General features: G+C 34.7%; 1 protein-coding gene across 1 annotated transcript; it reads left to right on the top strand.

Annotated features, from left to right (window-relative positions):
- The first annotated feature begins 19,396 nt into the window (after positions 1–19,396).
- Positions 19,397–68,602, top strand: ASZ1 (ankyrin repeat, SAM and basic leucine zipper domain containing 1). Its single transcript, XM_002917413.3, has 13 exons — positions 19,397–19,504; positions 19,911–20,010; positions 21,939–22,061; positions 24,166–24,277; positions 55,209–55,320; positions 55,839–55,973; positions 57,126–57,250; positions 57,981–58,056; positions 59,046–59,102; positions 60,048–60,157; positions 63,679–63,784; positions 64,606–64,719; positions 68,380–68,602. Exons 1-13 carry the CDS (start codon positions 19,400–19,402, stop codon positions 68,530–68,532), a joined length of 1,428 nt encoding a protein of 475 aa, XP_002917459.1. The 5' UTR covers positions 19,397–19,399; the 3' UTR covers positions 68,533–68,602.
- The last annotated feature ends 3,487 nt before the right edge of the window (positions 68,603–72,089 follow it).

Here is a 72,089-nt window from a genome sequence, read left to right as displayed (position 1 = left end):
TTATTAGGCCAAATGTATCTATTAAAATCATAATTTCTACTTAGATAAATTATTTCAAAATAGAATAAAGAGAGAACAAAATAACCTGCTTTGTAAATATTTCAGAGAAGTGTTTAGTTGGAATCAAGATAAAAGAAGAGATGCTTTTATTTTCTTCTCTCTTCCTCACCTGCCCTCTGCTGGCAAAAGAGAGAAAAGTGAAAAGTAAGGAAGTTTGACCAATAGTGAAAAAGCACATTTTACAATGAGAAATATATAGTGTTCTAAAATTTTTCATAAGGCCAGATTAATTTGCCATATTATCTCACCACTCACATGTGAGTTAAGATTGAAGTATAAAAAATAATGTTTGGAAGTTGGACATATTTCACTATTTAAGAGAGTTCAGATAAACAACTGTAAGAATACAAACATCTGAAAATGTTGGGGGGGGAGTACTTGTGTCATTTTTATCTTCAAATCCTTGCTGACTAAGTTAACATGGGCTGGCTGACAGTCCCACCAGTGGTATTTGTAATGGACTGAATGACCATATCCAAAAGGGGCCAAAAGGGACCATATCACTAGTCACCATGGGTCAGGATAACGGTTAATAAGGATGGTCTGCAGGACTTTATCTCTAGTCCTTCCTGAGTGACATTACCATCAATGCTGAGAATGAAGCTCAGTGAATTCCAATCCATAAAAATCTCAACAGTCTGGACATTGAAAATTCTACCAGGACAAAATAAAACAGGAATTCCTACGTAAGTCTGAAAGTCTGCCCGAGCTTCCTGTTCCTAGTAGTTCCACTTGTGAAAGAGACTTTGACGTTTCTGTCATTAGGAAACTCAAAATAAGTTTACGGTGTGATGCAGTGCCAAACAAAGTTAACAGTAAGTGCCTTCACTGAGCACTTCATGTGGGCTAGATCTACACTGAACACTTCACATAGATTATAACACCCCAGAATAATGCAAATTTACATTCGTGATTGGCTCATTTATTGCCCAGCTTTCATTAGGGACCTGGAATTTTTAGACCTATTTCTTGTCTTTTTTTCTTTTGAAATTTAATATACATCATGTACACAATTCATATATGACAGTTAATGACTTTTATAAAATGAATACAAGTAACTACCACCAGATCAAGAAATAGAGCCTCCCTCCTGCCTCCTCTCAATCTTACCTCCTCTCCAAAGATACTGCTACTCTGATTCCTATACGTTTGTTTTGGCCTGAACATCACATAAATGGAACTCTAAGGTATGATCATAGTGTGTGGCTTCTTTCATTCAAATTATGTTTGAGGGGTTCATCCATATTGTACGTAAAAGCAGTCTATTCATTTTCATTGCTACATGTAGTATCCCATTGTATGTATATATTAATAAATTTATCCATTCTATTCTTAATGAGCATTGGATTGTTTGCGGTTTTTGCATTTCTTTTTGGAATAATCTAGGAGTAGGAGTAGAAAATCAGGGTCCTAGGTTTTCCACATGTTCAGCTTTAGGAGAAATTGGAATCGTTTTCCGAAGTGTTAGCCCCAATTCATAATTTACCTTCTACCAACAGCACATGGCAGCTCTCGTAGTTCCACATCTAACACAACACTTAGCGTTACTGGGGCTTTTTTTCTCTTTTAACTTGAGTTATTTTGGTGAGTAAGTAGTAGTATTTAATTGTGGTTTTAAGTCGCATTTTCTGATAATTGATTATTTTGAGCACATTTTTATATGTTTATTGGCCAATTCAATGTATTCATTCATGAAATACTTATTCAGCTCACCTGCTCATTTCTCCATTAGATTATGTGTTCCCTATCTCTCACTGATTTTTAGGAGTTCTCCATGTACTCTGGTAGAAGTCCTTCATCAGATATAATATATTGCAAATATTCTCTTCCCCTCAGTCGGTGGACTTTCCACTCTCTTAATGGTATCATTTGGTGAAAGAAGTACTTAATTTTAATGAAGTCCAATTTATTAATCATTTACTTTATAGTTAAATGCTTTTGTAACCTGTTAGATATATACAAGGATCTTAAGAGCAAAATCCAGGCTTATTTCTTTAGTATCTTGGCTTCTCAAGTCCTGGCGGCTAATCATCCCGAGCTGGGAAAGACAGGGATAGGAAGAGACATGATGCTGTCTTCAAATACTCGAAAGGCTATCATAGCGATGAAAACATCAGGCTGGTTCTGCAAAGTCCCATGGAAAAAAAAAACAACAAAACCCCAGATTGGAAGGCCAAAGAAGGAAGATCTACTATCAACATAAAATTGTATGTTTGACTAGCCTAGTAATGAAACGAGATTGTACATTTTCCTTGTCACTTAAAATACAGGCTGAGGAACAGTTTGCTGGAAGTGCATGTTGTACTAGACAACTTTAAGCCAGTATGTCTGGCTTTAAGAGCGTGGCCACAGCACGTGATGTAGAATAGTATAGCTGCTCTCTGTGCCACCAGTTTAAAGAAGTTACGGTAGAACTCCCATAACATCTTTATTTTTCTCTTAATAGAATACATAAACCTATATAGATTCTTATTCGCGATTTTTACGTTCAGTCTCTATGACTTCCACCTTTTAAAATAGTACAGTAATTCTCTTCATCTTAAATTTTCACTTTGAAATTTTTTAAGGGAAAATCTCTATTTCTAATATTCCAGGATTTGTCAAATAAGATTCTATTTGTCCAGGTTTTAATTCCAGTCCTTTCCCTATCTACCTTCATCTACTCAGAAGAAAACTTCTCAATTTGTTAATTCCTGGGAGGGGGGACAGCAGATATCCTTCAGCTCTTTGTTCATTCTAAAATGTCATTCTCTACACACTTTCCTAAAGCTCTAGGTATTTCCTGAAATTCACTGATCAAAACTATATGAATATTTCAAGAGAGAACATAACAGTAAGGTAGTAGTATACTGTATTGCTTAATTGATTGGACCCTAGAGACAGACCTAGTTCAAATTCCATCTCTAACACTAACTAGAACATGTCACTTAAAACTTGCTAGGCCCCAGTGTTCTCACGGATAACTGGAGATAATAGTACTCCGTGTCCCATTGTTTGTTGTGAGGATTAAATGAGATATTGTCCATAAAATACTTAACATAGTGCATGGCTGATAGCACACACTTTCTTTTTTTTTTTTTTTTAAAGTATATATAATAGAAGCTTACCCAGCTATGAGTATGCTCTTGAGTTCTGATACATGCTACATTCATGGATGAACCCTGAAAACATGCTAAGTGAAAGAAGCCAGTCACAAAAGGACAACTATTGTTATGATTCCACTTACAGGGGGTATCTAAAATAGGCAAATCCATAGATGCAGAAAATAGAATGAAAGTTACCAGGGGCCAAGGGGAAAGGGAAATAGGGAATTATTGTTTAATAGATATAGAGTTTCTGTCCGGGATGATAAAAGTTAGGGAAATGGAAACAATTATGTGATGGCTGCACAACATGGTGAAATACTAAATGCTACTTAATTACACCATTAAAATGCTTAAAATGGTAAATATTTTGTTATGTATATTTTACCACAATAAAATTACTAAATAAACAAAATTTTTAAAATGTTTAAACTGTCATTATTACCTTCCCAAAATCTCTAGGGGAGTTCTACGCTGACTCTCATAAGATCATGTCTCCGCAATGATAATTCGAATTATTTCTAGATATACACCTTATCTCATACTTAGCCACATAAAAGTTTAACTATCTTTTTCATGTCTTCTCTCCTAGCATTTCAGATTTTAAAAACCCCTTTGTTAATTTTTATCACATCCATATAAAGCATTTGTTATGTGATTATGAACTTGGTGATTTAATGTAAGTGTCTAATTTATAAATTTTTAACACTAACATCAGGACTTCTTACTGAGAAAGCCAGCTACCAAACTTTTTTATTTATTTATTTATTTATTTATTTATTTATTTTAAAGATTTTATTTATTTATTCGACAGAGATAGAGACAGCCAGCGAGAGAGGGAACACTAGCAGGGGAAGTGGCAGAGGAAGGAGCAGGCTCATAGCGGAGAAGCCTGATGTGGGGCTTGATCCCATAATGCCGGGATCACGCCCTGAGCTGAAGGCAGACACTTAACCGCTGTGCCACCCAGGCGCCCCCAAACTTTTTTGTTAATCTTTTTATTTTTTATTTAAGTAATCTCTATGCCCAAAGTGGGGCTCAAACTCACAACCCCAAGATCAAGAGTCACGTGCTCCACCAATTGGGCCAGCCAGGCACCCCTAGACTTTCTTTTTAAATAAGTAACTGTACCAACTCTTTGCTACTGGTTTCTCAGTGAGTTCCTAAATAAAACAAAACTTTTCCTCCAACCCTATAGTCTATCTTAAGAGATAGATTCTGGTGTGGATGGGTATGTGTGTATGTGTTCTGGGATGTGTGTGGGGAATGGTGGGACACAGCAGGGAGAAGGAAGACTTTGTCAAAGGCATTTTTTCTAATGTTAATAAGTTACATCTACTTGTTCCTCTTTTTTCAGATAGCTATTTATCACTTCACTGAACTCACCGTGATTGGATGGCATGATTTCCCCTTACGTAAATCATTGTGTTCATCCCCCAATAGATTGTGTTTGCTTAAATGTTCAACAATTATACCATTCATTACAAATTCTACCAGCTTCCCTGACCTTGAAGTAAAAGCAAGCAATCTGTAATCAAAAAAGGCCTCCAATGGAATGCTTTGCATGGATCGATTACACAGAATTTATTTGTAATGATAAGATACACATTTTAGTCAGCCAATGGTAGTTACATTAATGTGTGCTTGAAAACACAAAGTCCTTCATGAACACCACTTGGCCAAGTTATTTTTTTCTTAATCTTTAGTATTTCCAATTCCTAGTCAGACATTTTATAATATATACTTATTACTATATATACATTTTAAAATCCTGACTATACATGCAACTTATTTCTCAAAAACTATATATTGCATCCAATACTTAACAGGCACCTGATGATCTAGAGGCAAAAACCCACAACACTCTGAATAGAGAAAATACATTCTCTTCCACAGAACCTAGTTTTGTGTTATCCGAAAGTATTCCAATTTTGTTTTTAGTGATGTAACTTTCATTAACAGAAAAAAATGCAAAATATTAAACCTAATTCTACCCAGAAGAATATATTCTGAAATTTCCACTGGATATCTTTGGGCCAGCAGCTCACATGCCTGATTACAAAAATGTATCTATGTTCGGATCTAATCTACTCTCAGAGTAAAGAACAGACTATAAGAGCTACTGAGCTTGATCACAGATGTATTCACCACAGGCATTCAATCTATTGCCTTGTCCATTTACATAAGTGCTCCAGGAATGTTCTGAGAGAGAATTTATCCTAAGGAAAGAGAGAACCGAGTAAACCCTCTTGGTTCAACAGAAAAAAAAAAAAAAAAAAGGCAGGGTATTACAGTGGTTAAGAAACGGGATTAGGTAGGGGCGCCTGGGTGGCGCAGTCGTTAAGCGTCTGCCTTCAGCTCAGGGCGTGATCCCGGTGTTATGAGATCGAGCCCCACATCAGGCTCCTCCACTATGAGCCTGCTTCTTCCTCTCCCACTCCCCCTGCTTGTGTTCCCTTGCTGGCTGTCTCTATCTCTGTTAAGTAAATAAATAAAATCTCAAAAAAAAAAAAAAAAAGAAATGGGATTAGGAGGGGTGCCTGGATCGTGAGGTCAGTTAAGGATCCCACTCTTGGTTTCTGCTCAGGTCCTGATCCCAGGGTCCTGAGATCAAGCCCTGTGTAGGGCTCTTTTGTCTGCTTGTCCCTCTCCCTCCTCCTATGCCCCCCTTCCCCGCTCATTCTTCTCTCTCCCTCTCAAATAAATAAATAAATCTTTAAAAAAAAGAAAGAAAGAAAATGGGATTAAGAGTCTGTCCTAGGTTAAGTTCTTTAGAAGAGCCTGAGATGGGTTTCGCTGGGGTGTCCTCTCAAAAGTGAAAGAAACAGAATAGGTCAAAGGAAGCAAGAATGTGTCTGAGATAGAGACTACTTTCAGTCTGATCCCACAGGAAGCTCTGGAGCACAAATTGCACCACAGAATTAGCCTCGCCTTGATGCAAGTGGTTAGCCCTTTGTAAATCCCTATGTAATTCAGTCATTGGTCAAGATCTACTGGTAGGAATAGGGAGAATCATAGTCCCCTGGGAGAGAGCAATTCACTGAGTCATATCTACTGGAGGATGGGATGGTGAGCAGAGTAAAGTGGACCCAGTTGCAGGGTCAACATCTACTACAGGATCCAACTAATCTGGCTTTGAATCACACCATATAGCTACTAGCTATTCAACACTTGCTCTCTGACCTTGGGTTCTTTATATATAAAATTGGAAAATCACACTTGTCCCTCAAGATTGTTTTGAGAATTTTAAAAAAATGCAAGCCTAGCACTTGGGCTAGTGCTAATCAAAGAGATATTTTTAAAAATGCTAAATAGTTAGAAAGCAGAAATGATTGAAAGAACAGTATGATTTCTATCAAGAGGACACGCTGCTTAGCCAAGTTCAACAAGTAAGGAACTTTTTTGGGGTCCCCCTCCTGCAAAGCATTACACAATAAAGGTATCTTACCTGTTTTCGCAGGCATCTGTGTAACCACCAAGTCCCCAGCAACTCAGTGGTAGCACTCAAGAAGGAGCCAAGGTGGTGGGGGGAGTGCTGTGATTCTCATGACAGCAACAGTCTTGCCCAGAAGATATGAAATAACCAGCAGAAGTCGTAATGCCCAGCAAAAGGGAACTAGAACAGGAAGAAAAGAAAAAATGGTTGAACCCATACCATCGCTGACCAAACTTATTTGTGAAGATATATGACACATCTGTTGGGGGAGAAGGTTCCACGCAACACAAAACTCAGGTCCTACAATAGCAAGGGGATGGTGATAAGAGGCAGATAAAGAAGAGTAGTAATGGATCCCTAGGGACTACAACTCTCATTATTATTAATGTTGGGGATATATGCCTAACTTACAGGTACAGGCTGACAGGTGACATTCATGATTGGCATCACGTTCAGCTCGCTCGCCTGGAGCACTATTCTAGGGTCATAAGATACATCAGGAATAAAACAGATGTCTGCTATAGCATATACCCTAACAGGGGATAAACATAATAAACAAATAATACCCTGCAGTATGTTAGACGGAGGTAAATGCTATGGAATTAGAACATAGAGAATACAGTAAGGCATGAAGGAGCAGGTTGAAGTATTAAATAAAGTGGTCAGGTAATGGACAGCATGGTGACTATAGTTAACAATGCTATATTATATATCTGAAAGTTGCTAAAATTAGTAGATCTTCAAAGTTCTCATCACAAGAAAAACATTTATAACTGTGTTGTGATGCATGTTAACTAAACTTATCATGGTTATCACTTCTTAATATACACATGTATCAAATCATTATATATCAAAATATATAGGGTGGTCATGATAAGCCTTCAGAAGAGGGTAAGATTTGACCAAAGACATAAAGGAGGTGAAAGGATTATTTTAGTGGTTTAGTCGATGTCTTAGGGGGAGCATTTCAGACAGAAGGAACAGCTACAGAAAAGAACAGTCAGCAGAAAATCTGGTGTGTTTAAGGGAAAGCAAGGAGAGGAATACGCAGGGGGAAGAGTGTTACAAAATGAAGTCCCGAGAGTGATGAGAAGCAGCGGCAACGTGTGCAGCAGGGGATTAAAAGTGGAAGGACGCTGCAGGATTGTTGCTCATCCTCTCTCTTTCGTGGCCTGGCTCCTGCTCCCCATTAGAAGATTAGAAGCCACAGCTATTCTGTTGTTCTGTTGTTGAGTTATCAACTTTTGCCCGCACCAGCCTTTTGTTGTGTTTTGCCTGCTGGATTAAATGCACTACCCTCTCTCCCATCTCCTGCTGCTAACTCCTACCAAGTCTGTGACATTCTTGGGATTTTCCTACAACTAGCATATTTTTCTCCTTAGCCTTTCCACCTCCATGCTCCCCTGGTCCACATGTGTCCCTCTATCACATTCTTCATCATACTAAAAGTGGGTGCTGCTGTCCTACTTTTAGGCAACTCCCATCAAAACATAAATGCATTAAACAGGGCTTTTATATGTACCTTTACCCAGCAAATAGTTCGCCTTTCCTTCCTAAAAATGGAGAATTTGATAAAATGACTATATCTGGCAGATGATATTTTATAGTAAATACATTTGCAGTATAATATGAAATACCCCTTCTTTGTGTTTCTCAAAGCCTTTTTTTTAAAGCTCTATACCCAATGTGGGGCTTGAACTGACGACCCAAGATCCAGAGCCACATGCTCTATCCAGTGAGCCAGCCAGGTGCCCCTCTCAAAGCCTGTCTTGGTGTCAGGCAATATTTGCACAAATGTGGAACAAAAGAGACTAGGTTCAAATCCAAGCCTCAGACTTAGTGGCCCTAATCAAGGTATTAAACTTCTAAGCCTCAGTTTTCTCAAGCACAATGGGGCTGACATAATTCTCAGGGTCATTTCCTGACTTAAATAAAAGAGCATAAAGAAGACCCCACATGTTGTAGGTGCTCAATAGTAATTCCATTTCCACCTTAAATATGCTTTTTCTTCTTTGTGTTGTTGCTTTCCACTTATCTTGCTGATAATACTCAGCATAAAACTGTGGAGCTTTAGAAGATCTATTCCTTAGCTCATTACATATTAATAACTCATATAGGCCTGGTCAATCAGGACACTTATAAGAATATAAGGAAAACAATGGCCATTAAGCCAGGTCAGAGCAAGGAGACAGCTGCCTCTCTCTCCCAAAATATAATAAATACCATTCAAATAGCCCCCATTTGGAGATCTGTTTGTTCTCCAAATAACAAATTGTGAGAGGTACATTTCTGAAATTTTTCTTGGAGGCCAAAAAAATTCCATGTACACTACTAGTCTTTGTTAATGTAACAATTCCAAACATAGCTTTAAGCCAAAGACACACAAGTTATAGTTAGCTTTAATTACTGTACACATATAAATAAATATGGTTTTTTTAAATAAAAATGATACGTGCCAGAGGTCATTTTCTACAAGTTCACAGCAACTGTTTCATGTGCATTCTATAGCAACAATGACTTCATAAATCCATTTTCTAGAGTTAAATTGACATCTTCCATAAACTCACAACACTGAAAAAGGAAAGCTATTTGACATGGTAGTATGCAAACAAGAAGTCTACTAAAGGGAAATAATGATCTATTTTGTTTATTTACAAAACTCTAAAAATTTAAAAAATCAATTTTGCCTATTAGAACAGGAAAAAATTAGTAAGGAAGAAAACTAATTTGATTACAAGAAACAAAATAAAAGATTAACTCCAACCAAAAGAATATTTGATATAAGTTATTTCTTTTCAAGCAATAATAACAAAGTGTACAATTCGTTTCCTGCAGGAATTTACGATTACTTGGGGTAATAGTTTATATAAATAGAGCCATAAAAATGTGTCAAAATTTCAAGCAACCAATGGAATTAGCTCTTATAAAATATGGTACCTCAAAGCCCACTGTTAAGAAAGGAAATGAAGATATATTTAGATGCTCAATTATTTTTTTGATTTCTTGTTTATTTGAAAGAGACAGAGCACGAGTTGAGAGGGGAGCAGCAGAGGGAGAAGCAGACTCCTCACTAAGCAGGGAGGTCTGATGTGACCCTGAGATCATGACCTGAGCCGAAGGCAGGCACTTAACCAACTGAGCCACCCAGGTGCCCCTTAAATGCTCAATTTTAAAGTTTTTAGGATTTGCCTAGGTAGGAAAATGTTTAATATAACACTGGTTCCCATTCTTCTGTAAATTTATTTAAATATTGTCCTAAAGTAAAAACACCTATACTTGCAGTTGTCTAATGAAGAATGCCCTGGCTCTACGTAGATCTGAGTTTAAGTCTCTGATCTGAGTTTAAGTCTCTGATCTCTTTGACACAACTTTGATCTAGTATTCCCGATTATCAAATGCAAATGGTCATACCTACCTCTGTCTTTTTCTTACAGGATTTATGAAGAAATCACAGGTATGAAAATGTGTAGAATTCTTTGAAATAGTGTCTTTACAAATTTAACTATGGTGTTTATTATTATTGGTCAGATAAGAAAATATAACTGCAATAGCAAACATGTATTTGATTTTAGGTAATACTTTGCCTGTTATAAAAAAACAAAGCATTCATGAGCATGTCAGGACATTATATGAGAGAGCATTCACACAAGAAGGTACAATGTGGTATCATGTAAGGCTTTATTTCCATAACCTAGAGGGGTGGCTGAGAAGAGTGTTAACTCTGGAGGCAGACCACCTGAGTTGATTCCTGGTTCAATCATTTCTTAGTCAAGTTTCATAACTTCTCTACATCTTAGTTCCCCATTTGTAAAATGGCAAATTTGGTAGGGTTTGTATAAGGATGACATGGATTTGTGAAAGTCACTGTTGTCTGCTTAACCCAACACCCTTCCTCAACCTTCTTTTCCCTTCTCCTGCTCCACTACAAAGCCTGAAAAAGTGTAATACTTGATTTCTCAATCTCCCTTGCAACTTGGGATCCTAGGTAACAGTGTCAGCAGAGGAAATAAAAGCAGAAATCTGTTGCAGCTTTTGGAAGGCTTTGTCTTCCCTGATAAAAGGACGGATGTGACTGGGACCATCTTTTCCTTCCATTCTCTGGCTTTCAACACAAACACACTGCTTGGAGCTGAGAGAGATATCTAACAACTACGAGGACAAGGCCAAAAGAATGGGGTAAACGCTGCCAGAAACCACTGCCACCGAACCAATGCCAGTTGCCAGACTCCTTTTAACATGAGAAAAACAAACCGTGTGTTTTTAAATCACTGACATTAAATACAGTCACTTGTAGCTAAAAGTATTCCCAACCGGGGGCGGGGGGAAGTATTCCTAACTTACACAGAATTAACAAATATAAAATGCTTGGCATAGTTCTTAGCCATGATAAATATTCAATATTTTAGCTATACATTTTATTTTGCAGTTAATCACGTGTTGTATATCACCCACTTGATATTCATTAATTCGTGATGTGTATTTGTCTGGTTTGTGTATCTTGTCTTACAGTTTCAATACAGACCTGTAATACTGTTAAAAATTCATCGCATCTTAAATACATGATTAATTTGATTGTTTCTTGTACCAATTAATCTAAAAGCCCACTTTCTGCTATTTTAATTCAAGAGCCCATTATATTTGTTGAGCTCCTCTTACTGTTCATCAATATGTTACGAATTTAAGATGCTCTTTAGTTAAGTAAGTTTTGGAAAAGTTGCTCCAGAATTTTATAATTAGCTAGCTACCTTTTATTTTTTACTTATTTATTTTTTTTAAAGATTTTTATTTTATTTATGTGACAGAGAGACAGCCAGTGAGAGAGGGAACACAGCAGGGGAGAGGGAGAGGAAGAAGCAGGCTCCCAGCTGAGGAGCCCGATGTGGGACTCCATCCCAGAACACCAGGATCACGCCCTGAGCTGAAGGCAGTCGCCTTAACGACTGCGCTACCCAGGCACCCCAGCTAGCTACCTTTTAATTCCTTTTTAAAAACTAGTAATTTTTTGCAGTGTTTTCAATGCAAAAATATTCAGGCATTTATGACCTTCTACGATTTCGCAGAAGTCTACGTTCATAATATTTTGTTGGAAGTAAGGGTTACCATACTCATAAGGCACTCTCTTACACAATGGTTATCTGCGATGCAGTAGCTTTATGAGTATACATTAAAAATCTAGGAAGAAAAAAGTAAAATTACATGGAAAAAATTTTAAATGTACAAAGGCTGCCTTTACAAGCGAAGTAAATAATAGAGTAAATTTCCTAGTTAATATAAATAAGAAATAGATACAAAATTGAAGACAATTATTTCAGGAAACTGATAATTCAGTTGTGAACCTCTAACTCTCTACTTAACACCCCGTTTTAGAGCTGATTAGAGCTCTCTACATTACGAAGTACAAAGTGATACTTTTTTATTTCAATAGCCACCCACACCTACACACACACAGACACATATATCCCTGCTTTTCCACCCATTTTCTCCCATTACAGTAAATTCAATCATCACTCACTCAGCTTTTCAGGATTACATTTGGAGACCAATCCTGACCCTGTCTTTATTTTTCAGCTCACTTTCCATCTCCCTACTGTCTCCACAAAACATACATACCCTCCATGTGACATCTAGCCACCTACAAATATAACTGCTCTAGATCCAGCCTCCCGTATTCTTCTACAATCATTTTCAAACCTGGGATAATATCAGAATATTTGAAGAAATAAACATGACATAAACAAACATTTTCATTAACCACTACTTCTTTGTATTATATTGGTTAATGCTTGTTAACCAATACCCATTTTTATCATTACCTGATGATTATTTTCGTCTTTGTTTAAGGATGTGTTTTGTTCTTTGATCTAATCATATTTCTTAAGGAAGAAAATAGATCCAAATAAAGATCCTTTCCTGTTTTAATAGCTTAACTTAAACATTCTAATTTTTTATATTTTCCTACTGGATATAGATAGCTGCTCTAGATTCAAGCCCTGACATCTTTTTTCCACTTTTTCCAACCCTGGCTACATATTAAAATCACCAGAGGAACCTTAAGAAATATCAACTCCTGGACCCTATTCCCAGAGATTCGTACATAATTGATTTATATTAAGTCTGGCTAGAATCACCTCCAGAGTGATTCTACATACAGATAGGGATGAGGACCTAAAATGTTGTAACAGACTTGTAACTGGTATTCCTGATTCTATTCTTGTCTTCCTACTTACTTTTGTCCTTGTAGCCAGAATAACTTTTTAAAATGGAAAATCAAGGGGCAGCTGGGTGATTCAGTCAGTTGAGGTCTGACTCTTGGTTTTGGCTCAGGTCATAATCTCATGGGTCATAGGACTGAGCCCTGTGTCAGGCTCTGAGCTCAGTGTGGCATCTACTTGAAAAGATTCTCTCCCTCTGCCCCTCCCTCTGCTTGCTCACTCTCTCTCAAATAAATAAATAAATAACCTTTTAAAAAAATGGAAAATCAAATCTCTGTAACTTCCTATCACACTAAGAAGACATTTCAGAGAGGTCTTCCCTGAAATCCAGATTTTAAATTCCCAGTTGCCTCCATTACTCTCTATCCCCTTCACCTGGTTAATTTTTCTTCAGAGACCTTATCATTACCTAATATTCACTTACATATTTGTTTCTCTTACTACACTCTAAACATTCGGAGATTAAGGATTTAGCCTGTCTTCCTTGCAACTTCATCCTCTATGCCTAGAAAATATAGTGGGAGCCCAGTACATACTTACAGAATCAATTAATACCATATAATAATTTTTAAATATTGCTCTCTCTCCCCTTGGCTGTCTTGTGAATTTTAATAATGAAACATGAATTTTAATAATGAAAAAAATGCACTTGCCATTTTTATGCCTCCAAAGTTATCCCTAAAAGAGGCAGTTAACCCAACTGGCTCACAGACAGGATTAAGAATTAGGGATCCCAGAATATTTTCAAATTATTGAAAGTGATACCACACACATCACCATAGAAAATAAGCAAGAATTATAAAAAAATGTGATAACATTAAATTTAAAACAAGTTCCTCACAAAAATACAGCATCATCATGTGTAATGGTATAATGAATTGTATTAGCTAATCATCACTCAGGTCTGAGTCAAAGCTTAAAAGTTAAACTACAGAAAACTAAAAATGCCCAGGAACTAAGGAGAACCTAAATTTGAGTAACTTTTATTTCTCGGATCCAGCTGGTTTCTTGCCCTCTTTGTTTTACCAGTCTCCTGTCATCACTGAACCAAGCAGAACACTGAAGTCATTAACAATGGGTAGGTGGCTTTCTGACCCACTCCAGGAAGTCACCCTGGGGGAATTCCCAAATCACTTCAGACAAAACTAAATCACCGATTTCTTATCTGTCCAGGAATGAGCCTGTGATTAACCTGTAAATGAGTCAACATTTATTCCGAGTCTGATTTATTAGTCAGAAGAAATCAGCTTGGGAAAGGAGAGCTACAGTGTGAAAGTAAAAACCCACTGGCGAAATGCGTATCCCACCCCCACCCCCCAAGAAGAGAGTGCTTTGGTGGGCTTCACTTTCCCACTGTGGAGCCAGAGAGCCTGTTGTGAATTCTGACCGTCCCACTTAGCGGCTGCATGATCTTGGGCAGTTTATATAAACTTTCTGTACTTCAGTTTCCTCAACTATAAAATAGACATATTGTATAATGTGTCTTTAAAATAGCACATACCTCAAAAAGTTACAGTGAGGATTATACGAATTAATGGATGAAAATGTTTAGATGAGTGTCAGGGCACAGGAAAGTGCTACATCAGTATTAGATAGTAATTAATGACTAAAAGCATGGACAGCAGAGCTGTTTCCTGAGTTAGAATCCCAGCCCTGCCAGGTAGATGACCTTGAGAAGACAACTTTGCCTCTTTGTGCCTCCATTTTCCCTTCTGTAAAATTGAGGTAGTATGTACCTCAATAGGGCTGTGAGAGTATTAATGGACTTTGTATAAGTAAAGCCCTTAAAACAATGACTGGCATATAGGAAGTACAATAAAATGAATTTATCATCATTATTGCTATCATCGTTACATCTTTATACTACAATTCAATGTAAGATTTTTGAGACATTGATTTCTTCCTAGTCTTGTGCTTCTAAGATTACTATTTCTTAGTCCCCTTTGTTGCTTCCTTTTCTTGGTGGCTTCCTAAAAGAACAGTCATTCCCTAGGGATATATTCCTGGCCCTTTGATCATCTCATTCTATCCCTTCTCCTGTTACAATATCATCACTCTAATACGTCCATTATTACCTCTTAGGAAGATGACTTCTAAGGCTGAACTGATAGTCCAGGCCTCTCCGGGGAGCTCCTGACCTTATCTGGACATGGATATTCCTCAGGCATTTTCAACTGTCTCTGTGCAGAACAAAACCTACCTCTGTTTCCTCAAAACATTTTCTTCTTCCTGATTCTTACCACATCAGCTTTGACTTCTCTCTCCCCCTCATCCTCATATACAGTCCCTGATTCCTATTGATTCTAATTCACAATAAATTTTGAATACATCGTCTCCTCTCCACTTTTCCTTTTCCTTCTCCAGTTCACAATTAGGTAACCTTCTTTTTCTTTTTAAAGATTTATTTATTTATTTATTTATTTATTTTAGAGAAAGAGAGCGTGTGTGGGGAGGGGGAGCAGAGGGAGAGGGAGAGGAATCTCACGCAGACTCTGCACTGAGCATAGAGCCTGAAACAGGGCTGGATCCTGCAATCCCGAGATCATGACCTGAGCCAAAGCCAAGAGTCAGATGCTTAACCGACTGTGCCACCCAGGTGCCCCCACAAGTACAGTAACCTTCCAATGGATCCTGTCACCCTCTGAAATCACCTTCTGAAATCAATACCACATATTATTCAACATAAAAAGGAAATGAAGATTAGAACATGCGACAGTGTAGATCTGGAAAACATTATGCAAAGTGATATGTATAGTATACTAGATTAAATAGTGCCCTCCCCAAATTTATGGCCACTCAGAACCTGTGAATGTGATCTTCCTTGGAATAGGAACTTTCTAGATGTAATCAAGTTAAGATGAGGTCATACTGAATTGAGAGAGCCCTAAATCCAATATGACTTATACGAAGAAGAAAATTTAGACAACACAGGCATGCAGAGACACAGACACACAGAGAAGAATGCTTTGTAAATATAGAGGAAAAAATTAAAGAGATGCATCCAGGAGCCAAGGAAAACCAAAGATTGCCAGCAACCACCAGTAGTTATGAAGAGGTGAGGAAGGATCCTCTCCTAGAATCATCAGAGAAAGCGTGGTTGACAGTGACACCTTGATTTTAGACTTCTAGCCTCCAGAATGGTGACAAAATAAATTCCTGTTGTTATAAGCCACCCAGTTTATGGTAATTTGTTACTGTAGTTCTAGGAAACTAATATATATGGTATGGATATCACATTTTGTTTATCCATGCATCAGTTGATGGACATTTGAGTTGTTTCCACTTTTTGGCTAAAAGAAATAATGCTGCTATGAACATTTGTGTTCATGATCCATTTTGAGTTAATTTTAATAGAAGACATGAAGGTTAGATAGATTCATTTTTTTTTAACCTATGGATATTCAGTTGATCCAGCATCATTTGTTGAAAATGTTAAGGAAGCTCCACTGAATTCTTCTTGCACCTTAGTCAAAAATCATTTGGTCTTACTTGTGTGGGTCTATTTCTAGCTTCTCTGTTCTGTTCCATTGATCTACGCGTCTATCCCTTCTCCAATACCACACAGTCCTGATTACTGTAACTACACAGTAAGACTTAAAATCAAGTTGAGAAATTCCTCTTACTTTATTCCTCTTTCACAGAATTGTTTCAGCTATCTAGTTACTTTGCCTTTCCACATAAATTCTGGAATTATCTTATCTATTGTCATGGTCTGTTTGGGCTGTTGTAACAGAATACCACAGACTGGATGACTTATAAATAAGAGAAATTTATTTCTCACCATTCTGGAGGCTGGGAAGTCCAAAATCAAGATACTGACAGATTCAGTGTCTGGTGAGAGCTCACTTCCGGGTTCATAGAGCATCTGGTTGTGCCCTCACATGGTGGGAGGGGCAAGGGAGCTCCTGGGGTCTCTTTTATAAGGGCATTAATCCCATTCATGAAATTCTGCCCTCATGACCTAATCACCTCCCAAAGGCCCCACCTCCAAATTTTAGGGATTAGGTTTCAACATATGAATTTTGAGGGAAAGGAAACACAAACATTCAAGCCAAAGCATGTATATTTACAAAAAAAAAAAATCTTGCTGGGTAAATTCCCAACTTTTAATAATCAATATGTGTATTGACTGTTGTGTGTAATCAATATGTGTATACAATAACAATATGGGTATAATTCCCAAATTTATATCTCTAAGACCAGTCTTTCTCCTGAGCACCTTACATGAACATCCAGCTACCCACTTGACAGCTACACTTCAGTGTTTCATTTTGAATACATTAATTTTGAGATGCTCAATTCATCTTGAAGTTTATCCTCTGGTCTTTCCCCATCTTAGTAAATGGTACCACTAATTAGCCAAATGCTCAGACCAAAAACCTTCTTTATGAAAGAGTTTGAGTGTCTTCCAATACACACACACACACACACACACACACCAGAATGTCTTTCATTAGTTGAAAAATAATGTTATATTGTTCTTAAAGTAAAATCCAAACTACTTACTTAAGTTCCATAACGTCCTCTCATTACATACCCCTTCCTTCATGATGGTCCAACCTCAGGCTTCCTTTCTGGTCCAAGCAGGGCAAGGATGAAGGTGAAATAAGTAAGGTGCCCAGATGCAAAATATAAGAATTGCAAGGTCCTTCTTGAAGGAAGTGCTGCCTTAAATTTTGCTTGTGATGCAAAACAGTGTGGTTGCCTTTGACGGGTCACCTGCTTAAAGAAGTATCACTTGCCTACCTTAGTCTCAGGACTGGGTGCAAGCTTTTTCCTGCCTTCAGACCTTGGTACTAGCCATTTCCTCTGCCAGGAAAGCTCTGCTCTCCTACTTTTTATGGCTGGCTTCTTGTCATTCAGAATTCTACTCTGGTCTAACTACCTTATTTAAAATAGTAACAATAATAGTAGCTACAATTTATTTACCTCTTACTTTGAGACTAACCCTATGCCAAGCCCATTACTTTACTTTATTCAAACAACGCTATATGGTGGGTACTATCATTATCTCCATTTTACAGATTAGGAAAGTGAAGCAGAAGAAAGAGGCTAAATTGCTCGAGGGCACACAGCTAATGGCAGTAAGTGGTTTGGCCGGGGAAACCTAAGTGGTTTGATTCCAGAAACCCAGCATACTTATCTACTTTGTGGCACCTCTAATTTGCAATAGCCTTATTTATTTGTTTACTTGCTTATTGTCTTTCCTGGTTAAAATGTGAACTCCCTGAGGCAGCTTGGTTTATCTTTGATGTTGTCTCCCCAAACCTAGTTGTGCCTGGTTGTATGCAACGATTCATAAAACTTACTGAAGGAACACATTTAGAAAACACAGGTGGGTCCCAAAATAACCAAACTACTTAAAAATACTTATCTGTGAAAGTATCTGAAGGAAATAATTTCAAAATCTTACACTGGAAATTCTTTAAGGAAAAAAAAAGTATTACAAAAACTTTTAAAGAATGGTGTATGATTTTCCTTTTAAATTATCTGGAGGAGGGTGCCTGGGGGCTCAGGTCATGATCCAAAGGTCCTAGGATCGAGCCCGCATGGGGCTCCCTGCTCGGAGGGGAGCCTGCTTCTCCCTCTCCCCCTGCTGCTCCCCCTGCTTGTGCTTCCCAACCTCTCTGTCAAATAAATAAATAAAATCTTTTAAAACAATCATCTCAAGGAACACAAACGTGCCTTATTCCTTGATGGATCCACTTCTCTGTGGCAAAGATAATTAATGTGTTACCATTTCATCCAGAAGTTAGATGCAGAAAAGCTAGTTTGAGGTTGGGCTGCTTTCACCTGGAGTTGTTTGTATTATTTACTTGCTCTCTGAACGTTTAAATCATTTCTTCTTCCTAGCACTTTGATCCACTCTCTCCCCAGCTCCCCCTTTGTTGACTGACTTTTTCCTTTAGGGCACCCAGTGTCTAGCTGGGAAGGTGTTTTAGGTGGCTTGAAGTTTCCAAATCTAAGCTGAGATCTGAGGTCACATGAAATTTAAAGGAAGAATTCTTCCTTTGGAATGGCATTTTTCTCTTGGCTCCTTTGTCAGCTCTCATATGTCTGACAGCTTTTTTTGGATGTAAGGATAGTGCTCCCATCTGTATTCTGGCCAAGAGTTGTCCCTCTTCCAGGGGTCGCATGTTTAACAGGCTTTCTTCTTCATCCTCATGGATGAGTGGGATGAGGGGATGAAGGGGATGAAGGAGAAAGCCTAGTCTTGGCATTTTAATCCCCATTATGCTCACCGACAGTAGGGCGTTCCTTGAAGATCAAGAACTTCATCAAACAAATACCGTAAAAAGAATGAAGACTAAGTCCCATAAATGAATCGGAAGCACTGGCTAGAAGCGTGACCCCCGAGCCTTCTCAGCTGCTTCAGGCCCACAGACCCTACCACGTTAGGCAGCGTTGCACCTACCTAGCCCGCAAGGCTGGTTGCCGATAGAGGGAAGGTGAGGGCTACTACGCATGCCCACGCGCCTGCGCCTGAGAGCTCAAGGCCTCCGCTCCAGCATGCTCACCTTCCCGCGCAGCCCTGCATGCTCCCCCAGTGCGCAGGCGCCAGGGGAGCTGGCAGGCGGCGTAGTGTGCTTAGGGGGAGGTCGGCGGGCATGGCGGCTGGTGCGCTACGCGGCTTGGCAGTGGCCGGTGGAGGCGAGAGTAGTGAGAGCGAGGATGACGGCTGGGAGATTGGTTATCTCGACCGGACGGTTCAGGTAGTACAGGAGGCCTTTTCTTAACCACACCTGGATCAGCACCCCCTGGCTCTTGAAGGCCTGACTTCGTGAAACCCTCCTACTTGCTTTCCTGTGTTTCCCTAGTGGAAATACAAGCGTCTAGACTCCCAACAAATCCTGAGTTTTTCTGTTCCCTTCTGTGTTTTCCATCAAATGTGCGGTCGTCGATGTAGCTCTTGGTTTGGGTTTGGACTCATAGCATTACCCATTCCATTTAAAGATAATTTTAGACATGAATTCCTTACGAACTTTGTATGTTGCACTCCCTGCCCGCCCCCCCCCCACCGCGCCGCCAAAAAGATGTACCTGAAACCAATCATTGTTTTCTGATGTAGTGGAAATGAAAATATGTATAACAATTTTCTTTAACTTTATCCTTTTTTAGAAATTAAAAGGGCCATTACTCCCTGAAGAAAAGAATGAAACATTTAAAAAAGCATTGACCACAGGAGATATTTCACTGGTCAAGGAGCTCCTAGATTCTGGTGAGAGATAAGGGGTAGTTTCAACCTAACACAGTTGTCTACATTTACAAGGGTTCCTTATTTTTAAAGGTTTGGGTTGCTTTTCTAGTGTAAGCACAATGAATGTAAATATATTAAGTGCTCTGTATATCTTACTCGACTGAATTCTCTTTGCCGTATTTTCTTCTACCCTCAAATTTGGAATGCCAGCCTGTTGCTTCCATCAGTGTTTCTACCTCCTTCAAGAAGCCTGTTCTGATTAATTCTATCCTCTCCAGTAATTTTTAGACATTTTTCTTAGCATTTACTGTCTATAATATTATTACATGTTTCTCCAGAATTGTTTCTAGTTATGTTCTTTCCTTGTGCTAGGTGTCTGTGTAATCACAATATGTGGATATCTGTTCCAGCTTTATTGCTTACTCATTGTGGTTCCTTAGGAAAGTCATTTAAACTTCCAGAGCATCAGTTTGTTTATGTAAAACATCATAATTTTGTCTAGGGTCCTGTAACATTTTTCTGTTATCAAATTAAATATTAATTTTTTAAATTACCTGACGTAGGAGTATGAGTTGTTGATAATAATGGTTGAAATTATCCAAAGGAGTAACAGGCATTTACTATCTACTTGTAAATCCAAACATTCACACAAATAGATAAATTAGATTGTATATAGCAAAATGTTTTTCTTGTATGCTAGAGACATTGCATGGTTTAGTGGAAAAGGAATCATTTTGGAAACAGTACATTTCTGGGTTTGATTACTAACCCTGCCACCTGATGGCTCTGTAATCTTGACCAAGTTACTAAACCTTCCTAAACTTCAATTTCCCCCTTTTTAAAATGGGGATGCATAATATCAAAGGGTTTGGGGGTATATTAAAATGAAAGAACACATAAAGATCTAAAACATATAGTCGCTATGCAAATATTAGCTGTTGGAACAAAAAAGAAGGATTTGTGTGACTGTGGACAATGGAACTTGAGTTTGTAATTGAAGAATGAAACTAAATAAAATTTGAATAATTGAAACAGGCTTAACACCTAATATGAACACTTGCAGGAGTGTGCATAGTGCTGGATTGGATGGAATAGTTAGAAATGTGTTTTAGAAAAGATAATTTGCTTTGGGGCCTGAGTTGCAGGACTCAAGTAGTAGGACTAGGTGTGGTGAAATGATGGAGGCTCCTGAAAGATTAGGACTTGAAAAGACCTACTGGTAAAGTATTTAGTCAACCTTTTAAAATTTTGTTTTTAATTACAAACATTCAAAAAATTAATTTTCGAAAACCAATAATAAATATATAGGTATAAGTAAAAGATACCTTTGTTCCCACTTTCTCTCCCGGTACCCCTGATGTCTTACTTCCACAGGTAACTCTTAATTTAGCATTTCCTAGTTTCCTTCCAGATGTCATTATTTCACAGTTCAAAAAATATTTTTAGCTTTTTGCCTTCCAAAGTTATTCTTGGTTTTGATACATATTTCTGCACCACTTGAGAAGTTTGATAAAAAAATGAAAGTTTCCTTTGAGTCAGCCACTTCTAACACTTCAGAGATGTCTCCAGTTTTTGTTATTCTTTTAATATGTTCAGTTCTCTTAAAATTACTAAATATTTCAGATATTCTAAAAGGTATAGCAGTTTCTCTCCTCAGCCCTGGAGATACCACTCTGCTGTAGTTGATATTTATCATTCCTGTGCATGTCCTTATATGCTTATTAGACATGTATGTACATAACCATATAGTGTTACTTTGAGTGTTTTTGAACTACAATCATTTATTGTGTGGATCCTTTTAAACTTAGGCCATTATTACCAAGAAATTCCTTTTTGTTATAAATTGCATGGTATATGTTACTGTGCACAGTACTTTAAGCATATGAAGGTGGCAGTGATTTTTCTTCTGGTGGGGGAGGCTATTAAAAGCTTGCTTTTTATATTGACAGGCATTAGTGTGGATTCCAGCTTTCGGTATGGATGGACTCCTCTTATGTATGCTGCTAGTATTTCCAATGTAGAGCTGGTTCGTGTCCTTTTGGACAGAGGTGCTAATGCAAGCTTTGAAAAGGGTAAGATGTTTTAAACATTTAAAATATGTGAGTACTTACTTTCTATGTATCTCTGTTTACAAGCCTAATTATAATCTGTTTAGGGGTGATGTACACTTTCCATGTTCTGTTTTTATATATACGCTTTACAATAAACCTTTGTTCTTGAAAACAAATAAGGTAAGATGTTGAGGTAACCCAACTGATTATGTTTACTGTGATTTTCTTGATTCCCAAGCAGCTATTATGCAAAGTGACAAAAATTAAAGCAGTTTAAAAAACAAACCTTCCTATTAGTTATATTATGTAATTAAGATACGAAATCAAATTAAAAACCATAGGTTTTTGGGTTTTTTTTTTGGAAAAACTCTCTTACCAGGAAGGTAGATTCCATTTATGTTACCTTAATAACTGCTTATGTTATTATATACCTTTAATTTCTATGCTAGAGGGTTTGGTTATTTTTTAAAGGAAAAATGCATTGAAAGAAAACGGCTGATAATTTTGTCAAAAATTACTTGAAAATCAGTCTTTAAAATTTGAAACTCAACTCTGAATTATATCACCTAAGGTTGTTTCAAAGACAGCTTATTAAATTTATATGTTTCTTTGTTATTAGATTATTCCTACTCCATACTGCTTTGGATGCTTCTGAAACATAAGAGTATATGTCCAAATCCAGTTTAATTATTAATTGAATTATTGCTTATTTTTAACATGTTTCCAGTAGGCAATTAAATTCTTTCCATAATTCAGATATTGATTTCACTTTGGAATTAACTTTCACATTTACTTTGTACTTACGTTAGATGTTTATAAAACCATTTTTATTCTGTTTTCTCATCTGCGTGTTTTATATAACTTCCCATCTTATCAATAGTTTTATGTTTAATCTGCTTCTGTGATAGGTTTTTCTTTTTATTATGTCATTTTAAAATATCACCCAGTGAAAGCTGGACTTAGGAATGAGATTTCTGAAAGTATAAAAAATATTCTCAAAAAAACTAATAGTTTTCTTAACTATAAAGAACAAACTGATAGTTACCAGAGGAGAGATGGATATGGGGATGGGTGAAATAGGGAATGGGGATTAAGGATTGCACTTGTCATAAGCACCGGGTATTTTGTGGTAGTGTTGAATCACTATATTATACACCTGAAACTAATATAGCACTGTATGTTAACCAATTGGAATTTAAGTAAAAACTTTAAAAAAAAAAACTAAAAAAATTAGTTTTCTTTCTCTGCTTTTTGTAATCAGAGGAATACTTACAATTATAAAACAGTTTATATTTTTCTCAGCATGTTCACATAAATTCCATTATGTATTCAACAATAGCCCCATCAGGTAAAGAGGGCAGCTTCCTACCTATAAACTAGGTCTACTGAGATATTAAGGTATCACTGGAGTCACAATTTATCAGTAGCAGAACTGGGACTAGAATCTTTATGCTTGATCAACATTAAACCACTAATGTAAACCTTAGTTGCCATGACCTATTTTAAATTCCCCAATTCTTACCTGAAAAGGGTTTTTGTTTTTTTAATCTGTGATTTCTGCTGGTGCCCTAGGGGCCAAGGGGAAAAGTTTTTAGGAAACAGACTGAGTTCAGAGAGATCCAGTAGAAGAGGACCAAGAAAGAAACCAATGGATATGGCAGTTAGGTCATTTTCAGTAGGATGGTTCGGATAAAAACCAAAATTTCACTGAAATGTCAAATGAATGAGAAATAAAGAAGTGAAATCAGAGAATATCGGTTGTTTTTCAACTACAGTTAAGCAAAGCAAATTTTAATCAACCAAAAACTGTTCAACTCCAGGCAGTAACTCTACACAGCATTCATGTTTTTACCACTTTCCTATTTTCTTAAAGGAAAGGGAAAAAAGAAGGGAAATTAAGAAATGAATGATAGATATATTTTGGACATTAAGGAGTTCATCCCTAATCTCATTTTTTGGTGAAGGAAGACAAAGGTATCTACTAAGAGTAAGAGATTTGGGAATAGGTTATAAAATTTTAAGAGTACAGTAAATATTTAGAATCTTTTGAATGATAAAAGAAGTCAGTTAGATACACTTCTTGATGTGTGTGTGGGGGGTTTCCTCACTTTTCTTTTCACTACAGATAAGCAGACTATTTTGATAACTGCTTGTTCTGCACGTGGCTCAGAGGAACAGATCTTAAAGTGTGTAGATCTACTGCTTTCAAGAAATGCTGATCCAAATGTTGCTTGTAGGTAAGAGCCTTATTATCTATTAAAAATTATGGATATTTTCCTTTGATTATCAGCCTGTTAAATATTTGATAGCATGATTTTTTAAAAATCATAAACAATGTGTTTACTTGGCCATATGGTTGAGGAATGAAAATAGGTCATAATGTCATGGTTCCAATTTTATAAGATTACCAAAGGAAGGATATATCATGAAAGTTGTCTTTCAACTTTTAATTTTTAGAGGAATGTTCTTATAATTTGAAATGAGAGGGAAAGAAAGACAATAAACTATATCATTTCTTATGACTCATACACTCAAAAGAATGATTAAGCTGTAATGGTAAAACCTCTTCGTGTTCTCTATGTATACCACTTACCTGCTAAACAGTTCTACACAAATATTAAGAATTCCTAAATAATATATTGAAATGTTTTCATTTTCCTAAGACTTTTCCGAGTACATTTTATCATATAGGTAATAATGTCTAGATGCCTAGAAAATAAGCAGTAACTGCTTGTTGGATCTGTTGAAATGTTAGTAATTTAAAAAATGAATCAGATAGCTTAAAATTTCTGTTACTGACTCCTTTCTTAATCTGGCTCTGTCTTCTGTTTTATTTAATCTCTTTCTGTTTAATCTTCAAAATAAATAGAGTAGGAAATAGGCTATCCAACTGAAATATGTATAGCAGGAATAGAATTATTATCCATAATTCATTCAAATAATAATGATCTAATGCCTGATATATAGAAATGACTATACTTGACTTTAGAAGGTTTTTTCCCCTAATTCAGTTTAATTTCTATGACAGCTAGACAGAGGTGTCTGTTTTGTCTCCCAGGGGACGCTTGGAAATGTCTGGAAACACTTTCGATTGTCACACCTGGGAGATTCCATTGGCTTAGAGTATGCTACTGGCATAATGGGTGGAGGCCAGGGATGTTGTTAAACACCCACGGTACATAGGACAGCCTCTCAAAACAAAGAAGTACCCATCCCAAAATATTATAGTGCCCAGGTTGAGAAACTAGTGTGAGAAAAGACTGAGAGAGTGAATAATCAGTATTTAACAAACAGATTTTTTAAAGATCTGGAAAGACTACCTGCAAATTTGTAGCAAATCAATTCACAGGAATTTTTATTCTGTCATATAGGGTATAATCCCTAGTTAGGTATAACTTTTGGATTTGACTATACTTTGGAATTGGGAACTCCAAGAAACCTAGTTTAAGTAAGCCTCCATGGGTGCTTAATTTTAATTTTTACTTTCAGAAGTGGTTTATGATAAGATTTGCCATTCTGGGTTCAATGGGAAATTGTTTTTTTGCTGGTGCTTTTTTTTTTTTTAATTGCTTCTGCACTGTATTATAGAGAGCAAAATCTTTACCCTTCCAATTAATTATTATCTTGTAAACACACTGAAAGAAAAGTCAAGCAAGCCATTGTCATAGGTTCTAGACTGTTCTGCTTCCATAAGAACTAGAAGATATCTTTTAGATACACAGAGTATATTTAGGGAAAAACTTATTTGAATTAAAAATAACATAAGGTTAGCATCTCAAACTAAAACTATAAGGCAGCCACACAGTTTCAAAACTGAAAACCCTAGAAAAGCTGATGAATCTGAAAGAACATAAAATTTGAATTGATACGTGCTCAATTAAAACAAAGACAGCTTTACAGCGCGGTTGAAGAAAAGAACAATCTGCATCTAATTAACAAATGTGAGAAATACCTGAAAAACTATTCAGCTGTTTTTATTTTAGGCTTAAAGCATAAAGTAGTGCAATAATTGAACTGTGTTTTCTTGCAGAAAATGAGGACCTTGATAGAGCTGAAAAGAATAAATCATGGGAAATAGTGCTTTTAGGCTGCAAATTTTATAAGAAGGATAGCATTAGTGGGCAGATGGGGATAGCATGGTGGCAGTGGAAAAGAAAAAAATTCAGGACACAGGGAGAGTGCAAGAAGACTTGGCAGGAATTTTTAGATAATTCATTAAATATGACAAAATAAAAACCTGTTAGAAGACTGGGAATTTTGGTTTCAATCCTTTTTCCCTCCCCTCTTTTCTTTTTTGAAAATTTTTTATGGCATTTAAGTACATGTAACATAAAACTTGCCATTTTAACCATTTTCAGTGTATAGTGTATTTTCTTACTGTAAACTTTTGCTCCACGCATCTGAAGTTTGCAATCTTTTTTTTTTTTTTTAAAGATTTTATTTAGTTATTCGACAGAGATAGAGACAGCCAGCGAGAGAGGGAACACAAGCACGGGGAGTGGGAGAGGAAGAAGCAGGCTCCTAGCAGAGGAGCCTGATGTGGGGCTTGTCCCATAACACCAGGATGACGCCCTGAGCCGAAGGCAGACGCTTAACCGCTGTGCCACCCAGGCGCCCCTGAAGTTTGCAATCTTTTTGAGCATTGTTCACTTTTCTAGCCTGAGATCTGAGTTAAACTGAATAGAGACCTGCAGCTTGTATCTGTTCCTCAGATACCTATGACTATCTGGGGCTTTGTTTTACCTACTGAATTGTTTTTTTGGAAATCATGATTGGTGTTTGTTGCTGTTTGTTTTGCTAAAGCAAGCTGTTTACATATGTGTGCTAAAGATCAATATCACTAAATGCTTTTATATTTTCTGCTTTTCTTCTACTTCTTTAGCCATTCTAGTTCATTATTATGGTGAACATATAATAGCATTCAAATGTATTAGGTAAATATTATTTGAAGAGCAACTGTCATCTGCTTTGAAATTCTATGTTGCTTTCTAATATTGTATGTAAGTAGGCTTTAAAATCTGCTAATAACAGGGCACCTGGGTGGCTCAGTTGGTTAAGCGTCTGCCTTCAACTCAGGTCATGATCCCAGTGTCCTGGGATCAAGCCCCAAGTTGGGCTCCCCACTCAGCAGGGTACCTGCTTTTCCCTCTGCCTCTGCCGCTCCTCCTGCTTGTGCTCTTGCTCTCTCTCTCTCAAATAAATAAAATATTTAAAAAAAAATAAAATCTAATTCTATTTGATTCCTAAGTGTCAGTGTTTTTTGAGAAATTTTCTTAGTTTCTTTCAACATTTCTGACATTTCTTCTGTTTCACCTTGAAAATGGCCACTGGAAAAAAAAAATCCATCACTTTAACATGGTTATCATTAAGGTGTCTTCATCTCCTACATCAAGCATTATTATGACAAGCATTTTCTAAATTTTGGATTAATGCCTCAGTTCTAAATAAGTCTCATTCATTATCTCTTCAAATATTACCTCTGCCCTGTTCTTTCCTCTTTGAGTCTCTAATTGTGTATCTGTTAGACCCCTCTCTTTCTCCCCATGTCTTTGTTTCAGTGTCACATTCTGGATAATAGTTTTCAGTCTGCCTTCTCAGTCACTGAATCTCACTTCTAATTTATTGCTTCTAATTTATTGTTAAATTCATCAATTGAGTTCATAATTTCAGTTACTTTTTTTCTAGAAATTCTGTTTCTTTTCAAAACCAGCAGTGTCACTTTTTTAAAAAAAGATTTATTTGCGAGAGCAAGCACATGCGTCCTTGCACGGTGGAGGGACAAAGGGAGAAGGGAGAGAGAAGCCCAGGCAGACTCCTAAGCTCGGCGTGGTGCTGGTCACAGGGCTTGATCCCAGGACTCTGAGATCTCCACCTGAGCTGCAACCAAGAGTAGGACACTCAACCAGCTATGCCACCCAGGCACCGCTGGCAGTGTCACTATTTATAGCTCTTTGTTCCCTGAAAACATTTTCAAGCTCTAAATTAGAACCTCTTTAGGATGGCAAACATATGCAGTTGACCTTTGAACAATGCAGGGGTTAGGAGCACCAACCCCCTATAAGGTGAAAATGTGCATATAACTTTCGATTCCCCCAAAACTTGACTACTAATAGTCTTCTGTTGAGCAAAAACCTTACCAATAACATAAACAGTCAATTAACATAATTTGTATGTTATGTGTAATGTATACTATATTCTTACAATGAAGTAAGCTAGAAAAAAGAAAATGTTAAGAAAATCATAAGAAAGAGAAAATATATAGTACTGTACTGTATTTTTTTTAAAAGATTTTATTTATTGAGAGAGAATATGTGTGGAGTAGGGGCACAGAGAGGGAGGGAAAGAATCTCTAGCAGACTCCATGCTGAACGTGGAGCCTGATGCGGGGCTTGATCCCACAACCCTGAGATCATGACTTAAGCTGAAATCAAGAGTTGGATGCTTAACTGATTGATCCACCCAGGTGCCCCTATACTGTACTGTATTTATTGAAAAAAAAATGTGTATAAGTGGACCTATGGAGTTCAAACCCATGTTGTTCAAGAGTCAGCTGTAGTTCAGAAGTTAACAGTTACAATATTTGAAACCTTGGTGGGTTTGTTTCTGTTAACAGTAGCTTCTCATGCTTCTGATTCATGACTAGGTGCTAGTCATTAGATTTTAAAACTTACCCTTTGGCATACTCGGAGACCCTAAGGTAGGAATTTATGTGTTTTTAAAGGTGCCTTGGGCACCATCAGTCCAGGACTCATGTAACCTAAGTTCAGGGGTTGAAGTTCCCTGGGTCATTTGGTGATGTGTACCAAGAAAGCTAGTTTATTTCTGTTCATCCTTACTCTGAAGGTGTAGCCCTTAAAGTCCTGGCCTAATGTATGTTGAGTACGGTTTAGTAAACTTTCTACTTTGTGTAAGCCCAGAACTTTGAATTTTATTCCTCTTTGTGTTCACCCATTTTCTCATTGGGCTCTTCTGGACGGGCAAATGCCTAGAAGGCAGAAACAACCATAAATGCTATGTTTATTTACCTCTTTGGGGTTTTGCCATCTAGATTTTGGCGTAGTGGTTCTTCAATATCTTATTAGTCCTTCAGTTTTTAAGAAATTAAAATTTCATTTAGCTGTTTTAGATACCTTCACAATTTTGATACAAATTAGCTTGCTATTAATGGAAGTAGAAACCTGCGTCTTCTAAATGTTTTGTTTTTTACTTACAGATCATCTGTTAGCTCTTTAATTCCTTGTATTCCATGCAATCTGTTATCTTGTTGAAAATAGCACTAATTTAATATTTAATGATGAACTTTCTGTATTACTACCTTGGGGTTTTTTTATTGTGTTTTTTTTATTTTTAAAAATTATTTTTATTTTTCCTCCTGTGGGACAAATGGTTAAAAAAAAAAACTGACAACTTGAAAGCCATTTTTAAGTTGACACAAATCTACATCTTATGTTTCTCTTGGACCTTGGCTACTGACAGTTCTTAGCACAGTGTACTATGTCTAGCAAATATGGAAATTTAATACTGGTTTGGGTTTTGGTCTTTTTTTTTTTTTTGCCTTAAAATTTGTTTCTGGGGGTAGTTCTTTAGCTTGTTTTTAAATGAAACTGTGTACCAGGCAATGTGTTGATTGCTCTTAAATAAATTCTCTAATATAATCCTTACATCTCCATAGTAGATAATATGTTTTTTACAGAACAGAAAAGTGACTCTTAGGTATTTAAAACTTTGAAAGTAGCACAGGTTTGATAAAGGAATTTACAACAGTTTAATCCAAACAGGATTCACCATTGGAATGTATTTATGTTTCTCATCTTGTCTATATTTAGGATTTTTCAACACAGCCAGTTTAAACAACATGGTCTTTTCTAATTGTTGCAAAATACATGTTTGTGTTAACCTGCCTTATATCTTGGGATTTTTTTTCTCTTTTTCCTAAATTTTTGTAGATAGTTGAATGTTTTGATTTTAAAGGTCCACAGATGTCAAAGGAAAGTATGTGAACACAAAAATATTATCACTTTAATGTAGCTTAGTCATATTTAGCCCTGAAAACAAGGTGGCCTGTAATCAAATTACTTTCAGCTTGGCAATTGTGCCGTAGTATGGACTTACCAGCCATTATTTTTCTTTTCATGTTGGATAATATAGTAACCAAGGACATTATAAATTACTGAAGTCTAAAAGGTCTGTATTAGATGATTGGATATATAATAAAATTTGAAGACTTCTTCAATCTTGCCTTAAATTTGGAGTTGAAATTTTTATTGTTAGAACAATAATAAGCTTTCAAAAAGTATATGTAATTATATTTGGGTTTTTTTAAAGATTTTATTTATTTATTGGAGAAAGCCAGAGACAGAGCACAAGCAGAGGGGAGGGGGAGAAGGGGAGGGAGAAGCAGACTCCCCTGCTGAGCAGGGAGCCCCATGCGGCTCTATCCCAGGACCCTGGGATCATAACCTGAGCCAAAGGTAGACTCTTTTTTTTTTTTTTTTAAAGATTTTATTTATTTATTTGACAGAGATAGAGACAGCCAGCGAGAGAGGGAACACAAGCAGGGGGAGTGGGAGAGGAAGAAGCAGGCTCATAGCAGAGGAGCCTGATGTGGGGCTCGATCCCACAACGCCGGGATCACGCCCTGAGCCGAAGGCAGACGCTTAACCGCTGTGCCACCCAGGCGCCCCCAAAGGTAGACTCTTAACAGACTGAGCCACCCAGCACCCCTGTAATTTCTGTTTTTAGGAATTGTGTGCATTCTTTTCTCCAGGTTTTCTGAAACATTTTCTTATATTAAAAAAAGATGTATATATTTTTACATTTAGAAAGCAATTTTCCTGGCATTTTCAAAGTTTATTATATTCAGGTTGCTCAGACATGAGATAAAGGTTTTGTAAAATGATGTGGCATTTTAATTTCAATAGATGTTTTTATTACCATTGATAAAACAGCACACATTAACTGATAGCCAAGGTTTTGACGTAATCATTGTGTGATTGTTAACTTGTTGAATGTTATTGCCTGTTCTAATAGACAGAAAATACTCTGGGAAAAATGTTACTTTCTTTCTCAGAATATAAATTTAGTTGTAAATGTCACTAGAGCATTTGGTAGATTGAGGTTTATTTTTGGATTACAAGATTAACTTGTTTTCTAGTTGTAAGTAAATATGTGGCATATCTTTGCTCCGAAAACATAGGCTGAAGTCACAATAATATTTTCAGAAAGAATTTAAAAAACAGCTTATTTAGAATACTCCATACTTAGGTCATGGCATTAATATTGCTATTCATAAACCTAGAAATCTACTTGGTCTTTTTGAAAGCACAGAATGAAGAGAATAAAGGTGAGAAAAGCTAGTTGATGAAAGCCCTTGACACTAATTTCTGAAAACACATGCACAGAAACCAAGACTAAAACAAACAAAAAAATTAACTCCCAAATTCTGACTTGACTTTGTTTTATTGGTGTCTAGCACCAGTGTAAGTTGTGTTTTGGCTACTAAAGCTTCCGCTTGGAGAGACCCATACTGTTTCTTCTATTTAATTGTGGTCATATCTAGCTTCAAAGGAGTGAGGAAGTATAATCTTACTGTGTCACAGGAGAATCAGCAGTATTGGGTGGACAGTCTTGATGATTTACCATATCAGCTTAAATGTCTTTTCTTCAGGGTCATAATAATTGTATTTTCTTTTAACTGTATGCTTAAAGCAATAATTAATTTTGAATTTTGAACATGAATTTGTAGCAAGAAAAATTGGTATTTACCTCAAACTTTTCATTTACTTTTATATATGATTTGTCCCAGGGTGCCTGGGCGGCTCAGTTGGTTAAGCGTCTGCCTTCCGCTCAGTTCATGATCTCAGGGTCCTGGAATGGGAATGGAGCCCCACAGTCAGGCTCTCTGCTCACCAGGGAGTCTGCTTCTTCCTCTCCCTCTGTGCTCGAACCCTCTCTCTGCTTCTACCTCTCCTGTGCTTGCTGGCTCTCTCTCTCTCTTGCTCTCACTCAAATAAATAAATAAAATCTTTAAAAAAAAAAAAAAGAAAAAAAATTTTTTAAAGATTTTGTTTATTTATTGGACAGAGAGAGGCTATCGAGAGAGGGAACACAAGCAGAGGGAGTGGGAGAGGAAGAAGCAGGCTTCCAGTGGAGCAGGGAGCCCGATGTGGGGCTGGATCCCAGTACCCTGGGATCACGCCCTGAGCCGAAGGCAGACGCTTAACATCTGAGCCACCCAGGCGCCCTAAAAAAAAATTTTTGTCCCTAGTTTGTTATTTATATTATCTCTTAAGTTCATTGCATTTTTGATATTTATAATCCTACCTTAAGGGCTGCTTTATCAGCCTCCTAATTGATATTTTTGACTGCACTATTTCTGTAATTTAATCAGTTTTGTGTGCTGTTACCCGTAGAACACACTTCCTTTTGTCTTTTAAGTGAAAGCCAAACCTCTCTGTCATTTGATCCCACCTTGATGACTTCTCACAATTTCCTAAAGTCTAACTTCATTTTATTTCAAAATTGTTCCTCAGATACATGGTGATTCCTGCCTCTGTTTTTGCTTTTGTTATTCTTCAGTTTGGAATATCTTCTTCTTCCCTCACTGTGCATTCAAATTGTGTCTTCAAGTGCCAGGTTAATAGTCTATGATGCTTTCCTTTGTTATTAAGCCCACAAGAGTACTTTTGTTCATAAGCTATGATTTTGGATGGGTGATTATCTTGTTCAGCACATTTTTATACATATCATATGTTGTCCTTTCATTGTTTTCTTGTATGAAAGTCTTGATTTCCCTGTGAGCCACTCGACTATCCTGGCACTACATATTTTTTGATTCTTTCACAGTTCTTTCATTTGATATTTATCAAGTTTTTATTGACTTTAATAGATTTGACATAGAATGATCATTTGTCTGTTTCATTTGCAAAACTTAACTGAAACATATTATTTGTGAAGTAATTAATATGTCAATCCATTTATGCCACAAAAAACATGAACCTGGGTTCAAACACTATCTCAGCTCTTCACCCAAGCTAATGTAGCCAGTAAGTCTTTTGAAATAGTTAAGGCTCAGTTTCTTTAGGGATTGATAGCATGATACCTACCTAGCTATCAGGGTAGCTGTGAGAATTAAAACAAGATAATGAATATGAAAGTACTTAGCATGCTGCCATTGCAGAGTAGATGCTAAGTATCACTTTACTTAAATTCATAATGTTTCCTGTGCTGTATTATAAGAGCACAACTTCTAAAATGCATATTTCTTACTGATTTATGAAATTAAACTGATAAGTATATATACTATTTTTCTTTAAACATTTTTATCATATTAATAAATTGTACATAAATGTGTAAGTATATTATTTTTTGAACTTAAAAATGGTTAAATATTTCAATATGACAGATATCTGGATTATTAGATCAGGAGTAAATGAGAGTTGGGGATGTGGAAAGAATGTATATGAACTACCCTTTTCAGTAGCTTAACAAGAAAGTAAAGATACAGGATGTTAGCCAAATGGGAAAGTTAGATACACTGTGACTTCAGCAGTTAGTCTTTAAACTCTGTTCTAACTGCTAAAAGAATTATTTTTTTTAAGTGAAGCTGTAGTTTGTCTAACACTCCTCAAAAAGATTACCCAATTAGTGAATATAATTGTTTCAAGTGCTTTGTAATTAGAAATTATAATCCATCCTCTTCTGAAGACTCTCTTTGAACTTTGGTATTGATTAGGTTTAGGTCACCATACCCTTTTCATACAAAGAATTAATTTGAAATAAAAACCAACCATATTTCATGTATTCTGACACATTTTTTTCACGTATTTGCATCTCTGAAATTGGCGTGCCTCCTAAAATTGATGGTGTCATAGATCAAATGAAATATAGATTTGTTATTTATCTATTTTAATTATTTTGTCTTGTTTTATATTTTTTGTATTTGGGGTTGTCCAGTGGTACTAGAAGTCCTGGAAGAAGTGAACACTGTAAAAATAACATTTTAAGCTTTCTCTTATGATTTCATAACTTTCAAAAATGAAAGATTTTTTCCCTAAATATACGCTGTTTCAGTGGTTCCCACCAAAATAGGTTACTTTCTACATATTAATGGTCTGTGCTAAAGAAGGATGGATTGCTGATGTAATGAAGCATAAGATTAAAAGAACTGATTTATTTCTCCATTATGCTTACCTTGTATACATATAGGTGGTATTTTAGTCAATAAGAAGCATACTGCTACAGTTATATTTCCTTTTGAAAATTTTTCCTGCATTCAAGTGTATGGCAACAACTTCATGAATACCTATACACAGAAGTGAATCCATTTTGTTGGGGAAGTTTAATATATCCTTTGTAGAACTGTGCACTAGTTAGGACCTTTACTTAGTCAAGAATTTATTGCATCTCGTTAAGATACTAATTTTTAATATCCATTGGTCCTTACTAAAGCCAACAAGACTTATTAAAAATCAAGGAAAAAAACATATAAAACTTTGCATACCAAAGCTGTAACTCATATAGTCTTTGAGAAGTTATGTTTTGCCTAATTGATTCTAATTTTGCCTTAAATATGTTTAAAATAATATGCTATAATTAAAGGCTCCTGTGCATCCTCCCCAATCGTATTCATTTCACTTCTTTCTTCCCCAGAGGTAACAAGTCCTATAATTTGTATGTTTTTTTCCTGCCCAAGTTGGATGGATTATCATCCACATGTACTTATATATAGTAATCCATCCATATATCTGTGAAAATTATATCATTTGGTACATTTTTTATTCCATTTTTTCATTGAGATCTGATTTACAAGGTGAAATGTACAGATCTTACGTGTACAGTTTGGAGAATGACAAATAAATACACCCATGTAGCTCACATCCCTTTCAAAATACAGAACATTTTTCCATTACCCTAGGAAGTTCTCTTAAGTACCTTCCAAGACAATCCTCTGAACCCTAGAGGCAATCACTATTTTATTTTTTTTCTACCCTGATTAGTGTTTTGTTTTGTGCATCATACATTATATACTTGTAGTATCTGAATTCTTCACTCAGCATAATATTTTTGAGATATATCCATGTTTTATGTATCAGTAGTTCATTTCTTTTTATTGCTGGTAAATAGTCCAGTGTTTGAATATACAACAGTTTTTTTAAATCTTTTAGTTTTCTTTTTGTTACTGATTTCTGTTAATTTCACTATGGTCAGAGAACATCATTCTATATGATTTCCCATCTTTACAGTTTGTTGAGATTTTCTTTATGGCCCAGAATGTGGTCAGTTTTTGCAGATGTCTCATGTTCATTTCCACTAATAATTTGGCAATAGTTGGGTATAATGGTCCATGTGTATTAATTAGGCCCCATTTATTTGTTCTGTTATTCAGACCTTCTCAATGACTGCTGCTTTTTTTGCTTGCTTGTTTTGTCAGTTACTGTGATTTCTATTTGATCAACTTTTGCTAATGTTTTAAGGTCACCATATTCCTGATGCATTAACCTTTTATGAAGTATGTTCCTCTGCATGTGTAGTAATGTTTCTTAATTATAATATACTTTATTTAATATAAGTATGACTGTATCAGCTTTCTTTTAGTATCTTTTTCCATCCTTTTGCTTTCAGCCTTTCTTAGATGCTTTTATTTAAAGTGAGAGATATAGTTCTTTTTTTAAATTCAGATTAATTAATAGTAGTTTCCTTTTAATTGGAATATTTAGTTCACTGGTGTTTAGGGTACATGCTGATAGATCTGTTTCATTTAGTTAGTGCTCTTTTTCCCGAAAATTGCTTTTGGATTAATCTTTTTCTTATTCATTTTCCTATCTTGCTAGTTATTCATTCTTCTATTATTCTTTGAGTGCCTACTCTAGAGATTGTAGCATGTACTTTTTACTTTTAAGAGTCCGTTATATACTAATACTTTTACCAATTCCCGGACAATGTCAGGAATCTTAGAATATTTTAACTCCATTTGCTCATCCCACTCCTACCTTTGTGGTGGTGGTGTCATATATTTTAAATCTCTATGTGTTTTAAACCTCACAGCACGTAATTATCATCATTTTATTATTGTTACCAATTATGCTGTTATTATGAACTCTTATTTAGATTTAATCATATATTCATTCTCTCTGGTATTAATTCCATCCTGTATTTTCATGTTTCAATCAGGGCTCATTAGTCTTCTGAAAACCTTTCTTTAGTTTATTTGCTGGTGACAGAGTCTGTTTTTGTTTGAAAACCTTTTTATTAAAACTTTAATTTTGAAAGTCATTTTAATTGAGCATAGACGTAGATGTTATTTCCATTTGGTATTTTAAAGCTATCATTTTGCTCTCTCCTGGCTTCCATTGTTTCTATTGAAAAGCTAGCTGTTAGTCTTATTGTTGAGGGTATTGTTTTTTATCCTCTGGTGGTTTTTATGATTTTCTGTTTGTTTCTTGTTTGGGGCAACTTTGCTGTAATATTCTTAGGTATATCTTTCTTTGAATTTGTTCAGCTTGAGGTTTATAGAACTTTTTAAATCTATTGTTTGATATATATTGTGAGTCAAAAGTTTTTCAGCCAGTATGTCTTCAAATACTGCTTTTACCTCATTCTCACTCTCTCTCCAACTGAGATTTAGACCATTACACCCACATCACATATGTCTCTTAACAATCTTTTTTTTATTTTCCATCCTTTTTCCTCTCCATATTTCACCCCAGGTATTTTTTTCTGGCCTCCTCCTAACCTCCAGGTTATTAATCTGCTGCTGCTGCAGTTAATCTGCTATTAAACTCATCCTTTAACTTCTTAATTTCAGTAATCCTATTTTTCAGTTCTAGAATTTCTGCTTCCCTCTTTTTTTCCTCTAAAATTAAAGGTCTCTAATTAAATTTTTTCTTTGTCTTCTGTTTTCTGGAGCATATTAATCACACTTATTTTGACGTATGTTTCTAGTAACATCTATAGGTCTTTTTTTTTTTTTTGTCTCTCTTTTTTTTTTTGGTCACTTGTTTTGTCTCCTAGAATGCCTAGTAATTTTTGGTTGAATGCTACGTATTATGTATAAACATTTGTATAGGTCTCTTTGCTTCCAGAAAATATTTTCTTCTGACTGGGAGTTAGAACCTTGAACTAATCAGTGATTATGATTGTTCAGGTTGGATTTCAGGATTAATCTCTTTACTGTATAGCCCTTTAGTGATCTCAACTCAAACCTGGGATTTTACCTGAGCCACTCCCCCTTCAGCGGTCATGAATGATAAATTTTGTCTCCTCAGTTTTATGGGAGTGCTAAAAGCTCTTACCTTTTCAGCTTCTTACCATCTGTTTTATGGTCTTCCTCTCCTCCTCGCACATATTTTGTGTATCTTGGGAATCTGTATATGCCTTGAAGATAAAAGTGCAGCAGAAGATCTCTTCTCTGCAGGGTCTCTTTTATTTTCTTTTTTATTTTCTCTTTTATTATATTTTTCCTGGAAAAAAAGGGAATAGCAGAAACAGACCCTTAATCCTTGAAGTTCTTGGTTGGTAGCCTTGAACCCCAATTTTTGTGTCTTTATCCCCATAAAAAGGCCTAGAGGCACTGTTTTCTGCTTATGCTACCCAGGAATTGGTGAATGTCTCAAGACAGAAAGTGACAGAGAATTTAGTACTGAGATCAACAAATGCCTCTTTTTTCCCCCAAGTATTGGCCTCTCATGTTCTGGCTGCCTTGGTTTTCTATCAGGCCTTCAAACATACTTTGTATATTGTCAGCTTTTACAGGCTTTGTTAGTGGGAGGGTTAATATAATAAAACTACTCTGATAGCTGGATATGGATGTCCAATTCATAGCGTTTTATCATTGTCTAAGTCTCCTTTTTCATAGTTATTTCATTAATTCCCCAAGCTAAAACCTGATTGCTTAAAGCAAAGTAAAAACAATAGATAATACTGAACTATACGGTAAAAATGTGACATGCAGACAAACCTACCATTGCCCTTGGTACAGAAAAGTAATAAATACATCATTATGAAGGTACATTTTTTCCCCGTCAGACTGAGAGTTTTGTTTCTACTTTTCCTTGTATGCCCTCTAGTGGAAGTTTCGTTGAAATGACATAATTAGATGAATAAAAGGCCCTGTATCATCCAGGAAAAAAGTTGTAATTATGGTAATAATATGTGTACATTTAATTTTTTTAATCAGCTCTTGACCATTAACAATTTTTGAGGAACTTTTGTAGGTGAAAGAAAAAACTATCATTAATATATTCAGCTGGGTTTAAACAATATATGCTAAGCACTAGGAGATACAAGGTAACAGATTCATGCCCTGCCTCAAGAATTTGACAATATAGTGGAAGAGATTGCAAGATGGTAGACATTTACAATATAGTTAAAGACTAGGGGTAATAGAGGGTTTCTCTAGGAATTGAAATAAGGAGAGAATTTAACAGAGATGAAGATGTCAATGAAAGATTCCTATAGTTTTATCTTTAGAATTGAGACTTGAAGAATGAATAGCAGTTAGTCAAATGAAGATGTTAGAATAGAATATTCAATGTAGAGGGAGGTGCCTCCGCAGGCAGAGGAGGATAAGAGAGCACATTTTATTTGGGCAATTGTAAGTTATATAACCAGACCATATGGTATTAAGAGTAGAAAATGAGTCAGAATTTAGCAGTGGCTAGATAATCTGTGTAATCCATGCTAGAAAATATGAATTTCATCCTGAAAGCTATTGAACAATTTTAAGAAAAAGGAATGTATTAGTATTTTATAAAGGTTATTCTGACAGTAGGTTGAGGATCCGTTGGAGCCAAGAGGTCCAGTTAGAAGGGTGTTGCTCTCACCAGAGCCATGGACAGCATATTCAGAACTGAAAATAGCAAGTAATTTTGCCTCAAGATAGTTATGAGAATGTATTTTTATTTAAAATTCTAATCACAAAAGGTTCCTGTTAAAATTTTTTTAACAATATGTAATTTAGAAAGTGAAAAGTCTTTTTTTTCCTACTCCATAATAGGTTGTTTGATATTCTTACAGAATTTCTTCCATATGTTAGCATTTTTCTTTTTCTTTTCCTTTGTTTTTAAATGGGATTATATGCTCTATACTGTATTGCATTTGTTTTTTCAACTGATCACAGACACTATACTGCCAGTATGATAACTATAGTTTTCTCTTTATAATGGTTGCATAATATTCCACCGTATGGACGTGTTAGCATTGCTTAACCTAATATTTTACTAAAAAACAGTTGAATTATTTAAAGTTTTTTTGTATTACAAAAAATGCTACAGTGAACATCTTTGGAAACATGGGTAGGTTTTCTATGGAGCATATTCCTAAAGTTGAGTTGCTGACTCAAAGATATATTTATATTTAGAATTGTGATAGGTGCTGGCAAATTGTCTTCTGAAAAATTTGGTTACTTTATACCACCTCCGACAGTATTTGAGAGGACTTACACCATGATATCATTAGATATTTTTGATGTTCTAAATTGTCCAATCTGATGTGTAAACAATGATACTTCATTTTAGTTTTCATGCTTTTCAGTAATACCTAATCGATTAGTCTTCTTCACTTTCGTGAGTTGTTTATATTTCTTTGTCTATTAATTGCCTGTGACCTTTGCCATTTTTTCTATTTGGTGGTCCATATATTTCTTACTGATTTATAAGATCTTTTTGTGTATTGGATCTTTTAGCTTTGTATTGTTATATGTGTTGAAGATGGTATTTCTTGTATGTTTTCATTTGTGCTGTTTTTTGTTGTTTTTAATTTTATGTTGTGATTTCTGTCTTTTAAGAAAAAATGTCAGAAAGCTAACTTCCAAAAAAAGTCCTAGGCTCAGAGAGTTGAACAAGCTACTACTTTTAAATTTCTAAGGAATAGATTACACTAATACAATTTAAATAGTTCCATAGTATATAAAAAAGAGAGAAAAGCCTTTCAGTTCTTTTTTATAAAGCAAACATAAATGATTCTGAAATCCAGTTTAAAAAAATTATCTACTCCAGCAAACTTTATAAATCAATCTGTTATAAATATAAATACAAAAATCCCAGATCTTTAACAAAGTATCAGGAAAATGAATGTTATCACCAAATTAAATAAATAACATGCAGTGATCATACGGATTCATGTCAACTACAAAAAACTGGTTCAATATTGGGAAATATATTTTATAAATAGGTCAAGGGATTTTTTAAGGGGAGGTTACCATCATAATAGATGGCCAGAACAGTGTTTTTATAAAAGTTGAAATCACATTCCAATTTTCATAACCTTAGTACAATTAGAGTAGATGAATAGTTCCTTAATTTCATAAACATATAAATGAAACCAAAACAAGTCATACATTTAACAGAGAAACACTAGAGGCACTTGCATTGATGCCAGGAAGATGACAAGTATGCTTATCATAAGCTCTCCTTTTGTCTTAACATTGTTTTAGGAATTGCAGGGCAATTCAATTATGCAAAAGAAGAAAACGAGATACAAATAATAAAATAGCTAATAATAATGACAGATAATTTATTTCATGCTTAATACTGTTCTGGTTATTGAACATTATTATGTCATTACCACAGATATGAAAATATCGCAAATAGGTGCCACAGATGTAGAAACTATTATCATGCCCCTATACAGTAGTAGAAACTGAGGCATTAAGAGTGTAAGAAACTTCCTAAGGTTACACAGACAATAAATGCTGAACACTAGGTTTTAATTTAGGCAGAATGACTATACTTACACTTACAAGTATACAACTTGTGCTTTAAACCAAGAGTTTGCAAACCTTTAAAGTTTGGATCAGGGCCATGAGCATTCACTTTTTTATTGTCTGTGGCTATTTTCATGCTACAGCCGTGGACTTGAATGGCTGTGACACAGCCTTGTATACCCTATAAACATAAAATATTTACTCTCTTGCCCGTTACAGAAAAATTTTGCCAAATCCTGTTTTAAACCATTGAACTATGTTACCTTTGATGAAACTATTAGGCTTTTTTTTATTAGGAAAGGGGATAAAATTCTAATATTTTAGGTCATATGACTATATGCTTGGTAAACCCCAACATAATCAACCCAGAAACTGTTAAAAGTAGCAATCATAAAATGATGTAGGTTTTTTTAAAATACTAGTAGGCAAAATAAAGTTGGTTTCCAACTTACAAATAATAACCAGCTTGGGAATATAATGAGATAATAGATCCCAGTGTCAAGAGCAAAAAACATAAATATCTAAAAGTGAGTGTACAAGAAATGTGAGGGATCCAAATGAAGAAAAGTTTAAAAACTACATGGAGTGAAACAAAAGGAGATTGAATTAAATAGATGTGTCATGTTCTTGGCTGGAATGACTCAGCATTAAAAAAAAAAGACATTCTTTTTTTATCTAAATTAGTCTGTAAAATTAAGCATCTCATTCAGAGTGCCAAGGGGATTGTTTTAATTTGATGAAATGATTTTATAAATTCTGAGAGAAAAACATGGCCAAAGAAAAGACCAAGAATTTTCTGAAAAATAGGTTTATGACTTCAAGATGTTAAAGTGAACAAATGCTAACGTCTTGCCCCTCCACAACAAATTCTAGATATCCATAAAGTATTAGTAAAGTTCTTTTGGAAACAGGAAAGGGATTAATCTCTGGAATGGAAAAGGAGTAACTTCTAAAGAAAGAAACAGATGGGAACCCTCTCTGACAATCCCTAAGAACTACAGTACTGATAGGCGAGGCCAGGGTTGCTTGAATCTTCCATTGCTTGAGAGGCCTTTTCAGCCAGAAGATGGTGCACAATCACAAATCATCAAATCTGGAGAATGCAAGCATCATAAAACCGGGAAAACAAATTCAACAAAAGAGTAACTTAGATTAGAGAAAGTGGGAAAAAATAATTTAAAAAGGACTTCATTCTTCCGAACAAAAGAAGGATTTGCCTCCACTAAATAACAAACAGATATTACCAAACAATTACAGTGAATTATGAAAAAAAAAAGAAACTTGTTGAATATTAAAACTAAGTATATGTGAATAACAGCAGATGGGATTCAGCTGAATTGCTGATTAATGAACTGGAAGATAAATGTAAGGAAATCTCCTAGAATATGACAAAAAGTGTTACAAAGGAAAAGAAATGAGACACAGAGAGAATCTCACCGAAGTTCTAATGTCTATCTAATAAGAGTTCCAGAAGGAGAAAATGAAAGAGACTATATTTGAAGTAATAGTAGCCAGAATGGAATGTTCTCAAACTAAAAACACAAAGCCTTAGGATTGAAAGATCTTTGAAAGCAAGATTTATACACATACACAAATAGATAAAAACAAATAACATTTTAATTAAAAATCAGAATATATGGACACATCACAATGAACTTGAGAATATCAAGAATAAAGGCAAAAATCATAAAAGATACCTGTGGCAAAGGCAATTTATCACGACAGTTCCTATCAAGAAATGGCCATTTGATATTAGGCTTCTTAATAACTATATACAGAAGAAGAAAAATGATCTGAGGAATAAACTTTGAACCTGTAATTCTATATTTAGCTATCCTGTCGTTCAAGAGTGAAAGCAAAATAGGGGCGCCTGGGTGGCACAGCAGTTAAGCGTCTGCCTTCGGCTCAGGGCGTGATCCCGGCGTTCTGGGATCGAGCCCCACGTCAGGCTCCTCTGCTATGAGCCTGCTTCTTCCTCTCCCTCTCCCCCAGCTTGTGTTCCCTCTCTCGCTGGCTGTCTCTATCTCTGTCGAATAAATAAATAAAATCTTTAAAAAAAATTTTAAAAAGTGAAAGCAAAATAAAGACATTTTCATGCATATGAAAACTTAGTTATTTCAGTATAAGCACAGTTGACGTTTTGAGTGAGGTTGTACTGTGTATTGCAGAATATTTAGCATCCTTGGCCCTCGCCCATTAAATGTCAGTAGCTCCCTCCAGTCATTTTGGTAAACTAAAATGCTTTCACGTATATCATAGAAAAGTGTTCCTGGCCAAGAACCACTATTCTTCTGACTGTTTAAAATAACATTTAAAAAGTTAGCTGCAAAAAGAAAAATAAAGCCAGAAGAAATAATGTTGGATAAAGAAATTAATAAACATTAAATAACTACTAAATAGTTAAATAACTACTAGCTAAATAACTAAAGTCTAAATAACTACTAGCTTTTTAAAAGAAAAGAGCATTTATAATAAAATGACAAGTTACACTAAATTTCCATGCCAACAATTTTGGAATTTGGGTGGCTAAAGGGAGAATGAAGCAAAATAAAAGTAAACTTCACTCTTCAAATGATAGCACAGTTATTGATTAACTTTAGTCTTTGTTAAATGGTAAGATTAAGAGTGTTGGGAAGAAGGTGAGAAGGAATTAAAAGTACTAAAATAAGGATATTATAAGCCTTCAGATCAAGGGGTTGGGGTGGGGGTAAGGGGTGGATAGAACAAATAGAATTTGATCAGGCTAATAAGACTGAAAAGGAGACATGGAAGTGTGTATTTACCATGGAAACGTGGTAAATAAAAAGCACAATGTCAGAAATAAGTCTAACTGGGGCACCTGAGTGTCTCAGCTGTCAAGCATCTGCCTTCGGCTCAGGTCATGATCCTAGAGTCCTGGGATAGAGCTCCGCATTGGGCTCCCTGCTCCACGGGAAGCCTGCTTCTCCCTCTCACACTCCCCTTGCTTGTGTTCCCTCTCTCGCTGTCTCTCTCCGTCAAATAAATAAATAAAATCTTAAAAAAAAAAAAAAGTCTAACCATATTAAGAGAAACGTAATATAATTGGTAAAACTCAGTGACTAAAATATAGTAACTCTCATATTGGCTGAAACCAAAATCCAATAAGAATGACAAAATAATACATAATGGTTGAAAATAAAATGATCAGAAACTATATCCTTCATTTAGCAAATACTATACCTGGTAGATAACCAAGACAAAAAGGACCTCTGGTTTAAAAAGCAAAAATTTAACAAGATAGTTTCAATATATATGGATTTAAAATATATAAAATGAAACTACTAGAATTTTTTAAAAGGATAGAAAATCTGTAATCATATTTGAAGATTTTAATAAAAAACATTAGACAAAGATATAGGAAATATGAAAACACTTAAGTATATCTAATTGATATTTATCTAAAATTCTAACTGTAACATAATTTTATACATATGGATTCTTTTCAAATACGTGTAGATTGCTTTCAAAATATGGTGATATTCTAGGCCACAAAGGAAGCCTCAATAAATTTCTTTTAAGAAAGTGATCTCTTACAGAACATTTTCACTAACTACAGGGTAATGAATTTAGAATTTTACAACCAAAAGCCTCTCCAGTATGTAAAATTGGGTACTTAAAATTATACACTGCAATAATTTGTAGATTAAAGAAGAAATCAGAAGAGAAGTGCTAAAACTTAGGTCTGAACTGTTGAAGCCTTGATATCAAAACTTGTGTGATTGAGACAAAGCAATACTCAGAGGGAAATTAAAAGTCTTAAATTGATTTATTGTCAAGTCAAAGCATTGCATGAACAGCATGATATTATTTATGTTTAAAAATACCATTTTTTTCTGCATACGTTTATACAATGTAAAATTTATTATTTTTCTTTACTAAGATCTGGAAAGATAGCCAGCTGTTATCAGTGATTACCATAGTGTTCTTAGGAAAAAGTGCATATGTATGATTTTTTTTTTTTTAAGAGAGAGAAGGGTGGTGGGAAGGGGCAGAAGGTGAGGGAGAGAAAATCTTAAGCAGGCTCCACGCTAGGCAGGGCTCCATCTCATGACCCTGAAATTATGACCTGAGCCAAAATCAAGAGTCAGACACTTAACCAACTGAGCCACCCAGGTGCCCCTGAATTAAGTAATTTTTTAAAATTAATACCTCTTGTTAAAGAGTAAAGGTATAGGATTAGCCTTATATTAAAAATAAATCACAATAATTAAAGCATTGTGGGATTAGTGGGAAGCTGTCTATTGCTGATCCCTAGAAGTAAAACAGAAAAGAAAATGTAAGGGAATTCAAGAGTATATGAAATTATCATATATGATTAATATAGCATTTCAAACTAGAGGAAGAAAATATATCATCATTTTAGTGCTGGGGATATGCATAGCTATTTGAAGGAATAAAAAATGCTGGGTTTAAACCTCACACCAAAATTATTTTATATGCCTCAAAATAATAAAATATAAAGCCACACAAATACTTAATAAAAAAAATACTAGATGAAATGTGGATGAACATATGTTGGACTGGCAAAGGCCCTTGTATACATGACACAAGTATATCTGGGAAACTGCCACCAAAACATTTTTCTCTTCCTCTTTTTTCTCAGCTCTAAGCTTCTTGCCTTTCTTTGAGCCACAGACTGCTGAGACATTAAGGCAGCTGGGTGCTGATGAGGTCTCAGGCTCTTGTTCCCATCCCTGCAAAATGGTGGGAAATCATTAGGGGTAAGTCCAGATGGAGAGCAGCTAATCCCATAAAAGCCTGACATTAGGAGGTTTATGGACCTGGGGTGAAGTTGATCCTGCATGAATGTCTTAGGTTTCCAGACTCCTAAAGACTTGGAGCTATACAGGTGAGCTGAGTTGGCTCTGTTGGTGAGGTTGGTAGAATTTAGGAGGATAAGAAAGCAGGGAGAATGCTCCAGGTACTTCTGGAGGGTGGGAATAGCCTGCTCTTAAACTATGGACCTACTGAACAAGAAATTTATTTGATTTTCAAAATCTGTAGGGATTTCTGCCTTTAAGAATATTCCTAACTGGTAAGAAGAAATACAATTCTATTTTCAGATGATATGATACTGTATATAGAAAACCCTAAAGACTCCACCAAAAAACTATTAGAACTGATGAACAAACTCAATAAAACAAGATACAAAATCAATACAGAAATCTTTTGTATTTCTATATACACTAATAAGGCAGCAGAAAGTGAAATTAAGAAAACAGTCCCATTTACAGTTGCACCAAAAGCAATAAAATACCTAGGAATAAACTTAACCAAAGAGGTGGCTCTAAAAAGTGTAAAGCACTGATGAAAGAAATTTAAGACAATGCAAATGTATGGAAAGACATTCCATGCTCATGGATCAAATATTGTTAAAATGTCTATACTACCCAAAGTAATCAACACATTAAATGCAATCCCTATCAAAATACCAACAGCATTTTTTACACAACTAGAACAGACAATCCTAAAATTTGTATGGAACCACAAAAGACCCTGAATAGCCAAAGCAATCTTAAGAAAAAAACTGGAGGTATCACAAGTTCAGACTTCAAGTTATATTACAAAGTAGTAGTAATTAAAACAGCATGGAACTGGCATAAAAATAGACACAAAGATCAATGGAATAGAAAACTCAGAAATAAACCCCCAATTATATGGTCAATTAAACTTAGACAAAGGAGGAATAACTAGTACAAAAAGGACAGTCTCTTCAACAGATGGTGGTGGGAAAACTGGACAGCTACATGCAAAAGAATGAAACTGAACCACTTTCTTTCACCATACATAAAAATAAACTGAAAATGTATCAAAGACTTAAATGTATGGGGCACCTGTGTGGCTCAGATGTTAAGCATCTGCCTTCGGCTCGGGGCGTGATCCCATGGTTCTGGGATCGAGCCCCACATCGGGCTCCCTGCTCCACTGGGAGCCTGCTTCTTCCTCTCCCACTCCCCCTGCTTGTGCTCCCTCTCTCATTGGCTGGCTGTCTCTCTGTCAAGTAAATAAATAAAATCTTAAAAAAAAAAAAAAAGACCTAAATGTGAGGCCTGAAACCATAAAAATCCTAGAAGAGAGCCCAGGCAGTAATTTCTCTGACATTGGCCATGGCAACATTTTTCTAGATATGTCTCCTGAGGCAAGGGAAATAAAAGCAAAAATAAACTATTGGGACTACATCAAAATAAAAAGTTTCTGCACAGTGAAGGAAACAATCAACAAAACTAATAGGTACTTAGTGAATGGGATAAAATATGTACAAATGACACATCTGATAAAGGGTTAGTATCTAAAATATATGAAGAATTTATATAATTCAACACCCAGAAAACAAATAATCCAATAAAAAAATTGGCAGAAGTTATGAACAGACATTTCTCCAAAGAAGACCTATCCAGATGGCTAATAGACATGAAAAAATGATCAAGATTACTCATCATCAGGGAAATGCAAATCAAAAAACTACAGTAACATATCACTTCACACCTGTCAAAATGGCTAAAATAAAAAACCCAAGAAACAACAAATGTTGGCAAGGATATGGAGAAAAAGGAACCACCTGTTGCACTATTGGTGGGAATGCAAAATGGTGCAGCCACTGTGGAAGACAGTATGGAGGTTCCTCAAAAAATTAAAAATAGAACTACCCTATGACCAGTAATGACACTACTGGGTATTTACCCCCCAAAGATACAAAAACAATAATTCAGAGGATACATGCACCCCTATGTTTATTGAAGCATTATTTACAATAGCCCAACTATGGAAGCAGACAAGTGTCCATATCAATAGATGAATGGATAAGGAAGAGGTGGTATATATATATATATATATATATATATATATATATATATATATAGTGGAATTATTCAGCCATAAAAAGGATGAAATCTTGTCATTTGTAACAACATGAATAGAGCTAGAGAGTATAATGCTAAGCAAAGTAAGTCAGAGAAAGAAAAATAGCATATGATTTCACTCATGTGGAATTTAGGAAACAAAACAAATGAGCAAAGGAAAAAAATGAGAAAGAGACAAAGCAAGAGACAGACTCTTAATTATAGAGAACAAACTGATGCTTACCAGAGGGGAGGTGGGGAGAGATGGAATAAGTAGGTGATGGGGATTAAAGAGTGTGCTTATCATGATGAAAAAATTAAATATTTCAGCAACTAGATCTGAGTTTTGAAGAGGCAACAGAAAAAACTTCCCAGCAGCTAGAGAAAGGATTTGTAATTAAAATATTTGCTTGCCTAGTACAGTAAAATTGCTGACAGAGAATGGTGAATACCTGAATTAAAAATTAAGAGCACATAAGGAGATCTCAGTGCAGCATGAAAAAGATCTCTTGGAACTTAAAAAAAAAATGTGGTATTTGAATTCAAAATTCAGGGAAGAAAAAGGAAGAAATGCAAGATTGGTAGTAAACACATTCTAGAAAAAAGAAATGGTTCCTGAGCTGAAAACTCTAGGACTGCATATTGAAAAAAAGACTGCGTATTGAAAAAAGACTGCGTATTCTTGAGTTTTAGTTTAGATTGATAAAGAAGAAAAGACACACCTAAGCATATATTCTGGTTAAAATGTGTAAACTCAAAAAAACAAAGAGGAAATTTTTACAAGCTTCTGGGCAGAAAAAATTAAGTTTTTAACAAGAAGTAAAAAGGTCAGAGTAGCATCAGACTTCCCATTTGCACAGCTGTAGGTAGAAAAGAATGAAAGTACATATTCCCTTAGATAAAGGCCCACAGCCTAAAAATCTTATTCTTAGCCAAGCTCTCATATGCCTGACAGGGCAAAAGAGAAATGTTCAAGAATATGCAAGAACTCAGAAAGTACATTACCCAAATGCCCCCTCTGAGGAGAATACTTGAGAAAAGACTAACCAAACAAAAAAAGAACCAGAGCAGAGAGACCTCATGAAGCCAGAGGATGAAAACAAGAAGCAGTGAAGAGAGATGAGCTTTGATACATGTGTAGTTAATGGATAATATGAGACTAGAAATATGGAGTCTGAGTGCTAAATAGTCTGGAAACAGACAAGACAAACTGTAAGTAAAACTCTAATAAGTACTAAATTGTGATGATAAAATCTAAGCGCTATCGTTTACAAAGAGTTGGGAGCAACCTAAGAGGAACTTAAGAGTATTCAAAAGGTCTTATCCTATTAAAATAGAAGCATGGGAGAATTACGGCATGGTGGTGGAGGAAACCATAGTCTGATTAGGAGAAATAGGTCTTATCTTGCTTACATATTACAGGGTCATATGTTTTTTACTACGAGCAGAGAAAGATGATAATGCTTAATGACATTTAAAAAAAAAAAAAAAAGAAGGAAAAGCAGAGTCGTCTGGGTGGCTCAGTCAGTTAAGTGCTGCCTTTGGCTCCTGTCAGGTCCTGGGACCTAGCTGGCATCAGGCTCCCTGCTCAGCAGGAAGCCTGCTTCTCCCTTTCCCTGCCGCTCCCCCTGCTTGTGCGCCCTCCCTCTCTCTCTCTCTCTCTCTCTCTCTCTCTCTCTGTGTCAAATAAATAAATAAAATCTTTAAAAAAAAAGGAAAAGAAGAGTCATCATATTTTCAAGGAGGAAAAATATAATGAATAGCAATTTATTGAACCAACAAAACAAAAAAGAAATACTGTCAATGAATTTATCAGTCATTACACTAAATGAGAATGGACTGAATTTATCAACTGAGATGTTAGCTTAAAAAACAAAAGATGGCTAAATGGTATTTACAAAAAAAGGATTATGAAAAACCCTTTGCAAATGAAGGCAGACTCACAGAAATCAAGATTGTCAACATCAGATATTATTAATATTAAATACAGTTAATAGAATGAGGAATTTTGTTTGACAATAAAAGGCAAAATCAATGAAAATACAACAAGCGTAAACCTGTACACACTAGACTACATGGCCAATAAATACACAAATCAAAATCTATTAAATTCAAGGAGATGTAGATCAAAATAAAATTAGAGCAGGAAATTTCAACAGATAATCTAATATGTCTAAAATGAGTAAGGACATAGATGCATTAAAAATACACTCAATACACATGTAATGATGGACTGGATAAGGAGAAAATCCTGTTTGTATTAAATATAAGCATGACACAAAACATAGAAATACATGATTATACTAGTTACTGCGTGGATTGGATGTGGATACAGAGACAGGTTAAGGGGATTATCCTCAAAGAACTTAGAGTCTAGTTGAAAAAAGAGATGAACAAATACATTTTGACCTGATAGCTGATGATAAAACTAAAAGCACAAAATGCTAAGAAAACAGAGGAGAGTGGGATTGCTATCTAAGATGAGGTAGAGCGTCAAAAAACTGGGGAATGTTGGCTTTTAAGATGAAGCCTTAGAAGTAGATTATGAGAAAGCCTGTTGACGAAAAAAGTGAAAAGACATTTCATTCAGAGTGCTCTGAATATAGGACATCCAGAGGAGAGAAAAATTGGAATCCATGCCCTGTAGATATGACCGAAGTCTGTAGGATTGCAAATGCTAAAATGGCAGACAGAGAGTACTTAGCATGAAAGATACACTTACATATCATAGGTATAACTTTGAAAATTTGGAACGGTAAATTGACAAGATTCACAAATGTGGAAGAAAGACTAGAAACAAGGAGGCAGTAATCCATGTAAGAAATGATAAGGACCTAAACACATGGAAGAAGGAGAGAGAGAGCAAAGTAGACAGATAAAATGATGGGAAGGAGGTAAAATTCACAGGAATGCTGATTTAGATATGAAAGCACAGTGAGGAGTCATGAATAAATTCCAGGTTTCTGAGTTGGGCAGTGCATGGATTGTGATGCTGTTCACAGAGGTAAGTAATAAGAGAGAATTGTGTGTTGGAGGTAAGATGGTGACTTCAGATTGGGATATGTGTTTGGTTAGGATACCCATGTGGCAATGACAGATATAATCTGGATCTCAGGAGCAAAGCCTGGCCTAGAGATACAGATTCAGCAGGCAATAAAGTTAGGAGAGTGGGTGAGATCATTCAGGCATGGTGTTTAGGTAGTGAAAAAAGCAAAAGCATTGAGGACAGAAGCCTTTGAAATACATACTTTTAAGTGCTAGAAAAATAAAAGGTTTCCAAATAACTATTGACCTTTGCCAAAGCAATTTTGTTAGAAGGAACAGACAGAACAAAATTGCAATGATTTAAAGAAAGAATTGGAAGTAAAGAATTCTTTACAGTAAATCTTAGGAAATAGATGGAAATTAATACTGAAAGTAAAGTTACCAGTAGCACAAATTGTTACCATGTCACCTGAGTAGACCTGTTATTATAAAGTTTTATAACTTCCCTGAAGAGTTCTTAAGATTGCCCATAAGAGTTTGTAAGATTGAATAATTCATTTAGATTTTGTTAATCAGTAACAGGCAGGAAACTACAGATGTTACAAATTTCTACAGATGTAAAACCACTGGAAGAATTGTTCTCTCCCCTCTCAAAATTGTCATGCAATGTTACTGATGGTATCAGTAACTATTTAGAAGCTAAGTAATAAACCTTCTAGGTAATGTAGACCCTGTTATAAGAGTTTGCTGTTCCATTCAGTAAATTAAACTTTTCTTAAAAGAAACCAATGCAACATTTTTTTAACACATTTTTCAGTAGTAATCTGAAGCTTCTTAGTAAGCAAACTATGCTGGTCCGGTACTTTTCTTTTTTTTTTTTTTTTTTTGACAGAGATAGAGACAGCCAGTGAGAGAGGGAACACAAGCAGGGGGAGAGGGAGAGGAAGAAGCAGGCTCATAGTGGAGGAGCCTGATGTGGCTCGATCCCAGAACGCCGGGATCACGCCCTGAGCCGAAGGCAGACGCTTAACCGCTGTGCCACCCAGGCGCCCCCCGGTACTTTTCTTATCTAGGAGGAAGTAAGCATCTCTAAGAAGCAATTTATGTCCATGTGAATTGACCAAAAGTATAATCTCTGCTGGTTTCCAAGATTCTACAAGAAGTTGATATTTCGAACAACTTCAATTTTCTATGCAAATCCAGAACAAATTTCAGTACAAAATCAGAAATTTCACTTACAAAGTTCACGCAGATGGGACACGCACACTTTCATGTCACCTTCTCTGGATACTCTGCCAGAGTGTCACTTCCTTCAGACTATATTTTAGCCAACTTACTTTATTTAGGTTTCCAATTTTGCCATCTTGTGGAGTTTATGAAATTTATCCCATATTTCATAATCAAATACATAAAAATTTAGAAAAAGAACTTTAGATTTCTCTATATCAGGTTAGATTATAAAAGTAATTTTCAGGAGATTTGGAAGGGGAGGGGGAATAAACACACAGTATTACTTCAATAACACACCAACAGTGATCTTTCAGCAAAAATTACTTATTTCCCAACCTGTGTTTTCTCATCTCTAAAGTGAGAATAATTTCTGCTTTTATAAAGTTGTCTTGCACAGTGAATGAGGTAACTGCCCAGTCCTGCATAATGATTTTGTTTCTCCAAATTGATAGTCAATGCTGAGGTTACCAAATCTTGATTCTGTGTTCTAAATTGGTGTTTACATGTAAGTTGTTTTTTATATGGGTTGAACTATAAGAACTAGACTTGTAAATTAGAAAGAAATGATTCTGCCCTGTCTATTTTAATTCTATGCAATGCTGGCTTATCATTGAGTTCAGCAAGATGAAATAATAATTATAACTAATGTTGTGTGTATTCCATTAGATCTTGTTTCCTGCAACCTTGCTAATTCATTTATTAGTTCTAGTACTTTTTTTTGTAGATTCCATCGGGTTTTCTACACAGACGGACCGTGCTATCTGTGAATAAAGACAATTTTACTTCTTTTTCTACCTAGATGCCTGTTTTTTCTTGTTTTATTACACTAGCTAGAACTTGAAATAAGATGTTGAATAGAAGTGTTGAGAGCAAACATCTTGGTCTTGTTTCTGATGTTAGGAGGAAAAGTATTCATTCTTTAACCATTAAGTATGATGTTAGCAATAAGGTTTTCCAGTTGAGGAAATTCTCTTCTATTCTTACATTGCTAAGAATTTTATTAGATGTTGGATTTTGTAAAATACTTGTTCTGCATTTATTGAGATAATCTGGTGGTTTTTCTTTTTTTGGTCAAACATCACATGTCAAACCAATCTTGCATTCCCAGATAATTGTACTCAGTTATGATGTATTATCCTTTTTATGTATTTTTGGATTCTCTTTGCCAAAATGTGTTGAGAATTTTTGCATCTATGCTCAGTTAAGATTATTGGTCTATAGTTTTCTTTCCTTGCAATGTCTCTTTCTAGTTTTTGTTATTAGAGTAATTCTTGCTAATAGAATGAATTGGGAAGGATTCTTTCTGTTTCAGTTTACTGAAAAAATTTGAGTAGAATTGGTATTACGTTTTTTCATTAACTGTTTGGTGGAATTCACCAGTGAAGGCTTCTGGGCCTGCTGTTTTCTTTGTGGGAGGTTTTTATTTACTAATTTAATTTTTTATAAATATAAAACTATTCAGGTTATTTTTGAGTGTGCTTAGGTAGTTTGGATCTTTTGAGAAATTTGTCCATTTCATCTAAGTTGTCTAATTTATTGGCAGAATTTGTTCATAATATTTCCTTATACTTTTAAACTGTGGAGAACCTGTATTGATGTCACCTCTCTTATTCATGATATTGGTAATTTGTGTCTTCTATTATCTTGATCAATTTGGTTTATATGCTTGTCGATTTTATTGATTTTCTCCTCCTAATGAGGATCTAAATAAGGTGAAGGAGTATGCAGGTCTAGGAAAAGGTGGAGGGAATAGCCCTTGCATAGTCCCTGGAAGGGGAAGAACTTTTCATTTTCAAAGAGAATAAACTGAGTGGTCAAGAGCAGAAGCATGGAGAGCAATTATGAGGCTATTTCAATAATATACGTCAGAGAAAGATGATGATGGCCTAGACTGCTTACAGTAGCTAACAAGATAGTGCAAAGTGGTTAAATTCAGAACATATTATGAAGGTAGAGCCAGCAGGACCAGCTGATGACTTGTGTATGACTCCATATACAAGAGGCATAAATGGAGTCATGGAGAAGAGTCATAAATTACTCTTAGTCGTGGGCCTGAGTTATGTGGTTAATGGTAGCTTTGTGAAATAGGGAGGACTAGAAGGAGCAGATCTGGGCTGTTACAGGGAAGGTGGGGTGAAGAAAAGGCATCAAGATGTTTAATTTAGACTTAGTGGAGAATTTGAATGACTAGTTGACTCATAATTTTGTTCTATTGTATGTATTTTCCACGTTTTCTTCAGTTATCCAGGCAATTCACTCTTTACTTCGTAAAGATTGTCTGGGTGAAGAAGCCATTATGTAGGAGATACTCAAGATAGAAGAGGCAATGCTTGACAGCTACCTTAGCATATAATTTCCAATAAGACATTGAAATTGTAATACACTAGGAAATAGAAGAAAGAAGTGTGTGAATCTTTTTGTGCTAAAGACATTAGTGTGAAGTGATCAGATTCAGGATATATACCTTATGTTAACAAACGTTATAGAGAAATTTATAGGTTATGTATGTAATGTGAGTAACCAAGGTGAACTTCTTTAATGAGATTAAAATAGAATTCTGAAGTCACTTAATTTGTTGTTCTTTTGTGAAGTTCTTTGTATATAAATCAGATATTTGAGGCAACTTAGGAAGATTGAGCCCAGATGCCAGATCTCCTTTAAAACAGACCCTGAGACTAAGTTCAGCCCACGTAGAACTAATAGAATCTTCCTGGTGTCCTTTGTAATTGAACCAGAAGCTGACTAACTTCCAGGAGGAAAGGGATTGAATCTCTATTTTGAGAAATGACACACTATAGGGAAACCACTGTGCTCTCTCACAAAATAGTCTTAGAGTCTGGCTAAACTATTAAACTAATCTCTTTCTTGATTAGAGTATGACTTCAAGTCAGGGTGAAATTCTTTCAGACTTAAACTAAAATAGAATCATAATGGACTACATTAAGAAATAAAATTTTGAACTTTTATTTTTATTAAATGTAATAAAATGTAATAAGCATTTAATAAGTATGAGCAATGCTGAGGGGACAGAGACCTTATTTGTGTCATTCATCATTATATGCCTTGAATAAACATTGTGGGTAGTCTGATATTTTTCTATGTGAGTATGTAAATTAATGAAATCTCGTATTAGAAAGTATGGCTTGTTTAGTGATTTTTTTAAACACATGTCTTCACTAGAGGGTGCTGTGTAAGCGTTCAATACTTTAAAAGTGTCTTCACATTTATTTGCTGGGAGATTGGATTTTTAAATCATCTGATTTATTAAAAGGTTTCATTTCCTTTGCTTTCAAAACAATACTTTGGTATTGGATATGGTAAAATTCATGAAATTGAGTAGCTGTTAATGGCGGCATTAACACAGATGTTTCTTTTCTTCCTCCTCCTTAGGAGACTTATGACTCCAATCATGTATGCTGCCCGAGATGGTCATCCTCAGGTTGTTGCTCTTCTTGTTGCTCATGGAGCCGAAGTTAATACCCAGGATGAGAATGGTTATACTGTGAGAACTGACTGCACAATGTTCCTTTTTATAGCCTGTCATTATCAGTAGTCCACAAAAAAGTTTTTAAGAAGTAAAAATTACAGAGGGGCTGGGTTATAATGGCTGTTTGGTGAAGAAAACAGCTGAAATGGAAAAAAAAAAGGAAGGATCTGACTCTTTTTGTCCTTACCCTTGACACAAGAAGCTGCAACATACAACAAAGCCTGGGTTCTGGAGAATTCGTTTTTACAGGAAACAGTTCAGTGATTAGCAGATAAATTATTTCATTCTATAACATCACTTGACTATGTAAAACATTATTTGGTTTTATAAAATCAGTGAGCACTGGCAGTCTGCTTTGCAATTACAACTTTGGAAATATGTTTACATTATATTGTAAAATGAAGAGATTGCATCATTCTGTTAATTAACCATGTTCACTTTTTTATTGTGCCATAAATACTGTTGAAAAGTTTTCCTTTCTGTCTCATATATGCTCCCTCTCTTTAAACAATCTTCTTTCCCCCCACTTACAGGCTTTAACGTGGGCAGCACGTCAGGGTCATAAAAATGTAGTTTTGAAGTTGCTTGAACTTGGAGCTAATAAAATGCTACAGACCAAAGATGGAAAGACACCAAGTGAGATTGCAAAAAGAAATAAACATCTAGAGGTATCCTATATATTAATTTTTCTATGGCATGCTACATTATTATTTCAGAAATTTTGTATTATTTTGTTAGAACTTACAACTGTCATAATAGTGTATCTGGCTATCATTAAATGTTTAAACATGTAATTTTCTTTTGGCCAGGTAATGAAAACTTTATTTTACTAGAGTATTCATTTTTACTAAATAAGAGGCATTTATAATGTGGTAATTTAAAAGCTATATAAAGAAATAATAAAGTCTTATTCTGGCCCTAGAAATAAAATTATAATAGACCATTTAACAATTCAAATTGGTCCAGACTTTTAAAAATTAACTAGTGTTTTGAGAAAGCTAATAAAATGCCAAAATTTGAATGCGTAATTATAATGTTGTTTTTTAATTTTAATTAATACATATTAAATATTTTAAAAATTAAATCCTTTAAGCTACATTTACTCCTATACATGTGACAAGGTATATAATAAAGTGATAACATACTTGGGTATATGATCTACTGTCATTCACATATAAAGTCAATAATAAATATTTGCCATACATTAAATCACTTTACTGATATAAACTTTTAGTCTGAATATTAAAGTTTTTGGCCAAAGGCCTATAATTTCTAAGCAAGGATCAAATACAGTATAACAGTAAAACTAACATACAGTTCAAGAGCATCTAAACCTGAGTTTCTGAATTTGAAAGCATGTAACATTCCAGAAGTTCCATTACATAATCAGACCATGCCACTTTTACTTCATGGAAAATAACGTTTTCTATTTTTTAATCAATCTGATAAACATGCCTCTCATTTTCTAACTCAAATCTTCATTTCCACAATTATTCTAGAGTAGTTACTAATTACTAATGCCCTGTGAAACTTCAAAAAGAAATCTACCATTTTTCTTCTAAGCTTTGAAAATTTGGAAACTTTTAATGAGTTTATTGCATTATTAAATTTAGGGTAGATGACACTGAATTTGACATATTAAGAAACTTATGAACATCAAAGATTATTTTGTATCATACATTGTTTTTTAAAGAGATTGATTTTGTTTTCTGGCTGATTATGTGACATAACCCTAACTTACAGAAAAGTTAGATTCTAAGTCTAAGTGATAGTATATAATAATATTACCTATATTTGAATGGCTTGTTAACTTTTTGCAGATCTTCAATTTTCTTTCTTTAACTTTAAATCCATTGGAGGGAAAGCTTCAACAGCTAACTAAAGAAGAGACTATTTGTAAACTACTGACAACAGATTCTGATAAAGAAAAAGATCACATATTTAGGTAAATAACATGTTTTAATTCAACAAAATACCTATAAATAAGTAAGAAATATGCACGTTTTTAGAAGTTTTAGTAAATGTGATGACATTTAAAATATATTTTACACTTTCACAAGCGTTTTAAATATCACTGAGAACTGTCTGCATTTTAAATGCTTTTTTCTCCAGAATTTTAGAAAAATTTTATGTATGTGTACTAACAGTAATGAGAATAAATTCTGACTTTAAATAAAATATCAACAATGAAATTTATTTCCAAAAAGGTCCAAGATTATATTTTTGTTAGTGTTCAAACTAGACTGCATCTTGCTAATTCTTTTTAGCAGATTTCTGATTTTATAAGCTAAAATTAAAAATACATTTTTTACTGAACACAGTTCAGTACATGGCCACAAAATTATTCTCTGCTTACCACATTTAAAATTATTAAATCTTTACTTCCTACAATTAAAGAGATTTTCATATATAGAGACCTTGCAAGGAACATACATAAAAGCAACTAATTTCATTCTCAGGAAAGATGAGCTACATTTTACTGTCATCATTTTCTGTGTTTACTTAATCTTCACTCAAGAAACCTTCTTTATTTCTTTGATATAACATAGGTCTAGTGTGCAGATTTGTAACTGTGTTCTATATAGATTCATTCTTATTCTTTCTGTATTATAAATATATGTTGATTATGCATTTATAGTCTGTTCTGAAATTGACATTGCTATAAATATGTATAGTTCATATACAGCATTTGGAGATCTGGAAATATTTTTACATGGTCTTGGACTTGAACATATGGCAGATTTATTAAAGGTAAGATTTTGTGTGAGCTACAGTGAGTTACATATGTATGTTTTTCTGTTAACTAAATATTAATTCATAAGCATGCTGATATAAAAGTGCCAAGTATACTTTTCTCCATAATTTGTAGTAGATCCCATTTTAAACTTAAAAACATTTGAAAAATGTGTTATTCTAGAAATTTATATAAATTTGAATCTGGCTGGAATAAACAGCTTTTACTCACTGCCTGAAGCTTCATAGAACTCCTCCTTGTACATTTAAGCCCTTAGTTTGTTTTCACAGTTGCTGATCTTCCCATATAGAATATTAGAAGCATGACTTTCAGTCAAACAAATCTGGTATCAGATTCTTGCCTAATGATTAACTGAAATATGTTACTTAAATCTCTTTTTCTCATAAGGATAATACCTAGTTTAGAATTGTCATAGAGATTAAATTAGATCATATGCCTAGCATTGTTATAGATACTTTAGGTATGTATTACGGGGTTTGAATAGATGACAGTTATCAGCCATTCAGCTGATATGAAGCAGTAAAACACTATTTAAGATAGGCTCTCTTTAGGAATATGCACATTCTATTTAGGTGGTTCAGAATTGTACTTCATTGTACAATCTAGAAACTTCTTCCTATTTGAGAAATAGTGAGTAAAACTGAATGTTATTGATTGTTTAACATGCAGTTAGAAATTTAAAATATTCATAAAATATAATTTCTGTCAAATTTTATAAAGCTGTCTTTTATGTGAGCAAATATAAGTTATTATGATTTTCTTTGAATCTGGGAAACTGGCTATGTTTTTACTTTTTTAGTACATATTATGACACTCTACTGTCTACCCAGTAGTGTAGTTCTATACTTGCATATCCTATCCTCTTTTAGAACTGAAAGTTGTCAAGGAGGGCAGCATGTAACTGACTAATTTATAACACTTGTCTACTTCCCTTTCTAAAGTTTGACTTATATTGAAAGGTGGAATTTTTTTTTCTTTTCTACAGGAAAGGGATATAACCTTAAGACACCTTTTGACCATGAGAAAAGATGAATTTACAAAGGTTAGTATCAGCTTCAAAAACTCCAGACAGTCTTTCATATTTTAAAAAATTCTGGATGCTTTTATTTTCTGTTTTAAAAATCCTAGGGGTAAAGACTTTAAATGATCTTTTGCTAGGTTTTTTATTAGATATGATTACGGATAACCATATTTAAAATCTTCTGTTATAGTATTAAGTTGCTTTAAGAACACTTAAAGACTTAGAGTTGGTTTTTTTTCTTTAATCATGACATCTCAACTAAAACTGGTGCTTCATTTCTAAATTGAAATAGTTTTGTAAAACAGGTTACTTAGAAATAAGAGGTGGCTTTTGTGTACATAGGTATGCATATGTGTCATCCAAATACTGCCTTTTGCTAGGTTCTCAAAAAGACCAAGACCTATTATTTTGTCATCTAGGACTATTAAGTAACAATTCGAAAATAAGCTTGGGAAATATTAGAGATCCTTTAATAGAATACCTAAAAGTAATAATCTTCCTCCATGAATACAGTGGCAACTTGAAATCTTCAGTATTACTACTGAAGTCAAAATACACATACTACTTAGCTAAATCCCGGAGAGAAAATTTAGTTAACACTAAAGGTAAAGACAAAGGAAGACAATCTTCATTTAATCACTGATAATATTTTAAATAATACTTTGAAGGAAAAATTGTTTTACTGTGGTGGTTTTGGAAATTTTAGTATCTAGTAATTTGCTTTTAGAATCCCAATTTTTCAAAAAATTGGCTATAGTCACTATATATCTAAACATTTTAATGATGTAACTTTGTCAATCAGAGTTAAAAGCAAACCATCTATTTTTCATTGTTTCTTATTTTTCTCATGTGTATTTGTTTTTTCAAGATGTGAATTAATCAAGTAGAAAACTTCTTTTGTAATACTGAATATTAAATTACCCAAGTATGACTGTCCTTTTGCACCTTAAAATTATTTCTACTTAGAATGGAATTACCAGTAGAGATCAGCAGAAAATTCTGGCTGCTCTTAAAGAACTAGAAGTAGAAGATATAAAATTTGGAGAATTACCTGAAGTGGCAAAGTTGGAAATCAGGTAAAATTAATATTGTTTAGAATCAGCTGTTCTTAAAAAAGAACTAAAAAATTAATTTTGATAGTTTCTGAGTCTTTTTACTTGATACTGTCATTTTCCCAAGGAAATGGATAGTTCATTTTACAATATATTGTATTCTGAAGTGGGGTACTTTATAACATGAATTTTTATAGTCATTTTACCAAAAAGCAAAACAACGCATCTTCTTGTTAACTCACTTAGAAACATTCTTTTATTTTCTCATTGCATTTTGTTAAATGAACTATATAAGATCTCATGCTTTTTGTAGTATAGCTCTTATTCTCTTTAAATCACTTCAAGTGTCAGGTTGAAAATTCAGAGTAGTAATTTTTTCACTTAGGGCAATAAAAAAGTATTTGCAGTGTAGCTCAGCTCTATTTTCAGCCTTACTCTTTAAGGAATTATGTTGTCAATACATAAAGTTCGGTTTCAATATTATAAACCTGTCAAGCACTGATTATTAGTAATATTAGTAACCTAAAACCTATTTTAAAAATAATTGTATTTGATTTTATTAATATTTTGTGGGGCAGTAAATTGCTTTAACTTTCTAAGTGAAATAATTATAGAATCACAGGAAATTGCAAAGAGATGTACAGGGAAGTCCCATGCATTCTTTACTCTGTCTCGCCCAGTATTAACGTCTTGTATAACCATAGTACAGTAGTAAAGCCAGAAAACTGATATGTGTGATACAATCCACAGAGCTTATTTGTAGTTCACCAGTTAAACATGTGTTCATTTGTATGTGTATGTATAGCTTTATTCAGTTTTATTGCGTGTGTATCTTCATGTAACCACTGCCACGGTCAATATACTTCATATACCATGACCATAAAGCTCCCTCACACTGCTCCCTTATAGCCACACCCATCCCTCCAATCCCTAACAACAAAAAATTTGTTATCCATCTTGGTGATGATATCATTCATGAATGTTACCTAAATGGAATCATACAGTATGTATCCTTTTTTGATTGGCTTTTTTCACTCATCCTAATTCTCTTGAGGTTTATTCAAGTTCTGTCTTATAAAATGTACTCACAAAAGCAGTACTATCAGCACTAATGTATCCTATCTAAAAAGTAACATTGCAACTATAATAAACAGGAATTAAACAAATAAATGATAGATTTCCACAATATCTTAGGATTTAGTTTTCCATGGGATAATAGATGACCCAGATGTCTCTAAAAAGCTTATTGCAAAGTTAAATTATTTCTCTTTATCCTTATAACAAGATGATCTGTATTCAAAATAATGCCTCATCATCGTTTCAAAATAACATTATAACTCTTAAATATTTAAATACTTTTAAATATTTAAAAGGATTTCAGTTGTGAGAACTTAAAATCAGCAAAACTTCTTCAATCTGTTACTTTCCTTAATTTTTTAACTTGTATCTGTGAAGGAATATTCTAAGTTCTATGTGACTAAATTGGAAATTAAAATTTTTAATGTAACTTATTTATATGATGGCAGAGTCGTCCGTAAGAATTTACTCTGTGGAATAATAGACTTAAAGAATGTGCAGTATCCTGAATGGTTCACTTTATTAAAACTGCTGAATTTTTTAAAAAATATAACTGGCAGACATATATTCCAGGAATTTGACCTTGTTATTAAATCACAGACTTTGTTTACATGCTGTTATGAAAAAGGTTTTACTTCCCATTTGTTCAAAGTCATTCTTTAAAGAAGAAATTAGTCATTAAGTCATAAGAAAACTAACAGCAGGAAAAGTTGAACTGATTGATTATAATCTTCTGGTAATGTGACTTCAACAATCTAGCTACTGATTTATTTTGTGATACTTCCCTTCTATGTGTTAAATTTTCTAAAATAGTCTGTTACAAAAACACATATGCACAGTACATTTACTTTTTTCTACACTTAGCCTTACTATGTTTGCAGAATTAGAGAATGCAATTTAAAAATAACTATTTCGTTACTACCTTCAGATATTTTGAACCGAAATAGTAAGCTTTCATCCATATCTTGACATTTTCAACAGTTTCTGTCCAGACCTTTTCTCTGACATTTACTCGAATATATCAAAGGTATCTCAAAACTGTGCCCATTAAGGAAACTATTTCTCCTCCAAAAAGAAAAAGATACAGAATTTCATGTAAAAATATATTGTTCACATCTATTATTTATAAACATTCTAAAATTGGAAACTCTAAATATTTAACATCAGGGGAGTGGTTGAATTACATTGCATTAATATATTCTATTCTGTCCTTCAAATTATTTTAAGACTTAATGTCATGAAAAAATGCTCGTATAAAAGGCAAATATAAAATGGAGTGTGAGGTATAATACCAATTGTAAATATGCATATGAAAAATACTGGAAGAAAACGTGTGCTATAAGAAAATATTCTGGAAGAAAATAGTACTAGTCATTATCTTTATGTGGTAAGGGTAGTGGTAATTTTAATTTTTCAGATATTTTTATCTTTTATTTGAAGTACCTTTATTTAAGGTATAAATTTTATCCCAATACTTGAGTTCACATTTTTAAAACATGGCCTTTTGTTTTAGTTAGTTTACACCATGTCATGCTGCAGTAAGAAATAATTTGTCACCCCATGCCTCTTTTTAATCCATCCCAAAAATAAAATAAGATAAATAAAAATAAAAGCACGACACTTAAAAAAAGAAATAACTTCTAAATCTAAATGATTTATAATAACTTCTAAATCTAAATGATTTATAATAACAAAATTTGAGTATGTGTATCATGGCTGTACCTGAAGTGGGTCTCCTTCTTGTTGTTATTCTGAGAATAGGCTGGAGAAACAACCCTACCCAGGACATGTTGCTCATATAGCACAGGGAAAAGAGAGATATATTCTAACAGCAGGTACACTGTACAGCTCTGGGGCAGCCATTCACATAGTATGTGATGAATGCATACTACAGAGTTGTGATTTTTACAACGTGCCCATCAATATTCAGTGGCCCTGAAAATTATGCATCACAAGAAAAGTATGCATTTCCCTTTTATTCATTAACACTGTGTAAATTTCTATTCAAGTACCATCTCTGTGAAGCATTAAGAATTCTCTAATCCCATTATACTGAGTTCATTATCTCTGAGTTTTAGATGTCTCAGCTATAAGCTAATGTTAGCATCTACCTTATAGGAGTTGTTGGGAGGAATTAAAAGAATAATAAATGTAAAATAACCAGTGCAGTGTCTTCATGTAATAGATACTCAAATATTGGTACTTTTGTATTCCTTCTTTATATGTCTCTTTGAATAATGAGATTATAATTGTATGTCTGCCTTTCATGCTGAAGCTTGAGACCCTCAAGATTGGAGACTTGTTTTCTTTGTATACCCAATGTCTATTTCATAGTTAATACATATTAGCTATTCTATAAATATTTTTAAAGAATCTAGTAAATATTATGACTAGACATTGAGTAACTAACCCAGAAGAATGAAGTAAATTGCTCATATTAGTGATTCCTATTTGTTTCCTCTCTTTAGTGGTGATGAGTTCCTCAACTTTCTTCTGAAATTAAACAAACAGTGTGGCCATTTAATAACAGCTGTACAGAATATCATTACTGAGTTGCCTGTAAATTCTCACAAGGTATTTTATAAAAGTTAAGAAAAGTATGAGTGCTGAAGAACATTCCAGATAAGTTAATGACAGTTCTCTAAACAGTGATCTAGTAAAGTTATATCTTTCATCTACAAAATTGCATAAAATGTAAATAAGTCAATATGTTTAATTTTTACTCTTTTATATACTAATTAATTGGAAAGCTGTGCTCTAGTTCTCAGGAAAAGGAAAATGAGTCAGACCAAAAATTAAACTGATTTGTGTATTGAACTTAACATTTGTTCTTAAAGGCAATATAGTTGTTTAAAATATAAAGTGACAGGAGACCCAAGTGAAAGTTGAAACAAAACAATGTGTTGAGTGTTATTAAAAACCATATCAATATAGGGTTTTTTAATGAAGGAAAAGTTAAATAGAGAAAGTGTAAGTGACCTGTAAAAGCAAACTTTTTTATAGAGTTTTTCATGTGATTTGGTTTTAGCTATTTGTTTATAGTGAAAAATTTTTAATGCATTTGTTTTCCTCTGATTTTTATATAACACTAATATAGGAGTCATATCATTCTTAAAACCTTCATGAATTTATTTGTTCACCATAAATTTTCTTATTACTAAATATTAGTCTCCATAAAGTCATATATACATATATTTAGTAAATGTATTTAGGAAACTGATGTGACAAAATAAAATCACTAACTTCTTTTTGGTGTCAGAATTTATCCTGAACAAAAAATGCTTTTCAGTTACATAATTTAATGGGTGAGAATACTGTATAATTTTTGTAGATATAAAGTTGTAAAAAGTCATTTCCCATTCTTAAGAAAATGTAACTTTTGAAAATATTCACAGATAGTACTAGAATGGGCTTCTCCCCGGAATTTTACTTCAGTTTGTGAAGAACTGGTTAGTAATGTTGAAGATTTGAGCGAAGAGGTCTGCAAACTAAAAGACTTAATTCAGAAGGTATTTATTTAATATTTTAAAAGGGGAAAATGATGTACTAATAATATGTCAGATGATGAAGCAGTTCTGACAAGAGCAACTTAAGCTCCCACTAAACAAGTGGGAAAAGGAAGGAAGGAAGGAATAAATATAAGAAACAAACTTTGTGGGTTATAGGAATGCAGACTAAAAAGAACAAGATCTATCAATTTCAACTTTTAAATAAGCAAGGTAGAATGCATCACCCTACCCATTACTGGTTATTCACCAAGCTTCTATTTTCATGTGAGACTGGCGTCACAACCCCTTTCAGAAACAGTTTGGCAAGATGTGCCAAGGACCATAAAAATATTTGTATCTTTCAATAGTACATTTCAATAGTACATTTTAATGATTCCAAAATTGTATGTGCCATAATGTCCTATGCCAGGAGAATGATTTAACGAATTATGGTACACCCATTTGTTATAATAATATGCAGCCAAAAAAAAAATGAAAGTCAAGTATCAATTTGTTAAAGATGTGAAGTTATACTTGTAAAATTTACTTACATATAAATATGCAGATGAAAAATTGTGAAAATGATATGTTTATCAGTTCTGTTGTTGAGATAGATTTTTAGATGAAATATTCTATTTTCTAGATTTTCTTAAAGAGTGTGGGCTTTTTTGGTGTTGTTTCTGTATTCATATAGAACTATATATCTGGATTTAAGGACAGATGATATTCCCCCCTTTAAGAAAATTGACTATGGGGCGTCTGGGTGGCTCAGTTGGTTAAGCGTCTGCCTTCAGCCCGGGTCATGATCTCGGGGTCCTGGGATCAAGTCCCACGTTGGGCTCCCTGCTCAGTGGGTAGTCTGCCTCTCACTCCCCCTGTGTGCTCTCCCTCTCTTAATGAGTAAAAGCTTTTTCAAAAAAGAAAAGGAAAATTGGCTATAACAAGATCTAAGTCAATAGGGAACTCTGTAGAATATAGGTAATAAAGGAAAACACTTTCATTTGACTCAAGAACACACTTCTGAGTTCTCTTAGTCTATTTAATAAATATCTTTGGTATCTATAATCTTTTTTTGAAATAGCTGAAGTGAATGTTAGATTATGCATTTAATTTGTATAGCTTCAACCCGTAAGTCATTTGATATTTTCATTAATATTTTATCAAAAAAAGTTCTTCTCAAAATTCAACTTTATACATACATGTTCCAGGTAATTTGTCATCCTAGGTATTAACATGTGTTCAATTAAAAGGAGTCTTTATTAAAAAGTGAGCAGAAAATTGTGAAGTAAATTTTACAGAATAATAAGGGAATAAATAAATTTTAAATGGGGCAAATGAGCAGTGTATCTCAAATTCTCGTAGAAGATACCTCCTTTCTAGAGGAAGAGGCATCTTAGAAGTTGTATTATCTCTGACATTTATTCATTCACAGGCCTAAGAGTGCCTGCTGTATGTCAGGCAGCTGTGCTACCCGTTAGTCTACTAACTACACTCCTTCCACTTTTGTGTTCCTTTAACCCACACCACTCCTCAAACAAACCTTCTTTTTTTTTTTTTTAAAGATTTTATCCATTTATTTATTTGACAGAGACAGAGACAGCCAGCGAGAGAGGGAACACAAGCAGGGGGAGTGGGAGAGGAAGAAGGCAGGCTCATAGCAGAGGAGCCTGATGTGGCTCGATCCCATAACGCCGGGATCACGCCCTGAGCCGAAGGCAGATGCTCAACCGCTGTGCCACCCAGGCGCCCCCTCAAACAAACCTTCTTGTACAAACATCTGATTTTCTATTTTCTGAACTTGTTGACAACATGAAAATTATAACACCACTCATCTTCACTACCTTCATCATCTTGAAGAAGTGAAGGAAAATGGTATTGATTTTATTTAGCATGGTATTTTTCATGAAGATCCTGGGGAAATTTGGAAGGACTATGTAAGGATACTTCCTGCAAAGCATCATCCTTTAATGTTTATAGTGTAGGAAATTCCCCCAAGACATCTTTTCCTCAGGATTGATAATTATTTGGTTTCTCCAAAATGAACTAAAAACATTTGGGGAGGGGGGAAGAAGACTGAGATGAAATTAGGGAGGACAGGTTTTTCCTAAAGGAATGAAATTACAAAACACTACTCTAGGGGTGACTTTGACTCTAAAACATAAATAATTCAGTCAGGTACCATGATATTTAATAATGTGTACCTATAAGGAGAAATTTTAGCTTTCCTTAGCTAAACAAAGTCTTTTTCCTATGGCCTTCTCTACCTTGAATTTATAATTTCTATATAAGAACCAAACTTGAAAATGCATTTATTGTTTTATAATAATGGCAGATACAGTTCTTTGCTCAGGAAAGTCTTAACTTTTAAGCAAGCTATTACATTGGTTTTTCTGGCTTAGTCTAAAGTAGTAATCACCATAATGAGATTTGATTTAGAGAGCTGTGAGGGCTTCCAGATTTGGGAGTATGCTATTATGCCTGTTTAGCTTATGATACTTGTTTACCAATAATAACTGAAGCAAATTTAAAAAAATATGAGCTACCATAGATAAGTGTATGGAGGTAACAAAGAAAGAGGGTAGGAGAGGTCAAGGCTAGACTTAGCACCACATCACTCTCTTTCAAAGCAACACACTGACAGGCTCCTGTCAGAAAGGGTCATTCTAAATAATTGGTTAATAAAAGGAATGGCTGTCTCAGGATTCAGTAAATGGAGCATCAGTGTCAAAAAGGAATCTGTTACTGAATGAAGCCATTTGGAAGTTAGGCCAAGAATACAGTATTAATGAGATTGGCATTGAAGTCTGTTTTCTGCTGTAAATTTAAAATTAATTTTGCAGGCTTTTTAAATTAAATATTTACACTGTAGATTTTAGATGTAGTTATTCTTGCTAATGTTGAAAATATTTATGTCATCACTCCAGCCCGGGATGTTTCTAGTATATATCACTCTATAAATGTGCCTGATTCTTTTTATCTTTTGAAGATCTTTTGGCTTCTGCTCATTCTCCCCCTTCTGCCCCTCCCCCATCAACTGTCTCTCTCCCCTTTCTCTCTCTCTCATACACATACACAGAACCCACACACACGGTTGGGGGGGCCTTCTTTAGCAACGGAGTTCTATATATGAGTATTTAGAAACTGACTGAGCCATGTACTTTCATTGCTGAGAAGTCCTAAAAGAACCACTCAAGTTTTTGTTAGTATTTGTTCCTACAGTTATATTTAAATAAAGGATTAAACTTCTAGCAGTAGCCTCAAATCTTCTAGTTTTTGTTAAATTTCATGTATTGTAGGTATACTATGAGAATGGTTCACTTTTTTGTAAGAAATCATTTGATGTTTAAATATAGAAGGAAAAATAACAATTGTCATTGGTTGTAGGTAAAAACAGAAACATTCAAGGAACTTTATCTCCTGATACAAAAAACATGATTTTAAAATGTAATAAACTATGAAAGAATTTATTCTTAATGTGAAACTAATTTACCATGATAGGATCCTATGGAAAAAAAGACTGTCTTTTAAGACATATGTGTTCACTTTAAATCTTCCGTGGGAATCTTACATTGGCTGCCTCTACCTCAACTGAATTAACATGGATATTATATTTTTTTAAAAAAAAGGTATTTTCAGTGTACTGTACATTAACTGTTTTCATTTTCTCATACTAAATTTTAGTTGCAAAATGAGCGAGAAAATGATCCAACTCATATACCATTAATGGAAGAAGTGTCTACATGGAATAGTAGAATTTTGAAGAGGACGGCCATTACAGTATGCGGATTTGGGTTCCTTCTTTTTGTTTGCAAGCTAACCTTCCAGAGAAAATAACCCTAATATTTGTTTTGAATATTGTATGTATAATTCAAATTACCTACAAATGTTGCTTTTAACTGTGGCACAGTATAACTACATTATTTGCTGATACTCCATAGGAGAAATTATGATAGCATAGAGCAGAAGTTTCTTTAGAAAGTGGTTTGTCAGTTTGAGTTAAAAGCATAATTTGTTATATTTTTATGTTAATTTTGATCAAGCAGTAAATTATAAGTGATTCTTAAGTTTGATTCTATGATTCTAAATCACATTCAAAATAAAAGTTTTATCTAATATTCTTTGACATATAAAAACAGTGTGTTCCTGACTCTTAACTATAGAGAAAAAACTGGTGGTTACCAGAGGGGATGTGTGTGGGAGATAAGGGAAATAGGTGATGGGGCTTACAGAGGGCACTTATCATGATGAAAAGAATAAGATAATTTTAAAAAAAGAACTGTTCTTTTGTCACAGTGAATCTTAAGAAGTTGTAAAGTGTTCATAAGTCCATACCATTCTTTTAGTCCTTATTTTTCCCTTCCATTATTATAAGGAATTTTTAATTTAATTTTTTGGTTATATAACATTAGGAAATTATAATTTTGCAACTATTTCAGAGAATTCAAAGGATAAAGATAAAATGTAAAATTTTTGAATGATGGATTAAAACCTAGGGAAAACATTTAAAATGTAAGTTTAAAAAGAAAATTTAGACAATAGTATAGAAAGCACAGAGTACCTTAAAATTTTTTATGTAATGTACCTATGGGAGCTATGACATGTACTATGTGTAACATTCTTAAAGATGTTATGAAAGTGAGTGGCATACGGCAAATAATTCCTCATATCACTCTAAAGAAGTAATACATGATTTTGGGTTTTTTTCTAAATCAAAATCATGATATTCAGATTTTAAAAGTGAAGGAAAAAAAGGCAGGCCCAATTTCACAGGAATATAATAGTTAAATCTTGCTTGACTTACTACCGTACTTAGAATAGATGCAGTTGATCTACAACTGTTGAAAGGTAAACCTCAAGCAAAAGGAAAAAAATTGTAGAAAATGAGAATAGCATAAGAAACTATAATTAGTGGTAACTTCTGCTCTTGGTTATACCAAAGCAGCAAGACTTGCATCATTCCTTTTCTGAGAATATACTCAACCATATATCTCTGGAAGGAACTGGTGTCTGACATTCTATCCTAAGTGCCATAGCAAGACTTTTTTTTTTTTTTTTCCTAATATCCTTCAATTTAAAAGGGCTCAAGGAGGTCCTTTTTGCACAGATCCTGTTTCACTCCTAGCACACTTAGGGCAAACAGAAGGTGTTTAATAAATGTTAGTTTCCTTACACACACACACACACACACACAGACATACTACCTGATTATTTAACAGTAGTCTTACACCTCAGTTCATCTTAAAGATGATCATATTTCATCTATTAGGAGAATAGGTCACTGTTTTTTTCCTCTAATCAAACCAAACTGTATGCCTCTCTCAAATACTAGGATGAACTATGAAAATGCAAATTGATAAAATATTTGCTTTCCAAAGAGATTACTGAATTCCTTAAAATAGTGATCTGCCCCAATGTACTTCAAGCATAATCAGCTATTCAAGGAAAAGAAATACTGTAAAGTCCATTTTATCTGCATATTCTCAGTATATTTTTACTTCCTTGACAAATACAGTATAATTTTCAGATTACAGATTGAAAATAAATAGGGCAGCATTTGTTGTGATTAAATTGTGTCTTCAGGGGTGCCTGGATGGCTCAGTCGGTTAAGCATCTACCTTCAGCTCAGAGAGTCTGCTTCTCCTTCTGCCCCTCCCTCTGCTCGTGATTTCTCTCTCTCAAACAAAATCTTGCAAAAAAAATTGTTTTCATGCATAAAGTATCAACAGAATAAATAAGATTTTCCTCATCATTTAAAAATTGGTAATTTTATCTAGAGTGTAAGTCTCTTCCTACTCTGTTTGACTTGATTACAGTGCTTTACCACAAGAGGGGTGTGTCTTCTGGAATATTCATTCTTTTATAAGATCGTACAAATCATTTTTCTTCTCTTAAAACAAGTTTCAGAGTGACCCCTCTAAAACCACAGAGAAATGTAAACTAAGTGTTAATTGTATGCAGTTGAAAGTAGAAAAACTTTATTTTTTTAATTAACTGGCATTTAATTTTTAATTAGTTGGGATCAAAAATGTTCCTACATCTTAGAATCAACTTTGGAACCCAAATAATCCATTTTTAGCACCTCTTTCAAAGAAAGATAAGTATGCATACTGGCCAGTCTCCTTAAGTGGGGTGCTTAGTGCCACCTGGCAACTCTATTCAATTTTCCCAGTACGTTTTTTCCCCAGTACAAGTTATCCAGCTTTTTCACTGGATGACTATTTTATGATTCTTTGTACTCAAACTTCTAAGACCTCCTCCTGATCTCACTCTTAAATGATGGCTTTGCTTCTTCCTTCCCTTGGGAATAGAATCAGTTAAAGAGCAACTTCCACATTGGGTTTCCTTTAGTTAAGAAGTCAGCAGACATTCCTGTAAAGGGCCAGATAGTAAATATTTTAGGCTTTATAGGCCATATGGTCTATGTCACAGCTCGTTAACACAGCTATTGTAATGCAGAAGCACCTGTAGACAATACATAAATGAATAGACGTGAGTGTGGTATGATCAGATTGTTTCTATAGAAACAGGTGGTTTAGCCCCCCAACCTGTAGTTCACCAACCTAGTCAAAGGTCACAGAGTTACAACTAGGAGTTATTTTAATTTTTATGCAGTCTGATAGCCTCTGCCTTCTGATTGTTTAATCCACTCATATTCACTGTTACTATTGGTATATTATTGGTGTATTGGACAGAAATAGCCATCATTTTACTTTTGTTTTCTGTATTACTTACGTAGAAAAACCTCTTTAATGATTTTTTTACCATATTTTTGAGTTACTTTCTTCATGGTTGCTCTAGGGTTTACCATATGTACATCTTATAAGAATCTCTTGAGGCTATAACTAAATTCCAGGGCCCTTTTTAACTGTGCCCTTTTCTGATCATTCTAATACACTGCCGGGTTTGGTATCACACCCAACCCTCAGGTTCCACTAATTACTGGTTGATTGTTCTGCTGTTTACGGCATGCCCTGAGGCATGAATTGCCCAGCAGTCGCATGGAATTAAATTTGGACGGGGGTAGTTTTTGAAGTCAGATTTTGAGGTTTATCCTGACCAGGGGAGGGCCCTTCTTAGCCGTCTCTTTTCCTGGTTCTCTCCGGTAAACTAGCTGGCCTACAGTTTAGCTTGTTGCTCCTAATTAAAAAGAGCTATTGTCTTTGAGGATGACCTTAGGCTTGATTTTCTCCACATTCTCTTTCAAATAAAGTCCGTTTCTTTGGGGAGAAGTTTCAAGCTCTCCTCAAGGACTGATTCTCCCCCTGACATCTCTGAGCCACTTTCTGAGTGCTGGGTAGGGCGGTAGCCTCTGGTTTCTGGGTTGATTCACAACTCTGCCCTGTAAGTGAGCTGGCACGAGAGAGGAGATCACGGCCCCAGTGTTCTGGCCT

The sequence above is a fragment of the Ailuropoda melanoleuca genome, chromosome 1, assembly GCF_002007445.2.
Source record: "Ailuropoda melanoleuca isolate Jingjing chromosome 1, ASM200744v2, whole genome shotgun sequence".
Taxonomy (NCBI): domain Eukaryota; kingdom Metazoa; phylum Chordata; class Mammalia; order Carnivora; family Ursidae; genus Ailuropoda; species Ailuropoda melanoleuca.
The sequence above is the reverse complement of the archived record's forward strand: the minus strand, read 5'-3'. Positions and strand labels throughout refer to the sequence as shown.

What these genes read in the sequence shown, in the direction of transcription:
- ASZ1 (XM_002917413.3), top strand. Translation starts at nt 19,400, where the DNA reads ATGGCGGCTGGTGCGCTACGCGGCTTGGCAGTGGCCGGTGGAGGCGAG. An exon ending in ATCTCGACCGGACGGTTCAG is followed by an intron (nt 19,505 to 19,910) that starts GTAGTACAGGAG and finishes ATCCTTTTTTAG; the next exon opens with AAATTAAAAGGGCCATTACT. An exon ending in ATATGGCAGATTTATTAAAG is followed by an intron (nt 58,057 to 59,045) that starts GTAAGATTTTGT and finishes TCTTTTCTACAG; the next exon opens with GAAAGGGATATAACCTTAAG.